The sequence below is a fragment of the Castanea sativa genome, chromosome 1 (assembly GCF_040712315.1).
Source record: "Castanea sativa cultivar Marrone di Chiusa Pesio chromosome 1, ASM4071231v1".
Taxonomy (NCBI): Eukaryota; Viridiplantae; Streptophyta; class Magnoliopsida; order Fagales; family Fagaceae; genus Castanea; species Castanea sativa.
Window position 1 is genome coordinate 15,100,289 of NC_134013.1, and position 71,206 is coordinate 15,171,494.

Sequence of the window (71,206 nt, forward strand, 5' to 3'; positions counted from 1 at the left end):
AAAAAAATATTAAATGTGAAATTCACAAATAGTAATATTATCGTTGCAAAACACAATAATATTAAAAATGAGAGGTGCTGTGTCCACAACATTTTCATAACAAATCATAGATGGTTAGGACCCGTTTGGTAATATTGTTCTAACAACGTTGTTTGTATTTTTTAGAAATACGTGTGGGTAAAAAAATGTGTAAAAATACATATAATATTGTTTAAACAATCAAAACTATTGTTTAAAAATACATATAATGTTGTTTAAACAATAGTTTTGATTGTTTAAACAATGGTAACAAACAAACCTTTAATTGTTATTGGTTTAAATTTGAACCTAAAATACTGTTATCTTGACTTGACGCATGTGGGACCCAAATCCAAAAGCCAAAAAAACACTAAACGCTAGTTGGAAAAAAAAGGCAAAGAATGATGTCGGACCCATAAACAATATACAAAACAAGTCAAATGTTGGATGAGGAAGCAGAACCCAAATGCACACTCATTCTTCCTCTGCCTTTGTTTCATCTAGGAATATATAATTCGATGTTTCAGTTTTAAAAAAAATTTAATTGTCATTGAGCCAAATTCAAGTTGCTCACAAATAGTCTAGTTTGTTTGAAGACTTCAGGAATCTTGCACATCAATTGGTACTCTATAATGTTGTTAGGGGAGCCGTCAAGATTCAAATTTTCCTTCCCCCAACTACAATTTTTTTTTAAAATTTTTAAAAAGTTTAAAAATAAGGTTATTGATTTCTTCATTTAATAAAAAGGTTATTAATTGTTTTTTATATATATATTATTTTATTTAAATATGTTAGAATTTCAATTTATAACATCCGCTCTATGATAATCATTATTTATCACTAGTATATAACTTATGTATATGCATAGTACAATTAAAAAAATTGCAATTACGCATATATATGGATTCAAATTATACTCTTTCTCTTTTATTTTATTTTATTTTAATTTCTTTTGGATGTACATATGAGTTTACTCTTTCTTTTTATTATTATTTTTATTTATTGGATTTTTTATGATTTATTTATATTATATTTTTCGTCTTTTGCGCCTCATTAACTCACCTAGAATAAATTTAAAAAAAAAACTTAAATAGGACATGTAATGCAAAATTAGATAACAATTAGAATCTAATTTAGAACTTAATTGAATTTCTCTCATCTTTTATTATATTAAAACACTAATTAGTTTTTGGTGTAGGACTCCAAGATCTATTTTTAACAACAATATACTTTACTAGTTGAGTTAATTAAATTTCACAAATTATTGATTTTTGTTGTCTAATTGGAATGAAGTAAGTTAGACAAGTTATTTTTAAAAGCTAGGTTCATTTAATTAGCTATTCCTAGAAAAAAGAAAATGGCTAAAATAAAAATTTCACCCTCTATGTTTTACTAGAATTCATTTCGGTCCTCTAATGTTACTAAATGCAGCGGTTAATTGTTCAAATTTTTAAAATTTTTTCTTCAAATTTTTTAAATTAAAAATAACCAATTAATGATTAAAAAATATTTTCTAGTTAATTTTCATTTAACAGAAATTGATAGAGAGACCTAAATTGAATAAACTTGAAATTAGTGAATTGAAATAAACAAAAGCAATCTTAGAGGATTGAAATGAACTATGGTGAAACTTAGAGAATAAATTTTGTATTTTAGTCAAAAAGAAGAAAGAAAGTTTAAAAAATTATACCGAAATATATTGGAGGAAGTAAGATTACTAAAAAGAATCATAACAAACATACACTTAACCTATAAAAACAAATTGAGATAGAAGTTGTAGTGATATCGTGATAGTGGTGGTAACTTTCTATCCATCAAGTTGTTTATTACTTCAGCCTGTGTTTAATGCCAACATTGACCCACCCCAAGCACAACCAAAATCCTTTTCTTCTTCTTCTCCATTTATTTATCTATTTTTTAAAAACCAAATCCATTTTGCATTTATATATATCACCAGTTAATTTAAAATCTACCAAAAGAAGACAATGTTGCTTTGAGTATCAAAAAGTCGGAACCAAATGCCTTTGATGACATCTCTATTGTTTTTCTTTTTTGGATAGAACTAGACATCACTATTTTTTTTTTTTTTTGGGTGAAAAAGGAAATGCATTAAAGAAAACTAAATAGAACGAAGTCTAAAGCATGAAACACCCCAAGCGTCAGCTATAAGTTGGTGCAAATACAATAAGGAGGAGATGAATAAAAGTATACAACACAAAAGATAATAGAGATTCCTTCTTTAGCAAAAGATCTACACAATGGTTCCCTTCGCTGCGGCTATGATGCAAAAGAGCCTCATCAAAAGACTAGAGCAAGGTTTTCGATTTTGCAATAAAAAATTAGAGCATTGAAAAAGTGAGCAAAGTCAGTCAGAGCACTAAAAGGGTGAGCAAAGTCAGTTATAAAACAACGTGATGTGATGATATCGATAACAGTAATTAGTATCTATTTTGATGAGTAACTTTTAAATGTTGAGGCTCCCAGCAAGGTTGAACCCATCAGGAAGACCCTAGTGTGGAAAATCTTTTATGCACCAAATATATGAGCTTTATGTCTTATTGACATGTGGATCTTGTGCACCCACTTGATAGTGAGACATAGATCTAATTTGTCTAACACAGAAGATACTTTCTTACCTAAAATTCAGTTGCCATAGAGTAAGTAAAAACTCACATATTAATGAGATATAGGTCTTATATGTCCAGCACATGAGATATTTTTTGTCTCAGAGTTTGGCTGCCATGGAGTTAGTAAAGGCCAATGATTCTGGAGAAGCCACTAATTAATCCATGCTCCTCTATAGCCTCTAATTAGACCACCAGCACTAGCTACCTTTTTCTTTAATTCTTGACGTGCTCTTATATTGAACAAGAATTAGGAACAACTGTGCCAAGTAGAAGTGTGAAAACTTGAGTTTTTTGAACCCTATTATGATAATTATCCTTCTTTTAACTGCGATTTTGACCCATTTGTTTTGCTTTTGTTTGAAGTAACTATTCTTGTAATAAAGGAACAAAAAAAAGTTAGTATTCTTATGGTCAAATGAAAAGTCTAGACACCTCCATATGTTATGCAACCATTTGTTGCCTTACATTCAGTGGATGAGGCAAAAGTCCGATTTTATATAATTGTAGAATTGTTTTAAATGAACATGTAGCCGATGTTTTTATTTTTTTCCCTCCAATCAAGTGTATTTAAACCAATGAAATGTTTTCTATAAAAATTTTCATTAGACCAAGACATATATATAGGCGACAAAAAATTGAAAAGTGAAATTCCAAATATAATAAATTAAATAAAAAGTGTCAAATGTGTCACTTCATTATTGTCATAAAAAATATCTCATCTTCATGCACCTGACCTAACCACGACCAAGCAATGCTTGGGCTTTTGAGTCATAAAAGAAAATATAATTGGGCCAACTGGGTTACGAGACCCGAGTCCAATTAAGCCATCGCTGACCCGACCGGAATGAGAAGAAAGAAACACAAAGGAAAACACAAACGAGGGGAGGACAACACGCTTAAGATTAACGCAGGGGAAATCCGAAGCCAATAGAATAGAAGGACACGGATCGATGACGTGGCATTAAATTTTCAAATCCCGCCTAAACCCCCAAATTTCATTTCGTGCGCAATTGAATTTCAATTTAACCCCTCAACTTAATATCTCCGCCTTTCGGGATTTCTCTATAGTCCCTCCTCACCCTCAACAAGACCCTCACCATCATTCCCCACTTCTCTCTGTCTCTCTCTCTCTACGCGTTGAAAAACACTTTTCTCCCAAACCCTAACCCTAACCCTAGTTCACCAAACCCCTCGGTGAGTCCACTTTTTCCGATCGATTTTCGACGAGATTTCGCGTGCTTCGTTCGATTTTCGCAGCGGTTCTAACTGATCCGATCTTAATCTTGCAGGATTCGCCATGAAAGGAGCAAAATCGAGGTCTGAGCCGAAGAAAGCTGAGTCCAAGTGAGTTTTCCTTTTCCTCTCTAATTTTAAGCCCTAATATGAGATGAGAACTCTTCGATCATGTTTTCTCAGATCTTAGATCTAGAAACTGACCAAAATCGCTCTCTGTGTTTTAATATATGTTATTTGTGTTGTTAATTTTGGTATGGATTTGTGTGTGTTTTGTTGTAGGCTTTCGGTGAAGAAAGGCGGTGCTTCAACCAAAGCACCAGCAGGAAGGAAGGGAAAGGCCGCGAAGGACCCTAACAAGCCTAAGAGGCCTGCTAGTGCTTTCTTCGTTTTCATGTAACTATTTTTCTTACCCTTCGCTTTCGCTTTCATTTTCCGGAAACTAGTTTTCTCGAGGTAAAAGAAAAAGAGGAAAAAAAGGTCTACATAGAAATTTATTTGTTTTTTTAATTCTCGTAAAAAGTCAAATCACATGTAAAACTCTTCATAAACAAAACTAGCTTTGACCTTTTGCAAAATAGCTTCGCAGTTTGCCACAAAGCTATAATTCCTAACTTTTATTTATTTATTTATTTTTAATTTTCATGATTACAGGGAAGAGTTCAGGAAACAGTTCAACAAGGACCACCCTGAAAACAAATCAGTTTCTGCTGTAGGCTTGATTATATTCATTTGCCTTTTTGGCTGGTGGTAGTTTAGTAAATTCTGTGGTTTTCATAGGCTTGAAATATGTTCTTTTTGTTAAAATAATCAGGTTGGTAAAGCTGCTGGTGCGAAATGGAAGTCCATGTCTGAAGCCGTAAGTATTTCGAGATGTGAAAGTTGTTAATAAATTTTAGCCTATAAGTGTTGTAGACTAAAGAAATATAAAAAAAAAATTCAGGAAAAAGCGCCTTATGTTGCAAAGGCAGAGAAAAGGAAGGTTGATTATGAGAAAAACATGAAAGCTTATAACAAGAAGCAGGTAATTGCTTTAAAAGTTTTATTTTACGTTTGTTATTCTTTTGTGAGTTTGTGTTCTGTACGAGTGATCTGTTGTGTTGTATCTGTGTTTAGGCTGAAGGTGCGAATGCAGCTGAGGATGAGGTAGAGTCCGAGAAGTCAATGTCGGAGGTCAATGATGATGATGAAGGGGATGAAGATGGCAGTGAAGAGGTTTGATTGAATTCTTTGGTCTTGATTGTTGTAATAATTTTTGGGTTTTTAGATTTTTTTTTTTATTGATTATTCTGTGAAATTGTTGTTTGCAGGAGGATGATGACGAGTAGCAAATGGCTTGAATGATAGGATAGTCATTTAGGCTGTCAAAATGTTTGATCATCCCATGCTAATGGTTTGATCATTTTATGTCTAAACTTTTGTTCCCCTTTCCAAGAAAATATATCCCTGTTCCCTTGTCATTTGTTTTGCCCTTTCAGGAAATGGATAGTTATAGATGGGAAGGTTGACCTCTATTTGTACTTTTCAAATGAATTCTAATGATTTAGTGAAGGGGTATTGTCTATTGTAGAGCTTCAGCACCCTGCCCCTTGATTTAGCATTTTATGTTAATGCATTTTTATTTCTTTTTATTTTAGTAATGTTTTGTCACCCTCCAACTATTATGCTCACGTAGTCATGTAGAGCTTTTCTTTTATTATATTTTACTTGTGTGTGTTATGTTTTGTAGTTTTCCTGAATTGCTTTGTCCTTTGTTGGGTGAAAATTTAACATCCACTGGTTTGCATGAGATGTTAGCAATGGCTTGGATCAGGTTCGTGCTAGTTTTGCTGAATAAATGTTATAGTGACCGGAATGAATGCAGTTTTGGCCTTGATGTTTTAATTGCTGCTTGAATGACTTTGTTTTGATAGTTTCCGTATAGTAATTTGATAAGCAGTCATCTTTCAAAGATGTTTAATATTTAATGTTCTTAAAAGAATTTGTGGTTGACCCTGATAACTTCACTAGGATTCATAAAGTTGACTTTGATTTGGATTAAATCTTGGTTTTATTAATATTATGCATTTTACTAGTTCTTGCAGTTGGGTATGATGATTTGTTTCTTTCAATTGTGTATTCATTTTCATCTGTGCTGATACTGGTAATGGCATGCTATTCTGTTTGTGTATTGATTTTTTTTTAGGAGAATTGTTTTTCTTACTTTAGTTCTCTTGTTTCTTTCAATTGTCTAGGAGTGTCATGCCTATGAAGTGGTTCACTTATTTTTTTAGATCTAGATAGATGGAAATTAATGGTTTGTAGAGTGTTGTGGTTTTTGAGTAAAAGTTTTATTCATCAACATGGCTTGTTATCCCAAATGCTGGACTGATTTGTTGTTTAGGAGCTGGTTTTAACTGTTATGATAGCTTTGTAATGTGATTTGGACATCTACCATTCTGGTGTAGTTTGATGGGAGGGCAATTATTTTTAATGAGTTTACACTATTGATGATGGGAGGGCAATTACTGTCACATTACAATTATAGGATTTGTTTGTGAAGAATCAATTGTGGATAGAGATGTTTCTGCTACCCTTATATTTTTAGACGGGGGTTTTGTCTTAACTTTTTCCAATGTTTTGCATTGTTATTATTGTACAGTTGTGTTTTTGGATTTGATATACATAGGGTTGCAAGAGAATCTCATTTAACTAGCATACTAGCAACTCCACTTCCTCTGGTGCTCCAGTTCCTCCATTGATACTCTGGATTTTAATTGCTTGTTAGTTTTATGTTGGCATAAATCTGGTTTTACCTTGGTATTTCAGCTTATTGCATTTTGTTTGAAATTGATTGTCCTAACCTTGAGTGTATTATTGCTCTAATCAAGTTGAATCAGATTTTCAAATATATATTTTTAAGTGTCAGAGATAATTTCTTTAATGTTTTTAGCTTTTGTGCTGAATGTTTCATTTGTCATTTGCATTTGGAAATGGGAAATAGGTGCATTATTAGGTAGAAGTAATTGTTACCCTAGATTGGCTTGCTTTATGGGTTTTGTTTGATATTTTGATGTAGTTCCCTTGAAATTGCAAAATATTTAAAGTGAAACCTTTGTGCTGGAAAAGATTAGTTTCTATAAGGTGTTCATTCAGGTTGTTTTGAGTTTGGTACAAGCTTTTGAGTTGAATATCGAGTTCAAAGAATATCTGATAGGGTTGGTTGTGACTCATGAGGGGAGTCTAGTAACTTGGTTTGTCATATGGTCGTTACTGGGTAATGAGATTGCTCAGTGGATGCCCTTATGGTCACACCATTTGAATGTTTAATGAGGTTCATGATCGTTTGCAGAGTCTTGCTTGTATCGTCCTGTTTAGTTTTGACTTTTAAGACTGGTACAACTGCAGGCACGGGAGTGTAGTCTGATGTACCATTGGTCCTGGTGAGGTGATTGTGAGTTGGTTGATCTTTCATGTGTGATTACACACACACACACACACACACACAAATAGCATGAGTCATTGTGATTTTTTATTTGGATCGTTTGATGACTGCAGTCACACTCATCGATGGTGCTTGCTTGCTGAACTGGTTTTATCAATTCTGTGAACTATTTGTCCTTTACAAAGATTTGCTTGGCTGCACGTACATGTGTCTATTTATTTCTCTTCCGCTAATTTGTATAGTGGACTGTAATTGTGTGGCTACATTGAATTCCAAGCTTTTATATGGTTTATTTTTATATATGAAAATTTACGAAAAAAATGGTATATCATGTGTAAGGGCGAAATTTGTGGTGTGTAAGCTCGTCGCCAATAATCTCATTGTGATGCGATGGCATTTGTTAATCTTTTCTTTTTCACCTTGGTTGCTATGAAAAAAGTAATCTTAATTGATGTGTTTGAGTACCCCTCAAAAAGAAAAAAGTGTTTTGAGTAAAGCCTTTAGTTACGAGCCTGATGTTGTCCTATGTTTATTATTTTAAAGTAAATTATTCTAATCACTTGCTCTAGAGCATTTGCGGAGCTAAAAATACTAACAAAGTAATTTTATCTATTTTACTTTTTCTCACGCAACGTCAATGGATCTAATATTTTTAGTTATTTGATTAAATTAATACAAGGATAATGACAAAAACATCCCCAGCAAAAAAAAAACAAACAAACAAACATAGCACAGACATCTACAACCACCAGCGGTCCACAACAGGGAAAAAAAAAAAAAAAACCAACCCAAACACTAGAATCTTTTTCCTCAACCTGGACCAAACAAAATCACTCATAACAAACAAAATCAAAAATCATCAACACAGCACAAAAATGGAAAACGGTGTGGGTCGGCAAGTTGGGGCACAGATGAAGATTGGCGGAAACCCAGCAGGTGCTTGAGCTTTGGCAATGGTGTGTGAGCTTTGGTGGCGGCGTTGAGGAGTTTGATGAATCGTGAGAGTTTGTGGATGAGGATGGTGGGAATCGGTGAGGCTAAAGCCTTTGTGGAGGATGAGAGTTTGAGCGCCTGTTTGTGAGAGCTGAGAGCTTGGGAAGAAGAGAAGAAAGAAAAGATATAGAAAGCTGGAGAGCTGACAGGAAGAGAGAAAAGACATAGGAAAAGAATTAAATAAAGAAAGAGATAAAATATTATTTTAGTGTCAGTGGGAATAAAAAGTTATTTTTTTGTTTAGCTTCAGGCTACAATTACCAGCTAAAATAGCGTACTGTAATTCTGAAACGAAATTTTTTAGCTTTATAGGCTACTTTTTGTATTTTGGTGAAGTTAAAATAGCAATATAGTTATTTAGTTTCATTATTGCTAGTGTTCTTAGCTGTTATAAAATAGACTGTTTTTATTTATTTATTTATTTTTTACCGTGTTTTTTCAAAACTTTCAATTAGAGACTAATCAGACTATTATTAATGATAACTTCTTGACGCTTGTTTGTGTATTTTTTTGGACGGGTTGACGTTGAGGATTTGGGTGTTTGTGGTTTTAACTGACATCAGTGGTTAATTTGATTTGTTCCTTCTTTTTTTCGGATTTGCGCTTGCCAAAGATTATATTCAGATTACAATATATAAATTGCAGTACTTTGTAGTAATCCAAAGTCAAAGATGTTGCATAGCGGGATGTGAATGCTTATGATTTGTGATCATTTAAAGATTTAATTTAACATTGTTGTCAATGTTAAGCATTTGTTAGTTCAAGCTCTATAGATTATAAGACTGCATTCCTTGAGTAAAATAAAAAAAAAAAAAAATATATATATATATATATATATATATATATATTCTCGAGTATTCTGCACTTTTTGAGAATCTTAAAAGGTTTGATAGTGTTTGGAAAGAATGTAGAACAAATATCTAGCAAACAAGGTACTACAAATTTCTTTGGTTCCGTACCAAAAAAAAAAAGCATAGGAAAGATTGATGGCTGATAATGATCCAAAGTTATTATTATTTTGAACAAAGTTTCTTTCTAAACTAGTTTGGAGAGAAACTCTTCAAATTTCTCATATATTTCTTTTTTAGGTGTGAATTTTGAGAATCTAACTGTTGAATTTCATGTTCCTTATGTTCTTAACATACGTATCAAATGTCGTTCAAATTGGATATTATTTATTATTTGATCAATTAACTTATTTTTTATATACAATTTTAAATCACAAAAATTTGAAATTATAACATTTATTTGATGACATAGCAATTGATCTTTGATCTTCTTGAAATTTTGTAAGCATTAAGAATATAATAAGAACATACAATCTAACGGTTAGGTTTTCAAAATTCACACTCAATATAAAGATATATAATGAGTTTGGAGAGAAACTTTGTTCTATTATTTTTTTGACAGAATTTAGGTATAATACTTTAGGCACTATTTTTTAAGTTTTTTTTTTTATAGATTTAGTCATTTGGCTACTTAATTAAAAAAAAAACACTTCTATTCCATAAGAAAAAATTCACATGACAGAATCTTAAAATGAGAATTTAAGGAACAATACTTAAGTATTGTACCTAAGTTTTATTTTATTTTTTTATTAACAAAGTTATTGTTTATTTCTATACACTGGTTAAGTGATACTGTGTTATAATGCATCATCATAGTTCCTGATTCCTGTTTCACGTTTCCCCTTGATAGAATTGTTGCACTAATGTGTTATCAAATACCATTCTAAAAGAAAGTTTAGGAAGAATTATTATATATTTCAGGTCTATATATTTTAGTTTAAAATCAAAACCTATTAATTTCCACCGCTAGTTTGTGTGTATGTATAGTATATTTTATAAAGCATTACATTTCAGAAGTAAAATTGTACAATAGACACCAATGGAAATAAGATTAAATGAAACTAAGCTCATCCAAACGAACACACTTGCCTTTGAGAACATCCTTGACATGAAATGAATCAGATAAAAACTATGTAAAAGCACGGCAACAGCTGCAGCCGCAGCATGAATAACAAGAACAACAATAATAGCAACATTAATGACAACAATAACAACATTTAGCAAAACTAGATGATATCTCATGCGTGGACTACTTTACAATTTTATTTGAAATCATTTTTATGTATATTAAAATTTACATATAATACTTAATACTTTTTTTTGTTTAATAATATTTATATTTGCCCACAATATTGTTAACTTTGAAACTTGATTTTCTTAATTCATATTTTATTTTTAAAAAATTGTATAACACTGTAAGATTATAATATATTATAATATTTACTATTAAAAGTAGATTTCATTTTTCAAACTAATTAAATGATTTTGAAATCTACAAATAAGAATTTAAAGTATAAAATACTTTTATATCCTAAAATTACATAAATTTAAACAACCTACCATTCATTTTCTCAACCATTCTATTCTCACAACCAAATATGGAGACCTTGATCACAAAAACCCAATTAATTATCTTAATGAAATTAAGAAAATCATTTGTAAGTATCAACATACAGAGAACGTGATTAAACAAAGAGAACTTTGCTAAAAACATATTCATTTATCAAAATTCAATTGTCTTTAGTTGGACTTTTATATCTTTAAAAAAAAACAGTTTTAAATCACCATTGATTTTTGATTTTATCACTATGGTTCATACAGCATAAAATAGTAGTAAAAAAAAACTTACAAAGAAACCTACAAATTATGAATTTTAACACAATGTAAAAAAATAACAACTAACTTCATAAATAATCAATTAGAATGTTTCTTTTTCTTTTTCTCTAGTTCTAAAAAAATACATTTATAACTTTCTTAAACCAAAATCTCAAACACCCAAAGACTCCAAGCAAATCATAATCTTCACAAAATCTACAATATTTGACTTCAACATCAAAACCGTAAGCTACCGTCGCTAAATAAAAAATGCAAGCTCCCTTCCTTGCTCATAGCCTACTTATACGGGTTAAGATCAAATAATACTACAACGTTTGAGTTATGTAGGTGTCATTGAAATGTTAAAAGTAAATAACATCGTTTTTTGTCTAAGTGTATTTGAGATGGGATGGTATAAAAGGCTATGAACATGTGTATATAAAGGAGTAGAAGTGAAAATGGTGAATGGAAATGCAAAGAGTTTTTTGTATGTGTGTAAGAGATGAAAAGTCTTGAAATATTGAACCAAATGAAACAAATAGTAGTCTTAAAATATTGAATAAGTAATATAACAAAAATAGTCTTGAAACATTGAACCAAAAGGAATAAAGAGTCTTTACTTTTAAATTTGTTCTTATCTCTAATATGGCTTAAGGGTATTTCACTTCTCCTTATAGAGTACGTCACATGGTAGAACCTCATGATCTCTCACATGAGGTCTCTACTTTTATATATATATTAGTTGCAGACTCGCGCGTTGCATGTGATAATTTTTTAGGTAAAATATTATTTTGGTCCCTAAACTTTGTAAAGAATTTTTTTTTAATTAATTTTATCATATTTTTTTTAATGATCTCATCTATAAGGTTTCTTTGTAATACCCCACATAATTTTATTTAAGAGTTTTCTTTAAAATATAATTGATGAGTCATAGGTTTTCTTTTATTTATAACTGCAGCCCACTACCCACTAAGCCCACATCTCTAATACAAACTACAGGGTAGAGGAAGAGATAATTAAGGTTTTCATAGAAAGGGTTTTATCAAAGATGCTAAGAGGTTTTTCCTTGGATTTTAGCACAAATACAATTGAAGAGGCAATCAATTATTCTAGGTATGAGTTTGTTAAAATTTGATCATGGAAAACTTTAGTGATGTGTAGATTGTGAATTGGTAATTTCTTAGATTACTATTTTTACACTATTTCAATTATTCTTAAAGCCTAGAATACCACTGCTTGGAGTCTAAAAGAACAACCGAAATTATTCAAAGCATGAATAAGGCTGCATTGTTTTGTAGGACTATAAGGGCTTTAAGGTGGATAGGAACTTTTAGGACTATTGATCTATGCCATAGGGTTTATTATGAATTGCTAGAGAAATTGCAACCGACCCCACATGATTTTAGTGAGTCAATGTACATAAAATCACATTTTTGTCAAAGTCCAAGTTTTTTGATGGATGATTAATGCCTTGGTAGTCTTTGCCTAGACTTTGACTATTCCCTACCACAATGAACCATTAGAAATCAACACGTCTACAATTCTTTAAAAGGATAATGACAAACTTGCTTCTTCTATCCGATTATAATTGCATCTCAGAATGCTTAAATATAAAATATATATTAGGGTCATTGATATTAAGGGTCCGTTTGGATGTAGCTGAAACTGAAAAATACTATAGCAAAATAATTTTTTAATGGGTAAAAAACACTGTTCACGCTTAAAATTACTGTTCATTGGCCTAAAATCATTGTTCATGACCAATGAACAATACACAATGCGCGTCCCAGTGAAGAAAAAGAAAAAGAAAAAAGGGAAGGGGCTGAAACGCAGACGCTGGGCGTTTCAACCCCTCCCAAACGCACTCTAAGTCCATGAACAAGTCAAATTAGTTTTGGCCCACAATTTTTACTGGGATATATATTAAATCCTAGGTTTACCCATAGTGTGAATTTTAGAACAGAGTTACGATAATAGAGCTTTTAGTGAGTCAATTTGTATAATTCAATAAGATTTATATTTTGTGGAGGATATTAAGTAATTTTCATGATTGATTATAGGTCCTATTTAAGAGTATTTTGAAACTATTTGGAGGGTGTTTCAACTAGACTTTCAGAGTGATTCAAGTGCAGTAAGTAATTATGCATAATATGCACAAGTTTTGTTCTTAGGTTCTTAGAAGTTAAAGATTTTCAAAAGTTATATTATTTTTAAGCTTACATTTTTAAAAGTTTATCAAAAGACATTTTTTACATCATTGAAAGAGAAACTTTGATTTTAAAAAAATAATAATAATAATGTTCTAAGGAGAAATTTCGAATTTTAAATAACGTTTTGAATGTCCAAATCTCATTTAAAAGATGATTTCTAAACTAAACTATATTCCGAATATAATTGAGTTTCAAAGTAAGTTTTCTAAAAAGATTCTTGTTCTTTAAAGTTCATATTCTTGTTTTTCAAATGGTATTTAAGACATTTCTTTTAGCAAATTTGATTTTCAAACTTACTCAAGAATTTTAAAAATATTTATATAAACTCTTCAGTTTCTATTCGTTCCCTAGGAGAGTCAAGCATCTTTTGATTTATGCTTTAATTTGATATTGTGATATTTGATATACTTTTATTGTTGGAATAATTGTTAATATTGAGAAAATTATTTTATGTTGTATAAACTTTGTTTTTTTGTGATATGTGACTCAAAAGTCAAAATGAGTGTTTTTAGAATTGATTAGATATATGTGTAAATCCATTCACAGGATTGTATGTGAGAATATGTGTTGATCTCTCACCAACAGAGGTTAGATGTTGGTATCTGCTCACAGGATTGTATGTGAGAATATGTGATGTGTATATGTGACACTATGCTCTGATCAATTATATGTATGTGATTTTAAAATGTGATTACATATGTATTAAATGATTTAATATATGTTTTGTGGAATAATTATTTTTGATATCATTGAATGAGTTTGTGAAAAATCAAAATACTCGTGCTTTGCTTGACTCTATTCCATTGTGTACTCTGTATAATTACTTACTAGATGTGTGGTTCACCCCATCAATTACTATTTTCAGATTAAACTGTAGTTGGGAATATAGAACCTTTGGATCACTTTGTAAGGTGCAAGGTAGAGCGTGGAAGTTGTAGGCGACTTCAATATTTCTTGAAAACTTATAGAATTTCAGTTACCTTATTTTGTAATTCATGTTTTATATAGTGGAGATTATTTTCGATTTGTAGAGTTTAAATTTTTGTTAGAGGTTTTTAAGAGTACTTGTTTTTTTGGAGTTTAAAATTTATTTTGGATCAATTATGTTTATTAAGTTATATAAGTTCAGCAGGTTAGTCATGCATCTAAATTAATGTTCCATGGATTTGAGTTGTGACATTCTTACTATTACTATATATTTATTGGTTGATGAATTGCATAACATAGATATTAAATGAGAAGTAGTGAGATGCAGAACTGTTCATTAGACTTTTCAATTTTATTTCTTATGTAATTTCTATTATTATTGGAGAACATCTCATTTTAGTTATGATAGGAAATATAATTTCCTTAGTTAGAGTTTGATTAGTTCTAAGTTAAAATTTTGTATTATTAATTTAATTAAGTGAATATAATGGTTGATTTTATTGCATGGTAAAGTTTTTAATATCCTCTATTCAATTTCTGCGGTTAGTTGTTAGAATCATTAGGTCTTCAAATGGTTCATTTGAAAAAATTGAAACTCTTCTTATTGGATGATCATGCATACTACCCAGAAATCTAATTGACGTTTAATTTCAATTCTTTTTTTCTTCCTCCATTTATTCTTTATTACTTTGTATGTTCCCTTGCTTGCTGTAATTTTTATGGTTTTTGTAAGGTCACAATTTACACTCAAACCCAAAAGTAAGAATGGAATAGGCCCAAAAAGTCCAATACAATGAAATTTGTAGAGAATAGGCTTGAAATCTAGGTTCTAGTGGAGTCAAATAACAAAAATGATGGGCTAGATTGCAACATCATACACATTGGATCATTTATGTAACGGAAATCATCCTTGGACTCAGGCCGAGGATAATGGATCTTATCTTTCACTCTTTCAAAGATAGATTACAATCATGGGTGCTAATGTGTACAGTGTTTTCTTCCTTTTTTCTCCAATCCCCCTCTTGAATGTCTTCCTTCGCCTTTTATATCATTCCCTTCTTCTCCCTATCTTCCAAGTATGGATCAGATTACTGATTTAGATACTTGTCCTATCAATCAATCCCTAAAGTCTTTGGAGGCAGTTGTCAGGTTGAATCCTGATGCTCAGACATCACTTCTCCATTAATGCGGCCAGAGAGTTAGCTATAGAGCATTCAATGCGGTGGTAACATCTTTATTTTAGATATTTCATAGCCCTTCTTCTTATCTTGTACATCCACTATACCTACCCTTACTTATAGGATTTCCTAGAATATTGCCTTTGGACGCCAGACAGCCCTCTCCTACCTCGGCTTTACATAGTCGAGGACAGACTCTTCCTCGGACCACCTTCTTGGATAACCTTGATCAGACCTAGCTTCCTTATCCATCAGTACTGCCTTTTGGGTTGATATTCCCACATCCTCGAACCATTCAGTGTCCTCGGATTGGGTCTCTAGCCCAACACCTATTCCTAGGCCCATTGACCCCACAGTTTTCAATAAGAAATCGATATCATGGATGTCTTAAATAGTTATAGATGTAGTTACGTTAGTGGTATGTCAAGAGTTTTTGTTTTTTTTCTCTTCTGAATTTTCAAAGAAATATAAAAGGCATTTCTCTAGTTTGGTCTCGATCAATTAAGGCACTCATACTATCTTAACTGCAGTAATAATGAGCTTTATTTTCTTTTTTTAATGTATGAAGTGGTTAGGTTAGTGGTATGTCAAAGTTAAAAAAAAATTCCAAGTATATGTAAAAGGTATTTTTTTGAAAAATAAAATTGGTGACTTTTTGAAGAGTAGAAATATGATTTTTTTTAATTACATTTTTCATAGAGTTCATTATTTAGTTATGAACATTTAAATTAAAGTAAATAAATATATAAATGTAAAATTATATATAAAGTTACAACCAATGTTTTAAAAACCGGTACGGAGAAAGAACCGAAAAAGAAGCTAATTATCAGTTTTTTGGTCGAACCGGTGATGTCATAAATAATTTAATTAAAATATTAAAATAATTTATATTTAAAATTTTAATTTTAATAACTTGTATTAAGAAAGAAAAAAAAAACTTTTTTTCCATACCACCTTTCTTTTCTTGTCAATAATGGTGGACAAAGAATAAACTATTTAGGAGTGTTTGGTATATCATCTCAAACAAAAATTTTTAATTTTTAAACAATATTACACATTTTTCTACACATTTTTTCACCTACATATATTTTCAATTTTTAAATACATGTACCAAACACCCTTTAATATTTAAGCTTCATCTTTCCGTTTGTATAAACAATATTACAATAGTATAAATTTAACTATTTAGTTATTCAAGAAGATTTAATTTAAAAAAAAAAAAAAAAACTCAAAAGTCAAATGACAAGACAAGTCACTGACTTATCTTGTCAATCCACTTTTCCACTCTACTCCTATTTTTTTTGCTTTGTGAATTGAGATTCCCACTCTACTCCTAGCCACACGTTTACTCTCTCTTTACATTTTTTTTTTTTTTAAATCTAATACACGGAATACACTGATACGCTTATGGACCAGCATCTAGAAAAAAAAAATTCCAATCTTCTCTCTCCTATGGAATCCATCTCTCTCTATCTCTCTCTCTGTCTCTCAGGAAGTCAGTTCTATTGTTTATCTCTAAAATACCATCATCAGTTCCTCTCTTCCTCACTGAAGATCTGTAGATACCACTCCAAGATGCTAATTTCAACGGCAAGCTTGAACATTCAGTCATTTTCTCTCTCCCAAGCATAGCCAATCTTAAAAATAAAAAGACTTTATTGCAAAAATCTGTCCTCACCATGAGCAGATCTAAGAGAGAAAAAAAAGATTTTTAGTTTTTACTGAAAAAAAAAGCTCCATTGCAGATCTGTTTCAGTCATTTTGAAAAACCGGTTTGACCGTGCCGGTTTCTAATTCTCAATCGAATCGGCCGGTTTTTACTATTTACCGGTTTTTAGAGCATTTTCGGTTTTATGCCATAACCGGACCGGATTGAAGGCCGGTTCCCAGTTGAACCGGTCGGACCGGCCGGTTCAATCCGATTTTTAAAACCATGGTTACAACTACACAAGATGAATATGTATAAAATAATATTTTTTGTTTTTGATTATTCATGAATCATTATTTCATTGTTTTCATATAAATATCTAAATTAAAGTTTTTTTAACAGAAAAATCAATATTAAAATAGATGAATATATGAAAGTAAAATTATATAAAAAGTTAAAACTATCCAAGATGAACGTTTAACCACCGGTAGATGTGTGTTTTTTTAAGGCTAAAAGTATGCTTGATTGCTTTAACTAGAACTATATAACTATGCAAATATTATTGTGAGTGGTTCTACCATTTGCAAATTATCAAGTTTGGTGGCCTTACAAAATAGGTATTTCATTTTGCAAAAAACTTTACATGAACTCCTCTTTTGTGACAATTTTTTTTTTTCAATTTTTTCTTTTTGCCGAAACAACTTAAGAATATTAAGATTTAAGTTATCACATGTGGTAGCAGTAAAACATGTTAGTGATATAAATAATAGAAATGTTAAAATATTTAAAATGCATTTTTATTTGATTGTAATATAAAACATTTTTTTCTTAATATTTTATGTAACTTTTCCCATAAGATCAATATTGTTGACATCCTTTAAAGATGATACATAAAACTTTTGAGAAGAAGAAGTAGTAGGAGAGAATATGATAATGCATAATGTAAAATTATTAAGTTTGCATGATTTAAATTTGTGGCAAAAAAATTAATATAACTATGATAAAGGTTTTTATCTAAATGATATATATAGTAGTCCAAATATTTCTATTCTTGATTCAAAGAATCTATTCTTAATAGTCTTTTAAGTCTACAAATTTCTCAATCTATAGGTTCATACACATTCAAAGAATGCTATCTAAATTATGAATTATATGGACTCGTATCACACACAAATATTTTGATTCCCCTAATGTATGGTAAAGGAAGGCATGTGTGTATCTAGCTTTTTCTTGATTTGTGCTACATAATTTAATGAAATGGGGGACATGGCTGAATTTTGTTGAATAAAATAAGATACAAAGAAAAAAAAGTAAAAATATAATATATGGCAATAAACATCAAATTATTCAAGTCATGCTATGTAATATAAGAACATTATATTATTATATACTATATGCATAATGTAGTAGGATAATAAATAACAATCAAAGATAATGAAAAAGATAACAACTTAAAACACAAAACTAAATCACAACAACCTAAAGTAGAATTCTAATCAACACAAAAACTCATCAACCTAAAATACTAATGCAATAAAAAAAAAGGAAAGAGAGAGAGAGAGAGAGAGAGAGAGAGAGAGAGAGAGAGAGAGAGAGAGAGATGGATGTAACGTTTTTGTGTGAGAAAACTATGCATATAATGGAAGAGAAAATGTCAAATTTATAGTGAGATAATGAGAATAAAAAGAGTCAATATAAAAGAAGATAAAATGATAGAAAAATAGTGATATTAAGATAGTAAGAGCATCCACTTCAATGGATGCAAAGTCTTGCATAATAGAAAAAGACACAAATTTTACACATTTTGCCTAAAAAATGCTCCACATCAGTGCTTCTAAAAGTGTACATATTTGCACATTTGCTATAGTAACTGTGCATATATGCACGGCTACTGTAGATCTTGTATCTAATATTTGAAATTTTTTTCTCTCTCCTTCAACTCACTCGCTCAGCTTCTCACTCTCACCTCTCTCTCGTTTTATCTCTCCCTCAGTCCACCGATCACAGGTATCCTACCTACGATGATCATCGTAAAAGCTCAGAACTTTCTAGAACAACAACGCACGAGACCCACGAGACCCACGATGCACAACGCACGGAGGAAGCTCGTTGAGATCAACAGGCAAACCACACTGTCAATCGCCTGATCAATCATCAGACCATAACCTCTCCTTGTTTCTGGATTTCTCGTTGGTTCATCAAACCATCTTGTCTCTGGATTTCGCGTTGTTTGATGGTTTTGATTAGTAGATTTCTCGCCGATCGTTGCCCATCAAACCATCCCATCTCTCGTCGATTTGGATTTCTCGTTGTTTGATGGATTTCTCTGGTTCATCAAGTCACCGTGATCTCTCGTCTATCCTTTTTCTTTGTTTGATTGTTTTGATTAGTGGGTTTGATGATTTTGATGAGTGGGTTTTGACGGTTTTGATGAGTGGGTATTAATTGGGTTAATGGAGGCTGGCTTGATGATGGTGGTTGTGTGGGTTGATAATGGAGGGCTGGGTATTAATAGTTGATTGTGGCTAGGTATTACTTGGGTTAATGGTGGCTGGGTTTAGAATATTTTATTGAATAAATGTGTAAAATAGACAAACTGATGTGGGTGTTTTGTAAAAATGAGTGTATAAAAAGAAAAGGTGAAGAAGAACAGGAAGATACACCACCACTTTGCCGCCACCATTGTCAAAATACCATAATCAGATCTCCATACTCACCAATAAGTGCTCGAAAATTCAATACCACCTTCAAGTTGCTTGTGGATTGATTAGGCAATGCATTCTTCTGAACTAGTTATCTGCCATTCACACTGTATGGTCACCAAAATTGGCTTAAATTCACAAACTTAATGTGATTTTCAATTTTCCCCCCTTTATCTCATAGATTTGGGAAAGGGTCTGATTCATGTGAAAGATTGAAGAAAACCAAATTTTCTACAACACCTTTCATATAGTCCACGCATCGCAAAAGGTCATAGAGTTATTGATTCACAATATATGTAATTGATAAAGTACAATACACAATATAATTCAGTTGAGAAAATAGTATATAAATTTATTCATAAGCTTACCAATTTTGACAAGAAAACGCTTGACGAATGAGAAGCATAATTCAGTATATTAAACGAAGAGTGCAAAAGAAGATAGTGTTGGTTAGAAATAGGATGAAAGAATGAAGGAATGTTGTGGGTTTTTTCAGTTTGAGGGATTGCATTCCACAATGTTGGGAAGGGGAAGAGAGGTAAAATGAAATGGAAAGTTTTTTTTTTAGGAAGTTGCAATTGGTTTTTGCCACATGTTTTTATTTATTTATTTATTTTCTTGATAGAAGTGAGATATTTGGATTTTTTACCCGTAGGTTTTTTGTTTTTGATTTTTGTCTATTTATGGTTTTAATTTTTTTTTTTTTTTTTACAAACGAGGGTATCCAGACATCTTCAAGTATTTGACTATTTTCTCAAATGTATGTAATCGCCCCATCCCACACACAAGATGCTAGCAAGAGGTTTTGAACCAAGGATCGGCATCAAGCTCCTAAAACTCCTAACCAAATGGACCCTAATATATAGAGAAGTGATTATATAGAGAGAGAGTTCTAACATATGGCGTTCATTTTTGTGATTTTTGCTCTTTATTATTGTATAGTAGACTAGCTAAGGCAAGTAAGTGTATTGACTTGGTCATATTTGAGCCCTACACGTGGACAAACTGTGAGGAAAAGTAGAGGGATGTTGGTGAGAGTAGGGCTGGCCCAAGAAAATTTGGGGCCTAAGGCGAAAATTTTATATGGAGCCTTTTTATATGTACACATTAATTGAATAATTTTATATAATACTAATTAAATCAAGACTAATTTGATGTAAATATAGAAATTGATGAATAATACTATCTAAACTAAGGTTAATTTCATATAGAGGATTGAATATCATAGTTGAACTATTAATTTTAACAAAATGAACTAAAAAATATACTATTTTTTTAAAAAAGAAACTTACTTTAACTTGGTTATATGACAATGCATAGTTAAGTACAGTTATAATCTTTTTTTTTTTTTTTGAGAGATCATTTCAATATGCTGCTAACCCCGTAGCTCAAACCATTTTCCCCTAGACCCCCAAGCACTTTGTATATGGGGTGGTGCTAATTCAGCTACAAGGCTTTTGGCAAGTACAGTTGTAATCTAAATTTTAATTTTATCTATACTTTTTAAGAGAAAGAGATAGATATTATTTGGTGTGTGGTTTTGTAGAAGATTAGTTTACAAAAATTAAGTTCTCAAACTATTAGAGGAGATTAGTTCTCATTGATGATCTATCACATTTGCAGCATCTTTTTTGAATCATTTTAGAGTTTCAATTAGTTGAAATTTCTATTGGTCTCCTATTTTGGAAGCCTTGTTAGAAATGAAAAAAAAATACTTAAGATATTACAAAATGTTTACAATATAATATAATAATGACTATAATTGATGAATTTTAACAACTGAATTTATTTGTATTTGTATTTTTATTTGAATTACTTTTTTATGTGATTGGTAATATGTCAATTAAACCTATATTATAATTTGTGATATCTTTAGCATTACTCTTAAAAAAAATATCAATTATTTAGAAATTTTATATTTTTTATAAAATTTTGGGCCTCTTACAAAGTGAAATGAGGCCTTTTTTTAGTAGGAAATTTTGTATTTTGTTGTGGGGCCTTAGGCCTAGGCCTTAGGCCGGCCCTGGGTGAGAGGAATAGTACTCTTGGCTTGTGGCAACGACATGATCACCATTGGGGGAAGCGAGATGTGCGGTTTGGCATGGACACCCAGCACTACCATGAAAATGATAGCGATTTCTATTGGTTAAAGGTTGTAGAACATCCCTCATTAGCTAGTACTATGCTGGATCGCTGTTAAGGACACGCGCAATGCTCTTAGCTTCCATGGTGTGTCTTTTTTTGTCGATACTTGTCCCTCACAATGTTGCAAAGCCACCTTTCATCCCACTACCCTGATATCAGCAGATTTTATCTCTCCTCCAGCTATAGCATAGTACAACAGCTATATTAGGGTTTGTGGGGAGGAATGAGAGTGAGACAACTGTTATTGTATGTCTAACAACATTCCTCGTACTATAAGAGGAACATGTTACTGAGCAATTAGGGTAGAGAGATAAAAAATCTAGGTAGGAAAGAAAGATAAAAAGGATAGGTTTTTGGGAAGAACAACACCTTGTGTAAAACCTTACACTTTCATACAATACATAGTTTTTAAGAGTGAGGGATATTTAATCCTTCACTCGCCGTGGTTAGGGTTGTCCAAGATCACCCATGCACCCGTCCCACTTGCCATACTAACTAACCCGGTCTGGAAATTGCCCGATCCGACTCATGTGATGGGTCAGCGATGGTTTTCGAAGTCCCAAACCTGATTCTGACGGGTCAGTTGACAGGTCCTTGCATCTAATCCCGATTTCAACTGACCCAGCTGATTCTACCACCAAAAGGCAACCGATCTCTATTGTTTGAAGAATCCCTCAATCAAATCTCATCGAGATTCGGCAAGGTCTCGCCAGACATGGTTAGTTTTCAACTAGATTTGCCAGATTTCGACCAAATCTACCAAATTTTTGGCTAGATCCTGTGAGTTTTGGCCAGATTTGACTCCTATCGAGACCCGACCACCTTCCAACAAAGAACCTACCAATCCGACCCGACTCTCTGACCTGTCAGTGGCGGGTCTAGATATTGTCCACCCAACTTGGTTAGGTTGGTCGCGGGTTAGGCACAAACTCGACCCGGACCGACCCATGGTCACCCTTAGCCATGGGTTTTCATCCCTTTTAAAGGGTTTTCCATGTACATCCTACTTGTTCTTTACAATTATCAAACCAAGATATTGATCAGTTTTTGGTGTAGACGGGAATTGAACCTCAAAACTCTTATTCAATTATAGAGACTTTACTGGTTGAGCCATCTAGAATCCACAGAAGTGATTCCTAAAATCTCATGAGATCTGGGTTCAAAAATTTTGCCAAAAATTAGGTATATTTTTTAAAGTAAATTGGCCTTTGAGCACACACATGAGCGTGTGCTTAGAGGCTCTTTTATTTTTTGGTAAAGCTTAATAATTTGCATCGATTATAAATTGAGATTACTACATTTTTCAATCATAAAAATACCTAGGAATGTAATGTTAGGAATATGAAATAATTGTTGTAATCCCTTTAGTTAGGTAGTTAGCCAGTTGGTTGAGATTAGGATTAGGATGAGTTAGTTAGGATTTGAGCACATGTATCTCATTTAACACATGACTTAATTCATAGAGCACATGTTGGATTAACTAGCCATTTATCTTGAGCCATGTGGGCCAATAACATTAGAGCTAGTCCCCTATAAATACATGATTGTAATTCAACATTAGATATGAATTGAAGAATAAACCAATTTCTTAGTGCATTAGTGCATCTCTCTCTCTCTCTCTCTCTCTCTCTCTCTCTTAATCACTCTATATCTATATGGAGGGTGACTACTTCGAATTAAGTCAATTTGCCTACAATTTCCATCAACCCCCCTACAATTCATACTCATCCCCATTAGGAACCTCTAGGTTCCTAACAAGTGGTCTCAAAGCCGTCGATTTTAAGACCAGCAATTGTGGCCAAAGAAAACTTTTGAAAGAAATACAGCAAGTGTTGAACAAAGCCTTAAAGGATGTCAAAGATATTTCAAAGATGGTTAAGGCCTTGGCTGAATCTAAAAAGACCATGAAGGAAGAGCTCTTAAGATTGCAAGAGGATCTTGAGTACATGACAGAAGTGGACTTACAATCTCTTGATTCAATGAAATTCAAAGAACAAATCAAGTTCCAAGAATCTACTGCTATTATTGCAAGCGGGAATGTTGATTTTTGTGTCAAAGTGGATGATGATATACATGAAGACGCAACCCTTGAAGTTTAGTCCAAAAAACCAACAAAGAAGAAGATGATGATTTTTCAAGAACCAATTCTTGATGCACCAATGGAGGCTTCCATTCAAGAGTCTATGATTCAAGGATTGGCAATCCAAGTGTTGGTGATCCAAGAATCCAAGATGCGAGCGCCAACAATTTTAATGGTTCTAGAATCAAATAAGGTCTTGAGGATACAAGAACATTCAAATGTTCAAAGAACATGAGACCTTGAAGATTGAAGAACCATTGAAGGCTCAAGAATTTGAGCAAAGTTTGAAGACCTACAAAGAAGAAATGTGCACGAGACCGCTTGTCAAAGAGAAATGCATGAATATGTTGATCAAAATGTCTCTAAAGTATTTGATAGGCCAAAAATGTATTGACCCCTTGTAATGAATTAACCAATTAATTAGCCAAGTGAATTAATTAGGTTCAATTACATGCAATGAGCGTGGCAGTACAAACAAATCACCCAATAACTAAATATGCAGCGAAAATTAAATGACACGGTGATGAAAATGGGCTTTTGCCCTTCCCTAATTTACTCTACAATCACAATCAACATTGCCTTGAGTTCTCATTGGAACTGGGGATAAAAATGGGTTTGTGCTATACATTTGTATCGGATTTGTGTTTCTAATAAGTTATTGATAGAAATAAATGAAACTTTTTTTTTTCCAGTAAGTATTATTCTTTCATTTCAACTAATGGGAATTTTAGTAGTTGAAAATATCAACTAATTATTGCTCTGATGATTGCTAAAATACAAAACAAAGATTTTTTTTTTTTTTTAAATGTGCATATTCTAATGGGAACTGTTAGAAACTGCTAAAATTTATATATTGTTTAATGAGCTAAAGTTGCTAGTGGTTTTGTCCTTTGCTGTGTTGTGTTCTGTGTGGACCCTTAAAATCTTTCTACATTGAGGAAAAAATGTTTAAATGTGGACTTTGTGGTCCATTCTCATGTGATTGTCTCCCAAAAAAAAGTTTCGCATGTTTCTATCAATAACCTATCAGGAACACAAATCCAGCACAAATGTATAGCACAGACCCAATTGCATCCCCAAACCCAAAGTTCCAATGAGAACTCAGCAAAAATGTATAGCACAGAGTAGAAAAGTAAAGTGTAGAGTCCCAATTTCTCAAAAACTTTTTTTTCATTAACACGCTACACATTAAGTAATCTACCAGCAATTTAAAAAAAAAAAAAAAAATCAAGAACCCTAACTATCAAGACTGTACTTGTGGTTTAACTCGAGAGAAAATTTTCCAAATCCTTTACATGGGTTTTGATCGGACTACCGACTTCTCTTGATGCTGAGAGTTTTACGTGTTGATCTGGATGAAGTGGACCAAAATCTCGAAGAGAGGGTGTATGTGTAAAGGGCAACTTGATTCAATTGCTATTGTGTTTTTTAGTGAAATGGTGTTAAGAGTAACAGTAGTTGCACAGGTGGGTAACGTTTTGCTAACGAATTAGACCACAAGTAGGCAAAGTGCCATTTTTTAAATCACGGGTGAGTAAATTGTAATTTCTCTAGAAGACAATAAATAACTTTGCAAACCCTTTTTGGCATCCACGATCAATGGACTGCCTCTCAGGTTATTGGAACGCTTCATCATGCAAAACCTTCATGTCAATCTCATTGAGCCCATGCGTCTCAGTCTCATCTGCACCTTCAAAGTCCCCCATCATTAACTGGTTCTTAGTTCTTCTTCTTAAAACCCAATTCCGCATCACTCTCTCTTATATATCACTCACGTAATCACACGAGTAATTCAATGCCGCCCAATTTCACTGTTTGAGAAAACAAGTACAACCTGAGTCCTTTGTTACACAACAAGACATGGAATTTTCTTTCTTCTTTTTTCGAAAGAAGACATGGATTACCAAGTGATACCAAACAAAACCCATCATCAAATATAACGATAATAATCTCCTCCAAAAAAAAAAAAAAACTATAACGATTATAATCACTATTACCCAAATTTACAAACCAAACTCAACACTCCAAAACACTGACAAAAATCTGACACATAAGTATAAACAAAATCCCTCACAAACCGCACAAATACAAACTCACAATCTCAGACTCTCACACTCACATAACTAACAAATTCACACATGAATCTTTCTACCTCTAAAACACGAACACACCACTCTTTACGCAAGACAAATACTTTGGGCAAATCCTCAAGTATCAAACTATTTACAACAATGCCTATTTATAAGGCTCAAATTCTATTCCTTTATGTATAAGGAATACCCAATTACTTGTCTTATAAAGAAAATTCTTTCGATCCAAACTGTGTATGAGAGAGAGAGAGAGAATTTGAGCCTTATAAATAGGCATTATTGTAAAAGAAAGTAAATATAAAATGCATTGTGAATGCATGCCATCATTAAGTTGATGCATTAGACACGTCCTGGGGAGGATTAATTGTTGTTGATGCATCGGACACATCCTGGGGAGGATTGATTGTTGTTGATGCATCAGACACGTTTTGGGGAGGATTGATCATTGTTGATGCATCAGACACGTCCTGGGGCGGATTGATCTTTGTTGATGCATTAGACTCATCCTGGGGAGGATTGATCATTGTTGATTCATCATACATGTCCAGGATTTATCATCTCAAGACCACCCTTACACCCATAATCTTGAAGGGCCTTTCTTAGATTTGCAGTGGGCAAAATCACCTCTAGTTTTCGCAGACTAGACAAGCTCTTTGGAAAATCTGTTAATTGAACACATTTTTTTATCACCAGATGCCGAAGATTCACCATTGCTTCTCCTCCTTGTGTCCATTTAGTTATTTCCAGTTCCACCATTTGGAGGACTTGGAGTTGAGGAAACCCACCTGCATTGAAAGTAATCTCCTCTATAGAAACAGAATTTTTTCGTAGTTTGAGTATGCGAAGATTAGGCAGCTTCTCTAGCCTTTTCATGCAACTGTCCCCAAGAGTTGTATCCTGTAAAGTTATTTTGGTGAGTGTCAATGGAAATGCACTTGGATCAGGAAGTTTAGAAGGTGACTCAATTTTGAGGGATTGAAGGTGGTATAGATGGTCAAGGCTTTCAAGAAAATCAGCTGTTTCATCAGGGTTTTGGCTAGCTAGTTTTAATTTGTTAATATTAGGGAACCTGGCCCTGACCATGAGGCGCTTCATTCCTTTCTGGGGACGCATGCAAGACAAGGTTTGGAGGTTCTCAAGAGATTTCTCATCAGTTCCCCAATGCTCAGGCAGGCTACGGAGATGAAACAATTTGAGATGTCGTAGCTGCTGCAGCTTCCAAATTTCATCTGGCAAATTGCTCAAACTAGACTCTCTCATGTCCAGTGTCTGAAGATTTAGGAGATTGCATATAGAGGAAGGCACATGCCTGATGCCTGGAGCTCTTATCCTCAAGTACCTCAAATGAATTAACCTTCCAACCTCCTTGGGAATTTCCAAGACTTCTACCATCCCAAGGTTCAACACCCTGAGCAACTTGAAGCCTTCATAAAGTGAATTCCACTTAAATGTGGGAAGCCTAACATTATCACCTGGGACAGAAAAATGGAAAGAACGGACACCTTTACAGTTGTGGAGTTCTGAGAAAACATCCTTCAGCGAAGAAAAAGTACCATGAATGGCTACTCTTCGAGTCTTCTCCCCAGTCTTTTCAGGAGCATCACTTGATTTATCTGGGACTTCAAGAAACTTCATTTCTCTACCCTTGGAAATGCAAAACTTCCAGATAAGATCATGGATTTGGCACGTCTTCACTCCGCCATCGTTTCTCCTTGCAGTCGCTTGGATCAAGTGGAGACCAATAAGCTCCTCCAAGTACTGTTGTCCAAAGTCCTCCATTCTTCGACTTCCCTTTTGCCGAATAAATCCTTCGGCCATCCACAATTGGATCAGTTGCTTTGTGGGTATTTCAGCCCCTTCTGGGAACATACCAAAATAGAGAAGGCAGAGGCTCAAGTGGTCGGGTAAATGTTCGTGAATAAAGCTTAGAAGCAAATGCAGATCTATGCTTTGCTTTGGGGAAAAGTTCTCCTCCATTGGGGGATGAGGATTGGAAGCCAAGTTCTCCTCCATGGGGGAACTAGGCAGTATCACTGAGCCATGAAGCTCTTGACCATCATTGTTATGCTGGCTTCCTTCACCAGAGGATACATCTAAAGTACTAGCTAATCTGGACCAGGCTTCAACACTGTCCCCCTGCATCACCAACAATCGGCCTAAAATTGCAAGTGAGAGTGGTAGCCCCTTGCATTTTTCTGCCATCTGTTCCCCCAATGATTCCAAATTTGCTTTATTAGTTACTGCACTGAACACTCTCTCGCGTAGGACTTGCCACCTCTCTGCCTTATCAAGCCGCTCAAGTAAATAGCGTTGGTGGATGGTTGTACGATTAAGCGAAGGTTCATGCTCAGGCCGACAAGTGAACAAGATTTTACTTCCATCCATATCATCAGGAAAGGCCTGTTCTATGATCTCCTCCCATCCTGCTTCTAATTTCCGCAGATCATCCAGGACTATCAGATACCGCCTATTTGCTAAGTACTTCGATAGCTTCTCTTGCAGCTCTTTCTCTGTCATGTCTTGCCTCTCTCCAGTAGTGATCAGCTGAAGAGACTCTAAAATTCCAAACAACAACTCTCCAGCTCTGCAATACCGAGATACATGGACCCATGCACGGTATTTGAATTGACCCTGAACAGAACTTTTATTATAGATTTTCTTGGCAAGAGCAGTCTTGCCGATTCCAGCCTCTCCAACAATTGAAATAACCGCACGACGCTGGTCCAAGTTAGATAGCTGCTTCAATAAGCTCTCCATTTTGTCGGGAAAGCATAGCAGGTCAACTTCCTCGATCTTCCTGTCAATTGCTAAAAATGAATGGCTGCTAGCTTGGACACTGCTTCCTCTTTCACCGTAAATTTGTTTGACCTCCTTCATGCTGCTGTGGATAGTTCCTAAGACATCTCGAAGCTTGTTCCTGTGGTCAAAGCCATAAATGAACTTCCTGAACTCACCTCTCATCCTTTGCTTTGCGATCCTGACAGCCAACTTGTCAATGTCATCCTCAACCCGATAAGCAACCTTGTTGATTTCCTCCGCCATAACTTCCACCTCTCCGGCATTCCCTTGACCCACAGAGTTTCTAATAAAGCCACTTGCCAATCCAAGCTCCGCGTGGAATGATCTTAGCTCATCCTCCACTTCAGGAAGCAGATCAGCATCTTGGTCTAGCAGCTGGTTCAGAGTCTCCAGGAGCAAAGAAACAACACTGTCAGCCATTTTTCTGCTATCTCTTTTTGCAGCAATGAGTTCACGACTTCAACAACAAACTGTTCTTAAACTTTGTATCATATACCCAGTTTACAGCCAAGAATTAAGATCAATAATTTTGTATCAAATTTTAACTCGGTTAGCTATACTTAAAAATGAGTAGAATTGACTTGGGTACTATTAAAGAGTAACTATTTCCAATCTTCGTACAGCTCATTCTTGTTTCATATGGGAGATTCAACCACCGATGAGGACCTAGACTGGCGTTACCTAACTATCAGAAAAATCATTAATTGAACACAATTTTAATATACTTAAATCTTTTCTTCTTTTTTTTTTTTTTTTTTTCCTTGAATAATATACTTGAGTTAGAAGACTTGACTTGATTCTTGGATCTTTATGAAATGTAACCAATACACTTGAGTTTTAGAAGTCTTCCATTGAACCATTTTGGTAGGCTATAAGGCCCTTTAATAAATGATGAACTTGATGCATTGCCCAGAACCGTACATGATGGTTAATTGCCTAGCCTCCAAGAAAATTTTTTGTTGGGTGTAAGTGGGTCTTCAAGATTTAAACTTGGTTCGATGGCAAGATTAATTCTCTTTATAATTCTCTTTTAATATAGATTTTGCGTTTATTGTAGTAGTTATTTTACGCTAATGTAAGGAAGTTTATATTCATCCCTTTAACTTTCAGTTCATTTTACTTTCAAGCTCTATGTTTTTGTTCAGATAAGTTTAATTACATATTTAGATCACAATTAATCTAGTCACACTTGATCACAATTAATCACGTACACATCATCACCAGTCACCACTAAACTCAAGTTCTCGTCTTAATTTAAACAATCCCAAATCCATGATTCTCTAATTTTCAAATCTGTGAACTTGTTATCCATCGAACTCAAGTCAAACTCATAACCTCGAATCAGAATTATTCCATGGAATCAAGAGTCTGATACCAAGCACGTGAATTAGTCAGTGTATTATTTACTTATTAATTGCCCTTTTTTATTATCATACTTGTAAACGTTTGATTCTTGGTGTTAAATTGCAAGTTTGCAATCCCACTTTCCAAATTTTGATTTAATTATTGAAAGTGGTTGAGATTATTAGATGACAAATATAATAAGCCATCTGCAGGTAATAAAGAATGACTAGAGTCTACAGAGAAACCCAGCAAATGCGGCGGAGCATCAATCTCTGGCTACAGAGTTGCCTACCTCAGTTATATCAAGATTAGTGATATACCATGTTACTTACAACAACAACCAAAAAAAAAAGGTGAAGTACCCTAAGTGGTGCCTTTTAGATCATAGGTTGACAAACTGCTAACCACAAGAAGAAAAAAAAAATCAAAGAAAGATTTGATTATTTCAACTACTCAGCAGCTATTACAATAGTTTTCAATAATAAAGTCACCAACGTGACCTGAATGGGAAATAAAAATGACCCTGTAATTACTGCAAGATTAATCAGAAATTTAAAATTTCAAAATGTTTGTACACTTTAGATCTTTAATATCTAATTTGAATCATAAAAAATGGATCTATTATGGAGAGGATACTTTCCAATACCATTTAAACCTGAATGGGAGGTTCCAAATGATACTAGTATATACCTACAGAATTAAGCTATTGCGAACAATTTTCAAAACCCAATTGATGTCCTCTTTGTACTTGAGTCAAATTTGTAGTATTTACTATTTAGGAGTTCAAGTGATAGCCCCTCTGTAATGATATTTTTTGTGGTGTTCCATATATGCGATTCAAACTCCACCTACCCCTCCCCAACTAACTATCTCCTAAAAAACGAAAAAATTTCAGCCCACACTGTTGCCAAGCTTACTTTTAGGCTTAAAAGCCATTTCTGTTGTAATAAGCAGAAAGCCTTGAAAGTCTTCTTGGATGCTTGCATTGTCGTTGACTCTTCTGCTTGATTAATGATATAAGAAATCCACCAACAAGCTAATAAAGAAAGACTGGAGAGGAAACTAGCAAGTAGCAATTACTGTGAATCAATCTCAAGCTGCATAATGATAATCGGAGGGGAGGGGTATATACCAAACAAACAAGTATATTCTAGTCTGGCTCTCTTTAGCAAGAAGGTCAAGGCATTGGTTGGTCTTAACCCTAAGCCAAGAGCCCACCTGTACTCATGCACAATGGAACCATATTAATGGGCTTCCTTTGTTGCCAAGATCAATTGCAGCTAGAGAATCCATAACCAAAAGAAACACACCAAAAACGCAAAAGAAAATGCAGCTAGAAGTATTGCCATACCTAAAGTGGCACCTTTTAACAGGGAAATAAGCTTGTAATGGTGTGTAATGCGTCTTATGATGGTATTTGAAAATAATTTGAGGTGACAATATTTTATTGAATTTAAACTTGCTGAGTATATAGGCGATCTCATGTGCAATCAATAATATGGGTAAAAATTAGTCACATATCTTATTGTACACACTCATACACACATATTCAAATTGCACATAAATCGTGACTTGAAGCCACAATTCCAAGTTGGAAATTGTAACTTCAAGTCATGATTTATGCCAATTTTTGACTGCTCAGTTCATCTAGATGGATATACTGATTTCATAATTAAGTCGCATTCTCTTCAAGAGCAACTTTAATACAAAAATTAAAATAAAATCACTCAGTACACAGCCAATTTAGCTCTTGCATGGCCTCGGTTGATTTGAAATTGTTCTGTAATGCCAAGATGTGCCATAAGAAGCCATACATGAGTGAGGAGCTCTCCGCCTTCCGTGAGCTGTTGAGCATGATAATATCCCCTGCAATGACTAGCGGCATAACCTAGGATCTCGATCCACACGTCACAGACAAACTCCCAAACAAGCTCCCAATTTTTCTCTTCACCCATTTCCTGCAATTGTTTTGCAAGTTTATTTGCATAAAAGAGCACAGATTTGCTCCTGTCTCCTTTTACCTTAATCGGTTCAACATCAGTATTCACTTCAAGCAACATTTTGCAAAATTTCACTTTATTTTTTGATAGATATTTTTCCTGGAAAAAATGCTTGGCCTCCTCACAAGTGTCTTGAAACCTGATCATCCCAATCCCAATTGGCAACAGGAAAGGACACATGACTAAGAGATACAACATGTAGTCTGATAGGTTCTTGCTCCATTTATGACTTGAATATTCAGCAGCCAAGTTTTTGCCACCACCTGAGTGATAGCAAAGATCTGTAGCAATGTGCCAGATAAGAATGCTTTGGTCGAACTCTACCTCAGTGGTCCAATTGAATGAGAGAGAACGTTCATATTTTTCAATATAATTTTTAAAAACAAGATTGCCTCTGGCACTACATAAAGATGAAGTATTGTTGTCATCTGGTTTCTTCAGAAAATGCTGGAAGATCCAACCTTTCAATTTGGGGGAGATTTCACAACGGTATGTATACCAGCTTTTCTCAAATGTTTTATAGAAGATAGGCGAATGTCTCACAATCTTTTGAAAAAGTTCAGGTTTGTCATCCAAACAAGGCACGGGCTTATCTTTAAGGGAAAAGCTTAGCAAATTGAACTGAGGTATGGAATTTGACCACCTCTTTTTGTTAGAAGGTAAAAGAAAAGACACTACTTCAGAAATAACATGTTGAAAACAAGGAATCATCAATCGAGAAACCTTAGATTGAATAAAACAAGAGATTAAAGGAGAAACCTTAGATTGAAAACAAGAGGCCAACGGAGAAACAATAGGTACAAAACAAGAGATTGGTCGAGAAATCATGGATTGAAAACTCCTTTTTATTTGAGAAAACTGAGATTCATGCTCACTCAACCATAGCTTTGTCCAATCGGAGGATAGCAGCAAAATGACAGCATAGAATTCTAGAAGAATAGCTCCAACCAGCAAAATATAAGTAATGATGAGATCAACCTGCGGGTGATTGTGCTTCTCAATAATCAGGAAGAGCACGAACACTATAATAGTGCAAGAGGAAGTGATGAAGCGAAAAATGCATCCCATAAAGGTGGATATGATAGGAGCCTTTGTATAGAAAACATCATATGCAAATCCAAGCTCGATTTCAACTACCTCAAAAGCAGTTTCTGATGAAGTGAGATTTTGGAAGTAGGACCGGCTCTTATCTCGGTCATGGAAGCTAAGAATAAGATCTACAAAGAGCAGTTTAAAAGTGTTGAAGAAGCTGTACGCAACAGGCAATGTCCGTTTACTAGTGTCACCGTTGTTATTGCCATTGCCAGCAGCATAGGATTGGTCAGCAGCCTCAATCACTTCAATAGCCAACACACTAAACCCCTCGGCCTTTTTCAAACCGAACTCCTCCATGAATTTGGCATAGTTGGGGCCAGGATCAGGACGATAGAGCAATGAATCAAGAAACTGCTCACGATTTGCAGACCTCAGGGATAATGTCCTTTCGACGTACTTTATTAGCCCAGCAAAAAGCATGGGAATGGTCAGGAATGAGAGCCAAGTTCCACTCCGGGCCGTGACGGTGATATAAATTGCCACTATAGTTTGGACAAGAAGTCCAAGCAGGTGCCTTATCCACAACTCATTGTCCGCTAAAGCATAAGCAGTAATTGTGTCTGGGCCGCCAAGATGCAACAACAGGAATGGTGCCCAAAATGCCCTGAGCTCATCATTGATACTATTAGTATTGCTACTGCTAGCAATAACACAAGTGCAGGAGTTTCTTTGGTTATTGGAGAGGACACCTAGTGCAACAGTTGCCACCCAGTCTGCTGTTAGATATGCAGACCATAGAGACAATCTGAGCAAAGTGTTTGGGTTATACTTTCTGCGATTGCCTAGAACAATCAATGATATTTGCAAGGTGAGACTGATCAGGACCAATATTCGTAGCTCCCAAAGGTCCCATATTTTCCTTGCCTCTTCTGGGAACACCTGGACGAGCTTCCTCTTCTCCACAAAAAGCCAACCGCTCAAAACTGAAAGCAAAAGAACAAACCTTCAAGCTTTAACACTTGTACAAGAATTCTATATTTATAATAAAAATAACTGCTAATGGCTTGAAGTAGAAGTTCCATTGGGTTATATTGAAATTTTGCGGTTTAAGTTACTTGAGAATTAAGCTGGTGACTTACTTGTAAGTAGCATTCTGATTCAGCTTCTGTGATCTCTGAACTGCATTTCTTGGTAATAGAATTCTGTGAGAAATAGAGCAGAGCATGCAAACAATGAAATGTGAATGTGAATTCTTTCACATGCTGAGTGTTTGACCAGATCAAAAGGAAATAAAAGAAAGACTCGCTGGTCGCTACCCGCTCTAAACCAGAAATTTAATTTGACCTAAACTAGTACCGTTTGGTATGTACGTTTTCAGCGTTCACCGTGTGCTAGTGTGAACATAATTAACCTATCCTGGACTTAAAGTTTTCTTTATTATTCCTTAAACTCATTAGTTGACTTTTTAGTTAAGTTAGTAAATTTTAAGCTTAATTTTTTTTTTCTTTGAGAAACAAAGCTTTTGATAGTTACAACAATGAGATTTGAACTCTAGATGTCATAAAAGTACTAAAAGGTGTCAATTAATTGAGTTACAAAACTCTTGACAAGTATTTGTTTATCTATATACCTCTAAAAACTGAAACGTAACATTTATTGTTGCTGCGCTTCAGTTGAGCCACATCAACATCCATGTCATTATCATTTTTCTTTCTAATTTTCTTATATTTATTTTTTTTACATTTACTTATTTTTTTAATAATTACACTACTCTCAAGCATAATATCACTATTAATCTTTTCTTTCATCTTCATTTACTTTGTCTCTTCATCTTTCCATTCCTTACCTTTTCATCTCTCCACTATACCCTCAATCTTAATATCACTATTTATCTTTCTCTTCATCTTCTTTTATTTTGTCTCTTCATATTTATATCATCTTACTATAAATTTGTCATTCTCTCTTCCATCCTTTGCATAGTTTTCCCTCATAAGAAGGTTATCTCTCTCTCTCTCTCTCTCAAAATATTTTTTGGAGTATTTTTTTTCCTGTATCTTTGCTTTAAGTTGATAAATTTTTGTGTTCGTTATAACTTTACTCTGGGTTGATGCGATTTAGTTTTGCATTTTAATTTTTTTTTGTTCTATTTGATTGTTAAATGTTATCCTATTACGTTATAATTTATATACATCTAAAATTTAAAACGTAGCATTTATTATTGTTACGCTCCAGTTGAACCACATCAGCATCCACATCATTATCATTTTTCTTTCCAATTTTTTTTTGAACGTTTACTTTTTTTTTTAATAATTACACTTTCTTCCACATTTCTCTTTCTCTTACCTTTTCATCTCCTAACTACCCAAAACCTTAATATCACTATTCATCTTTTCTTTCATCTTCATTTACTTCGTCTCTTCATCTTTCCCTTCCTTACCTTTTCATCTCTCCACTACCCTCAATCTTAATATCACTATTCATCTTCCTTTATTTTGTTTTTTTTATTATCATCCTTTTAGTATAAATTTAACATTCTCTCTTCCATTATATGCATAATTTTTCCTCACAAAAAATTTATTTCTCTCTAAATTTTCGGAGGATTTTTTTTTTTTTTTTTTTTTTGCCTCTCTACTTTAGGTTGATAAGTTTTTGTGTTTTTTAGAACTCTATTTTAGGTTGATCCAATTTAATTGTATTTTAAGTTTTGTTTTTTTGTTCACTTTGATTGTTAAATCTTATCATATTGCATTATAAAGAATTAAAGATAGTATGTAAGAATGTAATATTATTATATTACATAACACGTTTTGGATAATTTGGTATTTATTTAGAGATAATTAATTTGGTGTTTATTGTTATATTTTTTTTTTTTTTCTTCTCATATTAATTTATTCAACATATTGCATTATGAAAAATGATAAAATTAATTAGCCACTATCATTATGGAGTTGTAGTCTATGGTTTTACGTATATAAATAAATGGAATATATAGAGTTTATATATGTAAAGATTTGCATTAAATAAATTTTATATATATATAAAGGTTTAAGAAAAAGTATATGTATGGTTTTTATTATATTAAAAGCTAATGAAAAACTAACTGTTAACAAATAACAGTTAAAACAATAATATTATCACGCACAATGCGCGGATATGCAACCAATATATCTAAAAGCTGAAAGGTAGTATTTATTATTATTAAACTCCTATTGAGCTACATCAACGGCCACATCATCCACTTATTTTATATCTCTTATTTTCTCTTTCTAAACTTTTATTCTCCCTATTCTAAAAAAAAAAAAACTCTTCTTCTCCTTATTTCTCTACACTTACTATTACATTTCCTTTAACATTTCTCCTCCCTCTTTACCTCTTTATTTCCCTGCTACTCTCTACTTTACTATTACACTTCCTTCATCATCTTTTCTTTCTTATATTTTGACTTTTCTTCTCTCCATATTATTTTGTATAAATTGATATAATTTTTCTCATTCAATCTATATTTTCCCCACAAAAAACTATGAGTACTCTCTCTCTCTCTCTCTCTCTCTCTCTCTCTCTCGGATTTTTGTTCTTTCTTAAAATTTTGATAAAGGTTGATGGTTTTTTTTTAAAAACATGTTCTTTGGGAATGTGTGTTTTTTAATTTCCCATTACAAAGTTTCTCCCTCCCTTTTATAGATTGAATTTTAATATGAATTAATACTTGTCTTTTTGGAAATAGGAATTTGAGTTTATGTCAAAACACAATCCACATGGCTATGAATTTGAATATGCCTACCAATTTTTTGAGTAATAAATTATTATTATAAAGTCTATCTTTTATTCCTTTTGTTTTATTTTAATTTTGGTTAAGATAACATTGTAATTTTGTGATGAATTTTTATAATTATGATAATCTCATTATTTCTTAAGAGATGAGAAAATTGAATAATAAACTTTAAACTTATAAAATTTAGTTGTATATCAAATATAACACACTACAACAGAAGTGGGAAACATATAGTTTACCTTAAAAAAAAATATTAATCAAACATACAAAATATATTTGTACTTTGAACAGATGAAAATATAAAAAAAAATAGTTGTAGAAATCTTTAAAAAAAATAAATAATACTTAAAAGTAAGTGTTACATTTTTATATATTACACCCCATTACAAAATATTTATATATTTTCATGCATCGTGTAGGTCTGTAGCTAGTTTATTTAATAGTTAGATAATGGGGGTTGGAGAAAGTAGGTTTCAAACCGCAGACATAAAACAAAAAATTACCATCAAACTCAGTATTGTCAATCATCTTCTTCTTCTTCTACTACATCTACTTCACTTTCATTCTCTCTATGTAACCTACTTTCTCCAACCCCTGTTATCTAACTATTAAAATAAACTAGCCACAGACATAAAACAAAAAAATTACCATCAAACTCAGTATTGTCAATCATCTTCTTCTTCTACTACTACATCTACTTCACTTTCATTCTCTCTATGTATTAGTTTATTTTCATCACTTTAACTTTGTATGTGATTTACTTTCATGCTTTATTATTTGAGAAAGTTTAGAGATATAACAAAATGTTACAATAATTTTATTTTCATCGATCTATGGTAGGTCCAGGTCAATTTTGTTTTGACCTATGTGATGAAGAATAGACAACACAGACTTTCTTTTCCTAGAGTAGCAAGAGCGTCGGAAATCACGGCGCAAGTTCAATAGGTACTAGTAGATTGGGGTGATGATGTCAGAATTGCATGAAATTTGGATGGCTGAAAGGAAACAGTCTTTTGATCAAGACTCATGATTAAGGCTTTGGAAACATTTTTTTTTTTTTGAGAAAGAGGCTTTGGAAACAACGATTTTTCCTTTTTAAGTAATATTTGATTTCCTTAATAAATTTTAATTTAAAAGTTAGAATAAGGTCTTGCCTGTTTTGGGACGTCTCTTAGAGACTGTGTTTTCAATTTTCCCCATTATCTCAATTTTGCTGCCACCTAATTATGTGATTAGCACGAATTAGGGTTTTTTGTGCATTTATATAGTTGCACTATGTTTTCTTTTTACTTTTTAAACACATTGTGGCCTTCAAGACAATTCAATTATCATATTAATAAAAATTCATATTTTTGCCTATTGTTTCTCTCTGGTAAATTTCAGAAATTTATTACCTTGTGGATTTAAGGAAACTCTCATTTATTTGAGGTTTCATTCAAGAGCATACATGCCTTTTTTTTTTTTTTTTTTTTTTCCCTTTAAGAAGTAACGTGTTTGTTTTCTTCTAGCTTCCCCAACATCAATATGAGAGATTAAGAGCTCAGATGTTGTGGAGCAACTTTTATTATTTTCATTCAATCAAGTTCAATTATGTATTTAGTTATGGTTAATTTATTTAAGCTTGACCACAATTAATCACGTTCTCATCATCCCGTCTTAGTTTAAGTCCTCTTAATTGAAATATTATCGAATTTTATTGACTCTCGAATGCCTACAAATCAAAGAACATGCTAACCATTGAACTCGAATCAAAATTATTCCATGGAACAAAGAGTCTGATACCCCAACATGTGCAATAATTAGTGTAATCATTGACCTATATATTGCTATTTTAATTTTAATGTCATATTTTTCAGCGTTTTGTTTTCTAGTAGTATATTTTTCAACGTTTGGTTCTTGATGATGGATTGCCAGTTGCAACGACGCGTTTTCATCTTATTCCAAATTTTGATATTTGATTACTGCAAGTAGGTTTTTTTTTTTTTTTTTTGAGGGCATTACTGCAAGTAGTTGAGATTGTTAAATGACACTTACAATAAGCCCACCTACTAGATTATAAAGAATGACTGAGAAGAGAGTCAATCTCTGATTCTCTGTTACACAGTTACCTCATTTGTTAGAGGACTTTATTTTATCAGGTGATGCTCATGCTATGAGTTGTCATATGTTATTTTAAATATTTAAAAAATAATCTAATTGCAAATGCTTTAAATGAAGCACATTTCCACATTATCACTTGCATTGATATTTTAGTAATAACAAAACAACCATCATAGTTTCACAAATGATGATCTAAATATGTTTGTTTATGTGCTTTTGGTCATACATAGCAGACTGACATGAGTGATAAGAAGATAGCTAAAATGTTGCTTCATGTTGCACAACTTCACCAGCACAAATGTTTAAAATTTCTTTTTATTTGCTGTAACAAAAGGCTTGTGGTACTCCATTTTCTAAATATGGTTACCCAATCATACAAATTTTGCCTTTAATCATGTTTATATATACTTCCTAAAGAAATTCAAAATCCATGCTGCAGATAAAATAAATTAAAAATTAACGCATTTATGAAGTTCTATCAATTTTTTTTAGTCGTTCAGTAAATTGAGAAAGAGAATTTGAACTATAATGTCTCATTGAAATTACCAAACAGTGTGACAACTATAGGCCTAATAGATATAGTCATCTCACTTAGGTTTAGCTCCTCCATGATGGGTTTTTTATGTATTTTTAAGACCAATATCAAGACATGCAAACACTCAAAATCATCTCAGTTTATGCCTTTCTGAATCAAGCAATGCCCAAACAAAGTCTCAATTGATCGAGTTTCGGGAATCTGAATCTCAATTAGGCCCATTAAGTCGGCTCATGACTCTAGACTTAAAGCACTACTTGCCAAAGTCTTGCAAAAGTATTATTAAAGGTACCATTTAATCAATTTTAAGAAAAAAGAAGAGTAGTGTTAAACCTTTCACAACTGACCGGTTCTCAAACAAACGAAGCACCATTGGTTTGGCAGGGATAAGGAGAAAAAGGAAGAGAAAAGTAAATGGATGTTGAAGCAGTTGTCTCTATAGTGATACGGAAACTCACAGACCTGCTCATTCAAGAACCAATCATCTTCAACAAGGCTATAGATGAGATAGAGCAAGTCAGAATCAGCTTAAGACAGATGCAGAGCTTCCTAATAGATGCAGAAGATAAAAAAGAACACGAAGAAGGTGTTAAGAAGTGGGTGGATCAATTTCTTGCTGTTGTTTATGAAGTGGAGGATGCCATTGAAACGTTTGTCCTGTGGAAAATGTATGCAAGGAGAATGGGGTACTTTTTCATCCCCAAGAATTTGAAGGCTGACTCTGACCTTCGCAATAAGATAGAGGAGATCAAGCACAAGATAAAAAACTTTGACAAAATGGAGACAGGTGGGGTCTCAAACCGAGGCGAGCCTCTCATGATTCGGCAATTAACTTTGCACAGGTCAAGTTATCGAGATGAAGGGCTAACACTGAATCAGCAAAACAATGATTCCAGCTATTCTGTGGATGAAGAAACAGACTTCATTGGCTTCGAGAAAGACAAAAGCAAGCTGGTGGCCATGCTAACTGGCAGTGGCCCGGAATCCGGGGATTACCAAAAGTTTCCTGCCATTTCAGTTGTAGGCAAGCATGGCACTGGCAAGACTATCCTTGCAAAGGCAATTGAGGTTAAAAGTCGTCTTGATCGTCGCGTCATTTCAGTTGTAGGCAAGCATGGCTCTGGCAAGACTACCCTTGCTAAGGCAATTTATAAAAGTCCTGAGGTTAAAAGTGATTTTGATTGTCGCGCATGGGTTCTTGCCTCTGGGAACCTTACAGATGTGCTGTTGAGCATATTGGAACAGATTGTCAATATAACTGTTGATAATAAATCTACGAAAGAAGAATTGACACAGAAGATCCATATGAATTTGCAGGAGAAACGGTACCTGGTGGTGTTGGACGATTTACAGACGCCTAGTTTATGGAAAGAACTTCTTGAGGCCTTTCCAGACACAAATAAAGGTAGCAGGATCATATTAACTACCATCAATTATCGCGTCGCTTTTTCAGCAGATACAAGAGGAGAGCCTCACCGGCTCAATCCTCTGAATGAGAAAGACACCTGGAAATTATTCTTGAAAAAGGTACGCTTACCAGACAACTTGATGTTCTCTGATGAAGAAGTCTTCAAGCTTAAAAGGAAACTTATAAGAAGGTGTAAGGGCTTACCTCTGGCAATCGTGGTGCTTGGAGGTTTGCTGTCGACGAAGGATCCGAACTACGAAGTATGGTTGAAAGTTTTTGAGCACCCAAGTTGGCAGCTAGACAGAAAGCAAGACCAGTTCTCAATTATATTGGCCCTGAGTTATAATGATCTGCCCTTCCACTTGAGGCCTTGCTTCCTCTATTTACTGCTTTTCCCAAAAGATAAAGATATTCCTGTGAGAAGGTTGCAGCGGCTATGGCTTGCAGAGGGATTTGTGAAGCATACACCCGAGAAGACTCCGGAAGATATGGTGGAGATATACTTCAAAGAGCTTGTGCAAAGAAACTTGATTCAAATATTCAAATGGAGAAAAGACGGGAGTCCCAAAACATGTCGTATCGGTGTCTTACAAGATGACGGTAATTTCATGTCAAAAGCTCAAGAGATTGGCCTTTTCCACATCCAAAAAATGTCAGAAAAGGAAACTCCTCAGCATGGTGTTCGCCGGGTTACTGACTTTGTTGACCCCGAAGAGTACATCTCACAAATTCAAAATCTGCGCTCTTACTTGGCCTTTGACATTCAAAAAAATGATATGCCTGCGACAGAAATTGATAGGTTTCTCAACAAAGTCACTGGTCAAAATTTTGGATTGCTGAGGGTGGTTGATCTAGAGCGTGTTTACAAGCCTAAACTGCCCGACAATATGGGGAAACTGTTTCTCTTGTTGAGGTACTTGGGCTTAAGATGGACCTTTTTGGATGCCCTTCCCCACTCTGTCGGTGAGATGCCTTACCTTGAGACTTTGGATGTGAAGCACACATATATCAGCTCTCTACCGAGTTCTATTTGGAAGATGAAACACCTGCGCCATCTGTGTCTGAATGAAATACGTCTTGACATGTCTCTGCAAAACCATGGCACTTCTCTTACTCATCTCCAGACATTATGGGGATTATTCGTAGACAAAAAGACTCCAGTGAAGAATGGTTTGTATAGGTTAATCAATCTCAGGAAATTGGGTCTGACATGTCATTTAGATTCCTTTCAAGAATTAGATGAGTGGATTGCAAGACTTGCAAGTCTTCAATCTCTCAGGATACGATCCAAGAACCAAAACGGTCAACCTTGGAAGCTCAATTTGAAGCCTCTGTCAAGCCTTGAGAATCTCACCAACCTGTATTTGCTTGGAAGCTTACCGGAGCTACATGATAGGTATGAATTCCCTCCTAAACTTACAGTTCTTACTTTGTCGGTCTCAAAGCTGGAGAAAGACCCCATGCCAATCCTAGCGCAGCTGCCAAGCCTCTCTGTCCTCAGGCTATTGGCAGATTCCTACACTGGGAAGGAATTGAAGTGCCCACCCAAAGGGTTCATTAAGCTTCAAATTTTGAAGCTTTGGATGCTAAAGGATTTGGAGACATGGGAGGTGGGGAAAGAAGCACTTAAGGAACTCCAAGAAGTAGAAATCCGATGCTGTGACAAGCTAAAGGAACTTCCAGCCCCATTGTTTATTTTGGAAAACATTAAGAAAATAGTCTTAACGAACATGCCACAGAAATTTGTAGATGAGATTCCAGCCAAAGGATTAATCTTCCCCAAAACTCTGCAGTTCTGAATGGGATTTCACTGTTGGGACGATGCGAAGCAGGTTTCAATCTATTCTCTCAGTTACTAGTGATTCTAGTTAATTGATAAGTTGATCATTTTTTGCTTAAAAGTGTTTACTTACTCCACCGATTTGAACTTTGTTTGGTCACTCGTCTATTTGCTTTCAGGAGAAGATATTGCCTAGGCAATTTAATAATATCAACTCTTTTACCCTCCAAAACCCATTGAGAGATTCATGGCTTGAGTTACATGCTTGGAAGACATCCTGGGTTGAAGGAGCTGCTACCTGAACCAGAGTTTGCTAAATGTTATTGCTGTTGTCATTAATGTTTCTGTTGTTCTTGTTCTTGTTATTCTTGCAGCCGCTGCATCTGTTATGTTCTCGTGATTTTACATAAACTGTTAGTTTGATTTGTTTCATTAACGGCTAATTCTTTAGTGTGTTTGGATGAGCTTATTTTCATTCATTTATTGTACAATATATATAAAATTGGCACATAAGCTAGTAATGAAAATAAGCTTGATTTTAAGCTGAAGCAAACAAACCTGAACCAGTTCTAATTTAACAATGTAACGTATGCCACCTTGGAAAAGGATTAAGATACAACAAGTTTTACTACGTAAACCTTATAAATTGACGTGACAATGTATTTAATTGATGGACTTTAACCACCTAATAAATGAATGTTTGAAACGTGTTTTTGTAATTGGTGACATACCTCTGTGTAGTAAACTTTATAATATCCCTAGCATTACTAATGTCACCATATACACATCAGCCCCCCTCCCCCAAAAAAAATTCCATCCGCACAGAATGGTTGTTCTGAATCTTCTGATCATTCACCTGTGAATAATTTTTGTTTCAGTTAGTTGACCAAGCTCCCAGCTCAAGAGATGGGTAGTCTGTCTATATTCTTTAAGTATCAGGTTCAAGAAATGGGTAGTCTGTGTACCCAACAACAGGATCATGCGTGTAAAAGGTGCTTCTGTCATACTTGTTAAGCTTTGCATTGATCTCAAATCTCCTAGGCAGATCCGGGTTGGCCAAAAACAAACGTCCAAATGCAACTAAATCAGCACTACCACTAGCAATTACATTATTTCCTTCTTCCCTATTGTATCCACCTGCAACAATGAATGTCCCCTTGAAGGCCTTTCTCATAGGCAACAGACTACGTTTGGTCTCATGCTTCTCAAACTGGGTAACCATCCTTGGCTCAATCACATGACAATAGAGTATTCCATATTTGTTCAAGGACTCAGCCATGTATAGTCCAAGAGCTTCAGGGTTGGAGTCACCAGAGTCATTGTAATCAGCAAATGGAGAGAGCCTAATCCCAACTTTATTGGCTCCAATCTCATCAGCAACGGCTTCGACTACTTCTAGTGGGAAGCGACAACGATTTTCTAAGCTCCCTCCATATTCATCGGTTCTATCATTAACTTGATCCTTCAGGAATTGATCAAGCAAGTAGCCATTGGCTCCATGAATCTCCACTCCATCAAAACCTGTAATTATTACTGTGAACTTTCCTTTCATGACAACAGATAGAATTAAAGATTATAGAAATTAAGCGTTGCAGTACTTGAAGAAACCTCAGCCCAATAAAAGAGTGGTCAGGAAATCAAAGCAAGCTAGCAGCCTATTTCAATGCAATTGGTTTGATGGTTGCACTATGAAGATGATGGTCCACAATATAGGGCCTTTGGTATCAATACACACAATGGAATGTTAACTATGCCAATGGATGTCAAACTACTTTTCTAAATGTATCTAGTGAAAAGTTGAACTTCTCAGTTAGGATAAGAATGACCTGCTTCCATAGCATTTTTTGCTGCAATTCTAAAGTCGTTGACAACTTGTGAGATTTCATCAGTTCTTAGGCGTCGAGGAGGTGGGTATTCCGCGGCACTAGTGCCATCAATTTGAACCAGAGCTGTTATTGGCTTGTCCGTGCAAGATATTGGAGGTCGGCCATTGGGTTGATAGGCTGTGGAACATGTTATTAGCACTCTTTTAACCTCCAAAAAAAAAAACATTTTCCCACATTTTTTTGTGTTTGGCATCACAAAAAACATTTTTTCATATTTAACAAAAAACAAACCCAATAGAGTGGACCACGCATTCCAAAACATTATATACTCAATAAACTACCACAAATAAATTCCACAACAACAAAAAAAAAAAAAAAAAAAAACTCTCCCAATAATAATCTCTGCCTTTGCCCCTTCTCAATTTATAGACCAAACATTGACTAATGATCAACCAATAAATTTTTTTCAAATGATGTTTTTGTTTTCTAAAACTAGCCATTTTTCCACTTAGAGTATGTTTGGTAGATTATAATAAACGTTATAATGTTATAGTTATTCTTATAATTTAACTATTCAATTATTTGGTTATGTTTTGTTTAGTGTTCATATTGAACTATTTAAGTCATATAGGCCAAAAAAATTATAGTTTCATATTTGGGATCTATTTTTGTGATGAAAGAAAATGTTTTCTAGTTCAAATTCAAATTCGAAACCAAATAAAGAGTCAATTTTCTAAAAAAAAGAACATTTTTCATGGAGAAAGCAGAGTATTAACATGGCACTGAAAATTCTAACCATTAAGAATACAACAAATAGAACAAAAGGGAAAAGAAACGTTACAATAATCAGAAGCTCGCCCTGCATGCCAAAGTTGGCAAAAAAATATGCCCCCTTTTTCATGAACAGCCCTCACAATTGGTTTCCATGCCTCAACTTGTTCTCTTGTCCAAATGCCAGGAGTATTTGGGCCACTTTAAAAGTAAAAATGAAAGAAGTATAGATAAGATGCTTTGTGCCTTACATAAACATAAGGAGGTTGCAATCAGTGCAAATGCATGGGACAGTGAAAAATAAGAATCAATCTATAGTAGTCAATAATCACTCTAGAAAGCAAAATTTTCACCAAAGAGCTACAAATATTGTAATTAAATTATTGTAGTCATTTTGAATAAGGTATCTCAAATTTATTCTTTAGAATATGATAACTAATAGGAGAAACAATTTGGGTACTAAAAATCAGTAGTCAATTATTTGATGAAATATGCAAATTGCCCATACTAGAAAGCTATATATATCTAAAAGTTGAAGCATAGCATTTATTATTGCTAAGCTCCTGTTGAGCCACGTCACTGGCCACATCTCTCTCTCTCTCTCTCTCTCTCTCTCTCTCTCTCTCTCTCTCTCTGATTTTTGTTCTTTCTTATAATTTTGATTAAGGTTGATGGTTTTTTTTTAAACATGTGCTTTGGGAATGTGTGTTTTTTAATTTCCCATTACAAAGTCTTCTCTCTCCCTTTTATAGATTGAATTTTGATATGAGTTAATACTTGTCTTTTTGGAAATAGGAATTTGAGTTTATGTCAAAATACAATCTACATGGCTATAAATTTGAATATGCCTACCAATTTTTTGAGTAATAAATTATTATAAAGTCTATCTTTTATTCCTTTTGTTTTATTTTAATTTTGGTTAAGATAACATTGTAATTTTGTGATAAATTTTTATAATTATGATAATCTCATTATTCCTTAAGATATGAGAAATTTGAATAATAAACTTTAAACTTATAAAATTTAGTTGTATATCAAATATAACACAATACAACAGAAGTGAGAAAAATATAGTTTACCTTAAAAAAATATTAATCAACATACAAAATATATTTGTACTTTGAACAGATGAAAATATAAAAAATACTTGTAGAAATATTTTAAAATAAATAAATAATACTTAAAGTAATTGTTACTTTTTTATATATATTACACCCCATTACAAAATATTTATATATTCTCACACATCGCATAGGTCTGCAACTAGTTCTAATAATTAAAAAAAATAAATAAAAGGAAGATAGTCTGTTAATCTATTTATAGACTTGGTTTTACTTAAAGTAGTTTTTATTATTGTAATACAATGAATTTTTTTAATATTTATTACATCTTTTAGTTAATGAAATTTTAGTCATTCCTAAAATCTATTTAATTCAAAAGGCATACCTATTTTATTGGAACAAGGTATTATCAATAAAATTTGCATCAAGTTTATGCTCAAGTTAACATAATTTAAAATTTTTGAGAGAAATTAGATTAGTTTCGGATCAGTTAGAAATAAATTTCAAGAATGGATTTTATATCTAATTAGGAACACTAACACAAAACTTAGATTAGGTTGGCATTTTTTTTTTTTTAACTATTTATACCCATAGGAACACTTGTACCACTTATAAAGTACCATATTCCCAACTGTTTTTCTTAGCCTCTTAAATATATATTTGTTCTTTGGATAATTCAATAGTTATAATATAGAGGTCTTTGAATTGGATGTCCTTATTGGAAACACCAAGAAGTCTCAACCAGTTGAGCTATAAGGTTCTTGATGATGCAAATAATTTTATTAATTACAAAGTACTACAACATAAAGATTTTATTAGATTTGAAAAGTTTGATTTAATTATCAATTCTCAATTAGTAGCAATTACAAACTAATCAAATGTCAAAGAGAATAATTTCAAGTTATGCTATTTCAGGGATACAAATTTTAAAACCACATGATATTAGAGTGGAAGATTTCAAATTTTCACACCAAAACTTGCTATGTGAAATAATCTTTGTTGTTTGCAATTTTTTTTATTTTATATATTTTCATAGATTTTCCAAAATTTTAGAATTCAAAATAACACATACCCCTGAGCAGTGTCTGAAATCCCAGAGGCCTCTCCAATCAAGAAGCCACCCTTTGTTGTTCTCTGGGAGTAATACAAAACGGCATGTGGCTGAGCAACAAAGTTGTAGGATCTTGATCTCGTTAATGGTGCCAAAACAATCCTACGAATCCATTAAACTTTAAACAACTAATAAAGAACACAACCAAACCAAGTGGATCTGTTTTGCTTAGCTTGAATCATATTATTGGATGATAAATATGGATATTCATACTGACCTGTGAGAGAGATTGAAGTTTCCCAATTTGAAAAAAGTGAGGAGTGGAATTGGTGTCACTTCCTCCATCTCACTTTTGTTGATCTCTTCTTTTTCAGCCATGATAGCTTCTGATCAGTACTCCAACACGATATGATTATGTAAATGAATGGGAGTGGTTCACAAAAGTCACCAGTGTGGGACAATGCCAAAAAATTCACGCCACTAAAATGGTCTAACAAAGACCACAAGCTTTGGCATCCGATGATGTCTTAGAATGCGTTTGGATAGGAGGGCTGCGTCCACGTCTGGCCAGTTTTTTTTTTTTTTTTTTTTTTCCACGCGCATGTGTCACTGTTCATTGGCCATGAACAGTAATTTTAGGCCAATGAACAGTATTTTTTGGGATGAACAGTAATTTTTACACATTAAAAAATTATTTTTGTACAGTATTTTCAGTTTTCAATTTTCAGCAATAAGTTCTATTCATTTACCATTGGGCTAAGGCACGGACAAAATCCTAATTTGGTAACTTTATTTGACTAAGAAAATGATATTGTTTCGTGTACTGTTATCTCTCTATGGGGAAATTGCTGATTGCTTGGAGATTATTGGTACTTGAGTTGTTACTAAATGTTGTAATGAAATGAAGTGGCCTCCCATCCAGTGTATATGGAGAGCCGTACCGTTTGGACTGAGGGATGTCCTTGCTTCCTCCTTCCAATTGTACTCCATCATTCTTTAAAGCATTGGCAATCCTGGTGCTAAATAGCTATATTGCTATTTTTAGCACTACTAATACTTAAAATACATGCTACAACAAAACTCTCACCTCACTCTCAATCTCTCACCCATCATCCTTCTCGTTAAACTATCACCTCTGATTCATCCATCATCCTCACTATTTCAGCCGGCATGAAGCTTAGTTTTTCTTTTTCTTTTTCTTTTTCCTTCTTTCTTTCAATGATGGAAAAGAGAGAGCAAACTGAGGGAGGAAAGTGAAAGAACTTTTACAAATGAAGACTATAGACTCACCTATTTGTAAGTGTTTCATAAGCTTGTAAACTAAAGGAAAGAAAAAAAAGAATGGTGCGAACTAGGAAGAAGGAAACAAATAACTAAAGAAGAAGAATGAAAAAGGAGAGAAGAAAGTATATTATATTATTATGGAGTGGAGATTTTTTAAAGGTTATGTGGTGCAAATTAAACATTGGAAAGTGAAGCAATATATTTTAAAAGTGGGTGAGATGAGACATGAGAGTGACAATTGGCATGTGATTAAGAGAAAAATACAAGAAAAGAAAAAGAAAAAATTTTAAAAATTTTTGTTGAGTTAATATTTTATTTAATAAATGTTACTTTTACAATATTTTACAATAACTTCATAATAAGTTTAGTTGTTAAGATATTAGAAATTGTTTTAGGCCCAAAAACAAAAATTGTAGGTGTGTGTATATATATATATATATAATTCGGGATTTAAAAAATTATTGTTACATTAGATGACGGTGGAGGTGGAGGTGGAGGTGGAGGTGGTGGAGGCGGTGGTGGTGGCGGTTATGGTTGTGGTGGTTGTGATTGTTGTTTTATTGTAGTGAATATATTATTTTATTGTAATAAATATATTATTTTATTATAGTAGATATATTATTTTATTGTGATGTTTATATTATTTTATCATGTTGAAAGCTAAAATAGATCCACTGCTACGGAATATTTTGTAAAGTGAGTAGGCAAAATAGATAAAATAACTTTTTGTGGTGCCAAATAGCTAAATTTTTAGGTCCATTGTTGTGAATGCTCTTATATAATATATAAAAAATGTTAATAAGCACAAGGTACAAAAAAAAAAAATTTAAAAAAGTCAAAAAGACAACAAGCGGTACTTATAAAGCTAGAAAAATAAGATAAAGTTGTAAAAATGACAAAAAAAATTGTCAGAAGAATTTCAAAAAAGTTGTTAACGGGTTAACGGGCGGACAACTTACGGTGCCCGTTAACATAAAAATGATTTCATATAACTCATCATTATAAACTCATATCATATCATCTCAACTCTAATTTCAATTTTTATAATTAAAACTATCAAAAAGATTGTATGTATTTATATTGGCTAAATTGGAATGAACTAATAACTATCTTAACTTATATAAGAATTCTTTCTTTTTCTTTTTTTTTAGAAGAACTTATATATAAAGTTCTTTCTCAAAAAATATATACGAAGTTGAAACAACTAGATTTTTTTTTCCAAGAAAAACACCCAGATATATATAAACTAGTACGTTTCAAGGAGTTAGAGTATATTGGATTATTATTAATTCTAAAAGAAATTTTTTTTTTTTTTAAAAGACCTTTTTTTGGTATTCATTACTTTACTAATTTTTTTTGCTGAATAATTATTTTACTAATTACAAACTTCAATTCTCCCTGGCGCAAGAGCGACTTGTCGTTTTCGCAAACTTTTAAATTCCTATTGGACGACCTGTAGCTTAGGTAAAAGAGAGGTACCTTGTAATTTACTAGTTCTAGTTGGAAACGACTTGTAGTTTTCTTTAGATTGTACAAAATGTGGCTTACCCCAATAAATTGTCGTTTAGAATTGTTTCCAATACCTCATAAGATGACTGCTGTGTCGTCTACAAGTTGTAAAATTGGGCCTAGCGATTAACTTCTGGATACTGGAGCTATATAGCATGCCATTGCTCACGCCAGCCCACTACCCAAATCATTTGTACAGTTTCTCAACTCAACCTAGTCAAGTCAAGTGTTCATGGCGCAAAATGTCTTGGCTTTGTCTTTTCACCTGGTTTGGGTCTGGGGGGCAAGATAAAAGACAAAGTTAAAAGTAAAAAATTAATCTGAAAAATATTAATCAATATTAGTAACAAAGTAAATAACTAACTATATGCTAATGAAATTTTCATACACAATCTAATATAAAATGTAAACTTTAATTTATTTTTTCACACCTATTTTGATTTACTCAATTGCTTTCAACGATTTTTCATATTTTGAAATTGCGACATGATTTCTTCGCACTCAATAGTTTTGAATATATCTTTATCAATATATGTGACTAAGCAATCATTTATCCATTGATCTCTCATTCGATTGTGTAATCAATTTTTAATTATGTTCATTGCTAAAAACATTCTTTCAATAGTAGCTGCTGCAACTTGTAAGATCAATGCTAAGGTCACTAACAAGTTAAACAATGGATATAAAACATCCTTTTTCATTTCTACCATTATTTGAGTGTGCATTTGGATTGGGATGAAAAAATTAAAATTATTTTACTATTTCAACTATTCATAAGCCTTATTGTACTATTCATAGGCCTTATTTTACTATTCATAGGCCTTATTGTACTATTTCAACTAACTTTTACCTTTATCTATAGTACTTTTAGCAATAAATTTTCAGTTTTAACAAAATAAGCGGCATCCAAACACACCCTTAATATAAGAGTTGTTGGAGTGTAGATCTATCTATGTGAGAGCATTAACATTGGTGATGCTAAAACGGCATATTGCTATTTTTAGCACCATCAATACTAAAAAGCCTGCTGCAATGGTGGAAAAGCCAAAAAATTTGGTTGTTGAGCTACAGTACATAGCCAAAGATGTCTGTGTAACGTAGCTAAGATGGTAAAAAAAACAATATTTTATTAGAAGATATATTATTTTATTGTGTTGGTGGTGGTGGTGGTTATCGTTTATTGTAGTAGATATATTATTTTATTGTGTTATTTATATTATTTTATTGTGTTGAATGTTAAAATAAAATCACTGATGTTGAATGTTTTGTAAAATAAGGTGGTAAAATAGATAAAGTAGTTTTTTGTGATGCCAAATTGTGAAATTTTTGGCACCACCAATGATGCTCTGAGAGAAGCTGCCGTGGGAATTGATAAAAAAAAAAAAAAAAAAAGAGAATTTATTTGTCCTTTTGTGGTGTAAGGGGGCAAATAAGATATTTTTATACAATATAGTAATATTATACTATTATTAGAGAAATATTTGGAAGTTCGGGGGGGCACTTGCCCCCCTCGACCCCCCTCCCTCCGCCCCAAGTGGGATGTATGGTAGGATGTGCTTTCGCAAAATGCATTATTGTTTGTATAAGTGGAATGATGTACCTTTTTTCATAGTGAAATGTCTTTTTACATAATAGGATGCTTTATAAAATGCATTATTGTTTACATCAATGGAATTATGTATGTGTGTGTATATATAATATATATTCACTTATAATAAGGAGGTAGGAATGATTTAAACCCAAGTCAATTAAGTCACAAAACTCTTGATCATTACCCATTTAACTTTGACTTTAAGTTTAAGGCTCTAATTCACTAAGAGCTGGATTCTATGAGTCATTGGCCTAAAAGGAAAGACATTAGGAGAGTAGTATCAATCCACTATCCAACCCTCTAACCAGCAAGTAATTATTAAGTACTCTTAGAGTACTAATAAATACAAATCATCTACTACATTAATTAACTTTTTCATATTACTTTATTTTAATAAATTGAATGAGATTTGAAACCTATGGTATTTGCTTAATTATAATTACTTATATTAAAGTATTAATTTGTTTCTTTTTTGTGTAAATGGGATTCGAATCATATTATTGTCTTATATCTAATTTTTATATTAAATAGCTTGCATTTAATGGTGACGGTCAAAAATTATCATAGACCAAATCAAGAGGCATTAGATTATGTTAGAGTAGAAATTCTATCTTATAAAAAATAAATATAAATAAATAAATTAAAAAAAAAAAAAAAAGCTCCTTGTGGTAGATTCTTTCAAAAGCTTTTATCTTAGACTCAAAAGATGTTACGCCCTTAACAAAGTTTGTAGCCTGGAGTGTGTTCCAAGCCAGACATGTCTGTACGATTATATATTTGTTAATGAAACATTAATAGTCTGGTAAGTTAATTAAACCAACTTCCACCATTTGTTTTGCCATGTGACATTTGTGTGTACAAATATGTGTACTTGGCTGTGTGAAATAGACACTGCCCTTAATTTTAAGTGTCGGGTTCAAGAAATGGGTAGTCTGTGTATCCAACAACAGGATCATGCGTGTAAAAGGTGTTTCTGTCATACTTGTTAAGCTTTGCATTGATCTCAAATCTCCTAGGCAGATCCGGGTTGGCCAAAAACAAACGTCCAAATGCAACTAAATCAGCACTACCACTAGCAATTACTTCATTTCCTTCTTCCCTATTGTATCCACCTGCAACAATGAGTGTCCCCTTGAAGGCCTTTCTCATGGGCAACAGACAACATTTGGTCTCATGCTTCTCAAATTGGGTAACCATCCTTGGCTCAATCACATGACAATAGAGTATTCCATATTTGTTCAAGGACTCAGCCATGTACAGGCCAAGAGCTTCAGGGTTGGAGTCACCAGAGTCATTGTAATCAGCAAATGGAGAGAGCCTAATCCCAACCTTTTCGGCTCCAATCTCATCAGCAACTGCTTTAAGTACTTCTAGTGGGAAGCGACAACGATTTTCTAAGCTCCCCCCGTATTCATCAGTTCTATCATTAACTTGATCCTTCAGGAATTGATCAAGCAAGTAGCCATTGGCTCCATGAATCTCCACTCCATCAAAACCTGTAATTTTAACTGTGAACTTTTCTTTCGTAACAACAGATAGAATTAAAGATTATAGAAATTAAGCAATGCACTACTTGAAGAAACTTCAGCCCAATAAAAGAGTGGTCAGAAAAATCAAAGCAAGCTAGCAGCCTGTTTCAATGCAATTGGGTTGATGGTTATACTATGAAGAAATGGTCCACAGTATAGAGCCTTTAGTATCAATGCACACAATGGAATGTTAACTATGCCAATGGATGTCTAGTGAAAAATTGAACTTCTCAGATAAAATAAGAATGACCTGCTTCCATAGCATTTTTTGCTGCAATTCTGAAGTCATTGACAACTTGTGAGATTTCATCAGTTCTTAGGCGTCGAGGAGGTGGGAATTCCGCAGCACTAGTGCCATCAATTTGAATCTGAGCTGTTATTGGCTTGTCCGTGCAAGATATTGGAGGTTGGCCATTGGGTTGATAGCCTGTGGAACATGCTATTAGCACTCTCTTTCAACCTCAAGAAAACATTTTCCACACCAAAAAAACCTCTCCAAATAATACTTTCTTTGCCTTTCCTCTATTTATAAAAAAGAAATTTACAAACAATATTTTTTTCCTAAGACCAGTCACTTTCCCACTTCATTTGAACATAATAATTTTGTAACTTACAAATATACTAAACATATTAGTGATTTATCAGTATGGATGGAAGGTGTTTCTCCACACCTTAGTATTGTAATGTTCGCTGATATATATAACTGATTAATTTTAATAAAATTACCGCATTTTTCTCAAAAGAAATAAAAAATCATATTTGGAGTTTGCTTGCCATTTGAAGCTCCCAAATAGGTCAAAAATATATAAATTCCTATTTGGGATATATTTTTGTGAATGAATTTTTGCTCATATAATTATTTAGAAATACGAAAACAAATATTAATGAAGCCAAACAATAGAAAATGTTTTCTAGTTCAATTTCAGATTAAATACTAGGGACGGACTCAGGTGGAGGCCCAAGGGGGGCCAGGCCCCCTTGGGTCTAAATTTTTTTTTTTATTATTATATATTTAATTTTTGTAATTGGTCCCCTTCCAAAACCTTAAGTCCTCCTTCTCCTCAACAAGCCTAGCTAGCCTCATTTAAATAGCAATTATCCAACCCAAAAACTTAACAAAAACAATAAAAACATTCATTATGATGATTGTATTTTAGCAACAAAAAAAAAAAAAACTATTTTACCACCGAAGAATCAAAAAATCATGTGTTATTGGAGAAGCAAGTTGTTAATAATAAAATACAATATTTTATTAAGATTATATATCTTCCTTCAATTAAAAAAACTCAAATTCTCTCTCTTCCTTTATTATTTTAATGAGTTGTTTATATTATTTTGGATGAAGTGATAAAAAAAATAGAACATTTGATATTGGATGTATTGTAAAATGAAGTGATAAAATAGATAAAGTAACTTTTTGAGGTACTAAAAGCTAAAATTTTTAGCACCACCACTGTGAATGCTCTAACTTCAACCAAAAAAAAATCCTAGCCTGGCCTAATATTAAAAAAAAACATTATTTTGTTTTTGTTTTTGTTTTTGTCTTTGTTGGTAAATAATTGCATTTTAATGTATTTAGAAACAACGATTTTGAATATTTATAATTTGTTAATACTATATAAATGTCTATTGGAGTTTTTTTTTTTTTCTTTATACTTCAGTCTCTAATAGCTTAAAATCTTGGGTTCGTCCATGTCTAGTACCCAGTAAAAAAGAGTCAGTTTTTTTAAACAGAAAATTATTGTGTACTCTCGGAGTACCATAAATGCGTACTCTCTTCTCTCATATGAATGGTGGGTCCCACTAATTAAATTCATGGTAAGACCCACCATTTATGTGAGAGAAGGAAGTACGTATTTATGGTACTCCGGGAGTACCTAATAATTTTCCTTCTTAAACAAACCATTTTTTTCACAAGCAGAGTGTTAATAATTTAATATGGCACTAAAAATTCTAACCATGCATCATGAATACAACGAATAGAACAAAAGGGGAAAGAAACGTTACAATAATCAGAAGTTCTCCCTGCATGCCAAAGTTGGCAAAAAAATAAGCCCCCTTTTTCATGAACAGCACTCACAATTGGTTTCCATGCTTCAACTTGTTCTCTTGTCCAAACGCCTGGAGTATTTGGGTAACTTTAAAAGTAAAAACAAAATTAAGTATAGATAAGATGTTTTGTGCCTTGTATAAACATAAGGAGATTGTAATAAGAGCAAATGCATGGGCACAATGAAAACTAAGGATCAATCTTTGGTCAATAATCATTCTAGAAAGCAGATTTCAAGAGCTACAAATGTTGTAATTAAATTATTTTAGTCATCTTGAATAAGGTATCTCAAATTAATTTCTTTAAAAAATAATAACTAACATGAGAAATGATTTGGGTACTAAATACTATATAATTTCGTCGTCAATTATTTGATGGAGAATGCAAAGTTCCCATCCTAGAATGCTACATTCTAATAAATAAAAAAAAGTATGATAGTCTATTGTCTATTTATAGACTTGGTTTTCATAACATAGTTTTTATTATTGTGATATAAAGAATTTTCTTTAATATTTATTACATCTTTTAGTTTAAAAAAAATTAGTCATTATTAAAATCTATTGAATTGAAAAGGCATACCTATTTTATTGGAACAAGGTATTATCTATTATCAATAAAATTTGCACTAAGTTTATACTTGAGTCAACAATAATTTTAAAATTTTGAGAGAATTTAGATTAGTTTTAGATCAATTAGAAATAAATTTAAAGAATGGTTTCTTGTGCACTTGTATGGCTACCATATTCCCAATTGTTTTTCTTATCCTCTTAAACATTTTGTACAGTTCAACAATTACCACTTACAATAAAGGGGGTCTTTGAACTATGATTCTCCTCCTAAAGGAGAACAGACAATATTACTAAATTACAAGACTTTTTTGACAATTTCTTAAATAAATTGGCAAGGAAATTTCCAGCTCGGTTGATTGGCTTGTTCAAAGCAAGTTACCAAATGAGAAGCTTTGAGGTTTTTTAAGTTAATTTTAGATTATGACAGAGACTTATCTACTTATCTTTAAGTCTTTTAAGTTTCATTTAAAAGACTAAAAGATTTGTAACCCAATTGGCACCTCGTGGATTTTTTAATAGAAATATTTGAGGTTCAAATCAACCTGTTGTAACTTATAACTATTGAATTACAAAATAAAAATAAAAAGGGTAGAGCTTGTGTCCAGTGAAAATTTTCACTGGACACAGCAGGATTTGGACACGTGTCTAAGAGTGGACACGTGTCTCCAATCCAATGTATCCAGTGAAAACTTTTATTGGACATAAGCCACACCCAAATAAAAATTCTTTTAGTTATCCTCTCAAATGAGATCATAACATTTACAAAAAAGGCTAGCAACCCATTTCCTAAATAGGTTAGTTAAACATGAGATCGTAAAATTCTTTAAGACTTCAATTTTAAAACATAAACTTGGAAACAGTTTTTGTTGTATGTTGATTGTTTATATTTTTCAAAAAATTTAGAAACATAAGTACATAACCAAGATATTTACCCTTGAGCAGTGTCTGAAATCCCAGAGGCTTCTCCAATCAAGAAGCCACCCTTTGTTGCTCTCTGGGAGTAATACAAAGCAGCATGGGGCTGAGGAACAAAGTTGTAGGATCTCGTTCTTGTTAATGGTGCCAAAACAATCCTACGAACCCATTATTAAACGTTAAACAATCGATAAAGAACGAAAACAATCCAAGTGGATTGGTTTAACTTAGCTTTGAATCATTATTGGGTGATAAATATGGATTCATATACTGACCTGTGAGATAGATTGAAGTTTCCCATTTTGCACGAAGTGAGGAGTGGTATTGGTGTTACTTCCTCCATCTCAAAACTTTCTTGCTGTTCAACCGTGAATGATTGATTCCTAGTTATAACTTGTAAGTTATAAGTACTCCGATCCAACTCCAACACAATATGATTATGTGATTGGTTCACAAAGTCAACAGTGCAAACAATGCCAAAAATTCACAAAGACCTGAAGCTTTGGCATCCGCTGACTTAATCTTGCGCTACAAATAAAGAAATATATAGCCCAGCTTGCGGAAAATAAAATCATATGATATCAATTCAAAAATATATATTCTTTCATTCTTTAAAAATACAATTAAAAAAATTGCATAATTTTGTATCCTCCGAAATGGAATGAATTTATGAAATAACTTAATTTATATAAGTTGAAATTACTAGATATATTCTATCCAAAAAAAAGAAAAGAAAAAAAGAAAACCAAATATTTAAACTAGTATGTCTCAAGGAGTTAAGTATACAGGATTATTGATTCTAAAAAATAAAAATGAAAGAATAAAAAAACTACTGAATTATTGGTTGACACAAAACATTTCAACTACTACAATAAAATATTCATAACTTTGGTACATTCAAATTTTCCTTAGCACGGCTTAAAAAAAATTTCTCCCTGGCACTGGAAATACTTGTTTTCACAAGCTTCCAAATTCATATTGCACTACCTGTAGCTTAGGTAAAAGAGGGCAACTTTGTAATTAACTAGTTAACTAGTTGGGAACGACTTGTAGTTTTATTTAGACTGTACAAAATGTAGCTTACACCAATAAATTGTCGTTTTGCATATTTTCCAATACCTCATAGATGACCAGTGTGTCGTTTACAAGTTGTACAATTGAGGTCCAGCTGTACAGCATGCCATTACACATGCCAGCCCACTACCCAAATGGCTTGTACAGTTCATGTTCAACCCAGTCAAGTGTTCAAAGCCCATTTAACTTTTATATATATAAAAGGAGACACCGAAGATTTAAACCCTAAATGTCTCTATTGAAAATATCAAAAAATTTCAATTAAATTTCAAAACTCTTTGTCTTCGCCCATTTAACTTTGACTTTAAATGTAAGACACTAGGAGAGTAGCATTGATCCACTAACCAACGAATAATTATTAGAATTATTAGGTACTCATTAATGAATACAAATCATCTACTTTTTTTTTTTTTTTTTGAGGGGGAATCATCTACTATATTAATTGACCTTTTCATACTACTTTTTTTTGATAGATTGAATAAGATTTGAAACTTATGGTATTTGCTTTATAATAATAACTTACTAAAATATCAATTGGTTTCTTTTTTTGCGTAAATGGGATTTGAATCTTTTCTTTTCTTTTTTTTTTTTTGTCTTCTACCTTATTTTTATATTAAATAGTTTGCATTTATTGGGTAATGTCAAAAAAATCATAGACCAATTCAAGAGGCATTAGAAAGCTCCTAGTGGTAGATTTTATCGAAAGCTTTTTACCTTAGGGCCTGAATGTTAGGCCCTTAACCAAGTTTGAAGCTTGGAGTATATTCCCAAGTCCCAACTAGACATGTCTGTATGATTTTATATCTGTTATTGAAACTTTAATAGTTGAGAAAATCTAAATACAAATATATATTGACAACAAATATGACAATGGCTAATGTGACAGATTGTTAGTAATGGGTAAAAAAATAATGTTAGTGATGAGCTCAAATGAAAACTAATCCAAACTTACCAACTCAACTTATGTCAAAAAAATTTATCAAATTTTGTGTATGCAGTCTCTCAATAGTCTTTTAAGCTAAGAAAACCAACTTCCTTTCACCCATAGTAAAAATCCAAAGGCACATTTCTCCGTCTTAAGGAATCGCAACTATATATTACAACAAAAAAATTCATCAATGAATTAGAGCCTTTGAGATGATCAAGGTTCAACAATTTATATTACTTATTATGGCTAATTATCAACTTCTAATCAAAACGTGTTTGATTCAAAATTCGATCTTATAGAATACTAACTGCATTATCTAATAACCCTCAATCTGATTTTGACAACATAGTTACAAGGTGGCATTGTATGTAGTAGTTGCATGCATTGTCCCTCACATGGGGATGGATCAACGATTTGTAGGTCTCACACTCATGTGAAAGAGAAGTTGAGAATAAGATTTACATAACCCATTCTTTTAAAAGCCCAAATCTCATTAAAAGAAATAACTTCATGAATCATAATTGCCTTGATTTAGTGTGAGTGCGAGTTCAATCATCATTGGATTCAGGTCACAATCTACAAGTAAAGTTACCATTATCAGGCGGCACGTAATGCTTGTGGTTTAGGATGAGTTAATTCGTGTCATGTAAGCTTATGCATTTATGCCAAATCCAAGTACTTAACTACTTTAAGCAGTATGTGTTTACATGCTATATGTTGCAAAAAATTTTAATACATCCCATGTTTCGAGATCCTAGTTATTCGTAATAGAATTGAAAGGTAGGGTTGAAATAGGATTCAAACTCCAGACCACTTATTTTAATACCATAAAAACTACTTATTGTCCTAAAAAAATTGAGAATATTGTCCAAAAAGTTTAAACTCTTAGAAAATTATGAATTTAAATATTTAATCATAATTATGATACCATCTCTTATCTTAAATGAAATGAAGATCTTAAATATGTGCAGCTTTCCAAAATGCTCAATACAATATATTACAACCTGCAATGTTTTTTTCTCACTGGTCCTTGGATGTGATAAGAATGATACTAACATACAAACATGTCTTATCTTAATTGCAATTAAAGATTTTGATCTGTAAATTAACTCCAAAATGCTACTAAACTCCACCTTAGAAGTGGTCAGCCTATACTATTTTTTTTGTTGATATAAACAAAAGACCAGATCAAAAATGACTTTAGGGCCATAATCATACCTTATAAACAACTTAATTAGAACCATAAACACCAGTCATCCAATTCAACTGACTGCACCTTACCAGGAACTACAATAATCCAACTGGCTTCACCTTACCATGAGCTGCAAGGTCAACTAGCTCCTCAGTTCCTCTATAGGATATGGAAGACTGATGGTGCTGATACTGCTGCTGCAGTTAAGTAATTAGTGATTCCTCTACAATGCCCCAGGACAACAGAATGCAGAATACAGTCAACCCCCATTAGACTTTTGGAGATTGCAAGAGTTGCTGGTGAATGCTCAACTCCCAAAAGCTAATCAAGGGGGTGAAGCACATCGACTGGAAACTCAACTTCCAGAGGCATCTTGGCCCAGCTTTTAATTTTCAAGGTGTAACCAAGGTATGGAGAAGCACACGATCTTCCCAATCTATACTTTTCCAAATCATATATGCATTTGAAGTCCAATATGCTTCTTCAAGATTAACCTTCTGAATTAGAAAGCAAGCCTTTCTTTGGTAGTTTTAACTGCAACATTACAAAAATGGAATGTTACTACTAGCAATGTAAAATGCTCCAGAATCAAGGGCTTGAAACATCTCTTAATTTCTAACCTTCGATTTTGTTGTCCTCCAGCCTCTCGAATTCTGTTGCAGTGGGGAGTAAGAGAATTTATCAATGGAATTCAAGATGGCTTCTTTTTCCATGCCTGAGCCATTGGCTAGCAACAAATTCTACAATCATGCTTAAAAATGTTATTTATCCTTTTTCCAAAGAAGAGTATAGTTCAAGTTACTGAATAAAATGATTTAGTACTTAAGGTGAATTTGTGAAAAAAAATCTTCATCACTATTTTAATAATATAGCCAAGAGAAATTTATTTTTGCCTACCAAATATTCTAGGAACCAGCATCTTGCTAATGCTAAGTCATTAGTTACAAGATAAGACCAACAAAAATTCTTAATGCAAGAGGTTCTGAAATTTTAAATTCATGGGCATACTTATCTCTTCCATCAGTTGACAATTTCAATTTTAGGTTCTTCTCATCTATCTTCCCTATCTTAACAGTTGCCATGCACACAAGCACACACATAAACCATAGGAGCATTTTAAGTGTTATGACAATTAATTAACAACCCTTTTAAGCATTACACAAATGACTAAGAAATCATATAATTCAAACTTACCTTTTCCTCTGAAACCTTGTCACTTGATGTTTCAAGATTCTTAATTTCCAAATGCTCACGGTAAAACAATATCTGGCCATGATTTGCAGTCACAATAATAATTGTCAGTAGGGAAAGAGTTACCAAAGCAGGACTAATGGCATAAATCATAAGTACCTTTAAATCTAAGCATCAAACAATTGCAAGATTCAAGAACAATAAAATGCACTCCGTGTTATTGGGATACCTTATTAAGTAAATGAACATTTGATGCATCAGTAGCCACAATCTGCACACCAAGACAGCTGTTGGGGTTACTGCAGAAAGGGCAGAAAATGGTATTGAATACACACCCATCTTCTTCACACCAAACACCCTGTCCCAGAGCACCTTCAGATGTTCTGGTATAGAGTTGTGGATGAACAGATAAAATGTCAGTCATGACAACTTGTATGCTTGTAGGTGTATTCACATCATGAGGTTCCAATTTCTCTTTTAGAACAGATGCTAGATGGACTTTCGATGATGATGTTAACAGGCACATTACATATAGATGGTTCTCAGGAAGACCCAAAGGGCTTTTGCAGAAAAAACAAGAAATTTGTAATCTTTTCTCCACAAAAGGAATAGGAGGCACACATGAAGCAACATAATTGTCCTTTGTGAGCAATCGAGAAACACTGAACTTCTTAGATTTGTGTTCTGCACAACTAGACTCAAAACCAAATTCAATTCTGCGATTTGCATCTTTGCTAGCCATTGAGCTTCTTGTTAAACCAGTATAGACAGGGGTTATAGCATTGGGGGCATCGGATTGTTCATCTTCTATAAGGTTAATAAGTGGAAATCCCATGGATTTTCTCCTTTTTTGGGTATGAGAATTAACACTTAAATTCAAAGATGATTCCATATCTGGCATAGAACTGTAGGTGTTCGTAGTGATATTCTTTTCAGGAGTAACTACCTCTGAACACTGGGCACCAGAAAGTGATTTCCCTTGGCTAGCTAAACAGATTGAATGAACCGATACATGATCTGGAAATTCAGTAGAATCCTCAATTATGGTTGAACAAGAGTTTTCATCCTTAGACAAGGATCCTGGACTAGTAGAGCATGGGGTTTCTTTGACAATAGATACATCTGGATCTTCAACAGAGAATGCCATGGAAAAATCCTCAGAGCACCTGCAAAAAGATGACCTTTCCTTGTAATGTAGTTGTAACTGTTTCATAATTACTTAAACAGTTGGGAAGATATTTCATAATTTCCCAGCTGATTACTATAAGGCAAAATTTAGATAGCAGATGCTGAAAAGCAAGTCGGGCCTGAAGAACACACATACTGAACAAATCAAAAACACCTATCATGGATGGATAACTTTTATACAGAACATATTATTGGATGAATATCTTCTTTCTTATTTTTTGCTCAAGACAGGAATTATGTCTATCTAGTTCTCAAAAGAAGTCACAAAAAAGGTAGAAATTAAAAGAAGTCACAAAATTAAAGTTCATAATTTTTGGCTCTCAGTTACATTTACTACTATCTGGTTCTTTTATAATATTCCCTTTTGGTAAGTGGTGGGAGACCTTTAACCCATACAGCATAAGCTACTTTCCTGCTCACACTTCTACCTAGTAAAACTCAAAATTTTGATCCAGAATCTTCAAGAGGCTGCTTCAAATCATTTTACCAGAAGACCAGTGGTCTGTCCAGTTACCCAGAAGAACAACACTAATAATTTACAAAAATATTGAACAAAGGGATTCTGGAGCTACCTTGTGTCTTTCTGAAAACTGCACTCAAGGTCAACATATTCTATACAGTTGCTAGTGTCCTCATCCATTTTCAGAGGTGCCTGAACTTTGACATTACCTTGAGATTTCTGCAAAGGAAGGGAAGCATCATACTTTGTCATAGAAATCCTTTTCCGTCCATAATGATCAGACTTGCTGAGTTTCTGATTTTCATTTCTTCTACGACCTTTACTTTGACCCACAACAGTTGCACTTTCAGACTTTTCCTCTTTAATGTCCAAATTATGTAATACATTTACAGTATTCTTCCCAACCCACTCCTGCAAGCAAGTGAACCTCTTAGCATATATAGTTCATCCAACAATTTAAACATTAAAGAAAAAGAAGTTGAAAATTAGATTAACAACCGACAATGGCAACGTATACCAGACCTTCACATCTTTGAAAAACAATTTTAATCCATCTTTTGAAGAGTCAAAGCTGTCATATTGTCTAATTGACTTCCTTAGCCACTTTGATACGTATGCTCTATTCCTTTCTTCCTGATAGCGCTCATCTGCTTGCAAAAAACAATTACCCTCAAAGTCAAAGGTAGCTAGATTAAAGGGGATAGTTCAATCAGCATTAAGATACCAAAAAATGAAAAAAAAAAAAAAAAAAAAAAAAAGAAGCCATTAAAGAAAATTTTGACTTGCAGCTAGGGCTGTCCAGAGTACCCGACGACCCGCCGGACCCGATCAGCCCGACCGAAACTGACCCGTCACGGCCGGACCGACACCTCCGACAGGTCGGTGACGGGTCCCAATCTTCAGAACTCGACCCCGGCGGGTCGAGTGACGGGTTTCGTCCTTAAGAACCCGATCTACCCGACCCGCCCGACAAAACCTCAAAAAGAAGCTGAAATCCGGCGACGTTTGGGTTTCTTAGCTCCGATCCGGCGACGTTTGGCCTTTCTTTACTCAAATCCGCTCAAATCCTCACTCAAATATGCTTAAATCCGGCCAACTCCGGCAAGATGAAGCTTAGATTCAAGGAGATCTAAAGAGAACTCGACTGTATTTGGTAAGATCGAGCTTAGATTCAAGGAGATCCAGCGAAAACAAGCTTCGAATCGAGGAGATCCGACGAGATCAAGCTTCGATTCAAGGAAATCCGGCCAAATCCCAACGATTTTCAGCAAAAACATGTACAATCCGGCGAGAAAATGCAGAATCCGGTGATTTTTTTCAGATTCCGGCGACGCTTTTTTTTTCAGATTTCGATCATTTCTTTATTTCGACGACCCGCCCGGCCCGACCGACGCTCACCCGCACCCGAAACCGACTCAACCGATTTTTCCGGCGGTCGGTTACGGGTTCCGCCGCCCCTCCACCCGACGCCGGCGGGTTGAGTCCGGGTTGGGTCCAAAACCGACCCAACCCGACCCGTGGACAGCCCTACTTGCAGCAACCCCCGACAGAGGTAATAATAATCTATATCTAAAAGTTAAAGTGTAGCATTTATTATTACTACACTCCCCATCAGAAGGAGTCTTTCTCCCTCTCTTACAGCTTTGGTTTGATTTTTGTTTAAATTGATCGTTAGTTATTTTGGAATTGAGAATTTGAATTTATATCAAAACACAATATTGGTTATGCATTTGAATGCCTATCAATTATTTGAGTAATCTTAAGTGTAATTTTGTTATGAGTTTTGATTATCATGATAATTTCCTTTAGAGAATGAAGAATTTGAATAATTTATTTGAAACTTAAAAAGTTTAGTTGTACAAAAAAATTAGAAAAATATAGCACACTATAACATAATTTTGAAGAATATGAACCACCTCACAAAGGAATAATATCCATCAAACACACTCAAAATAATAGAATGATATATTGGTGTTCATCAAAAAAATAATGATATATTGGTAGAGACAAAAAGATAGAAAATAATTTTAGAAATTGTTTAACTTTTAGGGAGAACAAATCATCTTCAATAAATTTTAGAAAACAAATTATACATTATATCAAAATTACAAAATAATTATTTATTCTCACACATCACATGAGTTTGTGACTAGTTTAATTGAAGTTTAAGACACTACGGAATTTGAGCCTGAAGTACCCCTCAAACCCCAAAAAAAAAAAAAATGGGTTGCTACAGCTGCATGCAGAAGCTTTATAGTTAAACCTAGGAATCTGAAGTATCTTTGTGGAAGCTGCATTTATTTCAATATATTTTTCTAGGAGATATAAAACTTGAATAGAGATAACTATCGATGAAGCTAATTGAAAAGGACAACAAAATCAGTAAGCCCAAACCATTTACCTAACAGGATAATGGCTCCATAATCAAACCTATGTCGTATACAACGTCCTGCAAAAAGAAAAAGGTGGTTACTTTCTTAAAAAAATTAATAATAATAATAATAATTACCAAGCTCAACAACTATCAGAGATGCATAAAAACTTGTCATTTAAATGTGATACAACAAATTGCAAAGAAATATATTTCAGCTGAATAAAATATTTCAGCTGAATAAAATAATAAAACACTTCATTACCCTCAAAAATGCAATAAAGTTTTATATATATAAACACAATAATCAATCCAATTAGAAACATAGAAAGTGAAATCATGACAGAGCATACCTGCAGCTTGATTTAGAGCTCGGAAGGCTTGGTTACAGTACCACTCATTCCCACTTAGAAGGCCTTTGGATGATTTATGTGTATCATTATATTTCTTCTTTAACGATACTTGAATATCAAATCTGATAAGAAGTTCCAGCAATCAGAAAATTATATCTTATTTAGTAATTATTTCTTCTTCACAAAACATCTAAGAGAGGAAAGAACTCTTACATGTTGGGAAAAGGAATTCCAACAATTATCTGAGATAGTCAAGAATTCACACCATCAATAGTCAACAATCATTTAAGTAAAAGATACGAATATTCATTTTCTAATTAAAATTAATACTTTTACTTAATTAAGATTCAGTAATTTACAAAGAGTCAAAGACACTAAACAGAAGTTTTTTATTCTCTTCCACTAGTAGAAATGTCTTACAGGCTGAAGTGGCAATAGACCACTACCCAAAACCAAAAATAAGAAGATTTGACATCAGGCTTCGGGCAACAAGGATACAACCACACGGGCATTATCATCAGAGAAGTCAATTCCTTCTGAAACCTGAAAGCATAATATAATGAGCATATGCAAACTCAACAAAAGGTCATATTCATCTATTATTTACATGAATGCACTTTGGCTATTATAATGCTAGAACAGCACGATCGCCTCATGTCTTTGAAATTTAAAAAGGTTAATCAGTAATTTTTACAAACAGCACCAGTGTCCCATGTTACAAAAATATGTGCATCATAGCTCCATAACATACATTCTTTCAGTAATTAAACAACATAGAAGACCAAAATGACCATGTTAATTACAAGTGCAAAATCTTGTGATGCCAACGAAAAGAAACTACTTGGAGTAGAAGATAATGTCAACCTTTACAATTAAATTCTTTTTCCTAGAATGAAGCTATAACTAAAAGTAAATGGTTACTGTCAGTAATGAAATATAAGTGCGTACCTTTCCTCGGAAAACTGCCAGAAACGCAGCTCCTTTCTTTAAATTTTCTGGGGACTCAACCGTGTTGAAGTGATTAAGGTCTGTTTTCTTTACCCGACTCTTTCTCCCAAAAGCAGGTTTATTGCCTAGACGAATTGAGTCATAGTAACCTTTCAAAACAGGTTCAAAATCATCTTGGCTTCCTCCTCTTGGCTCTGCACGAACCAAAGCAAAATAAGCACTCTCCATAATCTATAAAATTAAAAGTACTGCTAAGAGACAATGAAAAATCAACTCAGGTACAAATGCCAAGTAAGATAGGCTCAACTTTAACATCAATGCTAAAAAAAGCACTCAGTGACTTAGCATTGTTCATTACAATTAATAAAAGGAATATTGCTCATTAAAAGATTAACATACACGAGGGTTAAAAGGGGACAGAAGAAGTCTTACCAACGAAAAGGACTTTTTTTGTAGTTAGCTGTGACCATTGACCAGTTTCAGACCAACGATTGCATAGTTTCTCCATCAGCTTATAACTTGGGAAGAACACTAGACAACCTCCTGGAACAATGTTAAAAATCTCCTCTAAAGATTTCCCAAGTGCATCCTTCAAAACAAACAATAAATTATACACAAATTAAAGGAGAATACATTATCAGGTTAATTAAAATCAATGAGAAAAGGCAGAAATACCTGAAATGCATATGCATCTGCTGTTTTATAACTTGCATTCAGTGGATAATTACCTGGACCAGTGGGTATGATAGCAGACCACACCTGCAGTGACAAGGTTGATAAGCCATAGTAGAATAGCTGTGAACCAAGACAAACCAATGCATACAAGGGAAAAGTACTGCCATTCAAACCTGTGACTCAACATCAATCACATGTGGAGCTTCCAAACAAGTTCCAAACTGCACCCCAAGCTCAGATGAAAAGGTATTCATTGGAGACAAAGTCCTAAATTACCAAAAAACCTAGGTGAGTAATATTGTAGAATGAAAATTTTACTTTGGGACATGGCAACAGAAGAAAAATTGTGGGGAACTTAGAAAAACACAACCAATGATCTGTGAACTTCCCTTCAAGTTGCAGCACAGTCAGAGACATCGTATATGTCAATTTTTTTGTGTAAGTTAAGAGTGCATGTGTGTACAGCAATAGTTATGCTAACTTTATTTTAGCAAATTACTATGATGGCCTATTTTGGGAAGAAAATGACCATCCAGGCAGGTCAAGAGAGGTCAATTTTGAACATTATGAAGTCCTTTTGCTAATGGACATGCTTGCCCAGAAAGCTGTGAACACAAGAATATTACAAAGTTGTATAAGAGCCAATTCCTAGTTTCTGGTCCAGTAATTAGGATTGAGATCCAATGGTATTGCACCGGATGCAATTAGTTTACAGGGTTAAGATTAAAAGTTGAAAAGTTGACTTTTTCCCTCAGACCTTCGACCAGAAAAATTTTACTTTTTAACTTTCTTATTCAAGGGCTGAGGGGAAAAGTTACATATTTAAATTTTAATCTCAGCCCTTGAAACTGATTGCACCCAGTCACTGGATCTCAATCCAGTAATTAAGGATCACAACTACAACTCTGTTAGCAGTTCAAGTGTGCTTATGCAGTTCGCTTACCCAGATGTTAATATGACAGACAAAGAAAGATCAGCAATGTCTCTAAAAACAACAGCAGGATTCAAGCACCACAAACTGAAAGTATGTGTCCAATTGCCAACTTTTCCTGATACAACGATAAAATCAAAAGAATGGTGATCTAAGTTCTTCACGACAATAATAACAGCAAATTGATTAAAAAAATCAATAACCAACAAAACCAATATGACATGATTCAAACTTCAGGTAGTGGACCTTCCAGAAAATCTACAAAAGATAGCGTTCCACTTACCAGCATCTCTTTTGACACATCGTTGTAAAGCAAGCTGATAATCAAAAATGTGACTCCCATTTCTTGAGAAAAAGTAAGTTAGAGAAGAGAATAACCCTGCATAACATTTTCAAAAAACAGTCAATTGCAATTATTAGTCTTGAATAACTAATAGATAAGCTCAGGATACAAAAACATGAAAATATGTAGGCTGTACCTTCCAAAGTTATTACTGACATGCCACTTAAACGTGCTACATCCGACTCTAAATCTGTAGCAGCTTTAATTGCCTTAATTAAATAAATAAAGAAGTTTCAGCTGAAGATGAAAAGAATCAAGCCCCAATGAATTAATAAATCTTATACTCGAGATACCTTTGTGGCACATTCTAGCAAGATTGGGAAGCACTGCTGTGAAATATTAGCCTCCTGGAGCTCTCTTAAAGCCTTATCACCAGTCCAACTGAGATTCATTTAAAAAGAACAAAAAGAAGTGAACGATCATGATACTCCTATACTTCCTTTATTATTGGTATAATGGAAGCAGAAACAAAACAATTTATTGAAAATACGATGCACCAAGTATGCTAATATCCCACAAGAGAAATTTAATAAGGATTATAATTTAAGCAGTTCAGTATAAGGCTATAACAAGTAGCTTTTCTGAGAAAAGTAAATAATTAAAATTAAAAATCATGCTAATCAACAATCATTTCCTGTTGAACAAGATACAAATGACAAAATTGATTTAGCCATAAGTTGACAAGTATCAGGTGAACCAAGAACAAAATCTTATGATGAAACCACCAATGAAGAAAGCAGAGTAAAAACCAAGGAAAATTTTGGTAATTGGTATTCAAATTCAACACATAACTGACCCGCATACACCTCATGTGCCGTGTACCTCAGAACACTAATATTATCAAGATTGATAATTTACCCAAAACTATGATGCATTATAAAATTTCTGATATCTTAGAAGCCTGTATCTAAATTAGACAAATAATATCTTTCGTTCTTGATAATGGGATTAAAGAGACCACAACACTTTTCTAATTTTCCAAGGAATTTCTGTAGACACCCCATTTTGTCAGGGTCTCTCACAATTTCATAATTAAAAGTGAAATGTCTCTTAAAGAAATCAAGCATGATATAATATTTGGGCCAATAAAATGTTTATATGGAATAGCTCCTCTATGGCTAAACACGTGTCCAAAAAAAGCAAGGCCAATCAATTTAATTTGCAAGACCATTAGCTTCTATTGTGTTTAGGCAGCGTCACAAGCATTGTTAAGAAACAAGTCAACTCACCAAGAGATGTGGTGCTGGAAGTCACGTTTCTCTAGTGTACTTTTCCTCCGCTCAATCCAACTTATAAGGTCCTAAACATTAGTGATACTCATTGGACCGTTACATCATAAAGGAATTTTGGACAAAACTACTGTGAGAATAGCATCTAAAACAATTACCTGTGTCATTTCATATAAAGGTTGATAAGTTAGAACGTCCAGTGTGCAGAGATGCTCTAGTTCCATCTGCAATTCTATCAAAAGGTACAACAACTATAAGCAACTCATAAGATCATGCAAAAAAAAAAAGGTATTGATTTCATAACCTACTGTACAAAATGTCTTCTTCAAGATCCACACTGCCAGCATCTCGAGCAATATCCTCTATGTTGCTGCAAACAAGTTATATTAATTTAGAAGTAGAGAAACTGATATGAAAATTTAAAAAAAAAAAAATTCCAACCTTAATAACTTGTTGAACATGAAATACATTTTCTAAAGAACAAAATAGACATGCATGTATCTGGAGGCAAGCATATAATCCATGCCCTAAACAGGCAGATGTATTGTTTTTACAGATCTCCAAAAGCAGATGCTTCTAAACTTGATGTTTAAGAACATGCAGAGCATTAATATAAATGCATTGTCTATATTGTGCTTTAGAAAACTCCCACCACGTGTTGTGACATGGGATTGTATGGAACATCAAGAATTATATAAAATAGAACTTTTCAGGGAACCCCAAAGCTTTGCCAACTGGCAAGATTATAATCAACAAAATATATCATGAAATACATATCAGGGAAAAAACTACTTTGCATCCCATGAAGAAAAATAAACCAATCTACGAATTTGCATATTCTCCCAAAACCAGTGTAGAAAAATGAGATTTAAGAAATTAGAAATTCAACACCTATCAGTCAAAAATCCTATTAATTGTCCAGGTTATACACTGTAAACTTATTGATTTCTTTTATTATTCACATTCTCTCAACAAGGTTATAAAAAGTTAAAGAGTAATTAAATTAGGTTGTGAAACATACTGGGCTTCATCAAGAATCACAATGGCCTCTTTAATATCTACATCCATCGCTCCTCGAATGACTGGATTAATGACGTAGCTGTATGGGCAGAAAACCAATTGTGCATCATCTGCCATAGAACGTGCTGCATAATATGAACAACCTAGAGAAAGTAGAAAATTGCTGTTTAGATTTTTTTTTTTTTTTTTTTAAAGCAACATGACATGTGTTAGAAATAAATTTAATATATATGAAAAAACAAAAATGAACCTTTCACAACTTGTCCAACTCTCACAAGATCTTCTATATCATGAGCCTCATGGCATCCTCCTTTCTGAAGTGATGAATGTCCCTTGACTTTATGTGCATTTCTATTTGCAATAAAGAAATTAGATTGCTATTACTTCCACGTAACATAGCACCATTAATAAAGAGAGTTAAAATTTAGGGAGCATA

General features: G+C 33.4%; 6 protein-coding genes and 1 pseudogene across 7 annotated transcripts in view; 2 read left to right on the forward strand and 5 right to left on the reverse strand.

Annotated features, from left to right (window-relative positions):
- Positions 1–3,526: 3,526 nt before the first annotated feature.
- Positions 3,527–5,455, forward strand: LOC142621859 (HMG1/2-like protein). The gene is made up of 8 exons (XM_075795227.1): positions 3,527–3,839; positions 3,935–3,989; positions 4,161–4,274; positions 4,533–4,590; positions 4,693–4,737; positions 4,822–4,902; positions 4,995–5,093; positions 5,189–5,455. Exons 2-8 carry the CDS (start codon positions 3,943–3,945, stop codon positions 5,204–5,206), a joined length of 462 nt encoding a protein of 153 aa, XP_075651342.1. The 5' UTR covers positions 3,527–3,839; positions 3,935–3,942; the 3' UTR covers positions 5,207–5,455.
- Positions 5,456–25,793: 20,338 nt separating this feature from the next.
- LOC142610117 (putative disease resistance RPP13-like protein 3) lies at positions 25,794–29,255 on the reverse strand (annotated as a pseudogene).
- Positions 29,256–31,591: 2,336 nt separating this feature from the next.
- On the reverse strand, positions 31,592–34,422 carry LOC142621947 (uncharacterized). Its single transcript, XM_075795331.1, has 2 exons — positions 34,256–34,422; positions 31,592–34,099 (listed from the first exon to the last, which is right to left on the reverse strand). The coding sequence occupies exons 1-2, from the start codon at positions 34,266–34,268 to the stop codon at positions 31,809–31,811; spliced, it is 2,304 nt and encodes a 767-aa protein (XP_075651446.1). The 5' UTR covers positions 34,269–34,422; the 3' UTR covers positions 31,592–31,808.
- A 5,226-nt stretch (positions 34,423–39,648) lies between these two features.
- LOC142621860 (putative disease resistance RPP13-like protein 2) lies at positions 39,649–43,621 on the forward strand. Its single transcript, XM_075795228.1, has 2 exons — positions 39,649–42,763; positions 42,891–43,621. The coding sequence occupies exon 1, from the start codon at positions 39,938–39,940 to the stop codon at positions 42,728–42,730; it is 2,793 nt and encodes a 930-aa protein (XP_075651343.1). The 5' UTR covers positions 39,649–39,937; the 3' UTR covers positions 42,731–42,763; positions 42,891–43,621.
- LOC142621861 (putative 12-oxophytodienoate reductase 11) lies at positions 43,222–47,936 on the reverse strand. 2 transcript variants are annotated; one of them, XM_075795229.1, is made up of 5 exons: positions 47,698–47,935; positions 47,442–47,582; positions 45,379–45,509; positions 44,538–44,714; positions 43,222–44,232 (listed from the first exon to the last, which is right to left on the reverse strand). In XM_075795229.1, the coding sequence occupies exons 1-5, from the start codon at positions 47,796–47,798 to the stop codon at positions 43,640–43,642; spliced, it is 1,143 nt and encodes a 380-aa protein (XP_075651344.1). In that variant the 5' UTR covers positions 47,799–47,935; the 3' UTR covers positions 43,222–43,639. The 2 variants fall into 2 exon arrangements, with proteins under 2 accessions (XP_075651344.1, XP_075651345.1); XM_075795230.1 differs by lacking the exon at positions 44,538–44,714 and having other exon boundaries at positions 47,698–47,936.
- Positions 47,937–52,569: 4,633 nt separating this feature from the next.
- On the reverse strand, positions 52,570–57,255 carry LOC142622207 (12-oxophytodienoate reductase 1-like). Its single transcript, XM_075795648.1, has 5 exons — positions 57,143–57,255; positions 56,885–57,025; positions 55,341–55,471; positions 53,584–53,760; positions 52,570–53,300 (listed from the first exon to the last, which is right to left on the reverse strand). Exons 1-5 carry the CDS (start codon positions 57,208–57,210, stop codon positions 52,708–52,710), a joined length of 1,110 nt encoding a protein of 369 aa, XP_075651763.1. The 5' UTR covers positions 57,211–57,255; the 3' UTR covers positions 52,570–52,707.
- Positions 57,256–59,839: 2,584 nt separating this feature from the next.
- LOC142630585 (uncharacterized) overlaps positions 59,840–71,206 on the reverse strand; it is a 14,495-nt gene continuing 3,128 nt past the window's right edge. The window contains exons 6-28 of the mRNA XM_075804604.1: positions 71,021–71,121; positions 70,772–70,913; positions 70,059–70,120; positions 69,909–69,982; positions 69,751–69,821; positions 68,815–68,902; positions 68,658–68,730; positions 68,462–68,557; positions 68,191–68,296; positions 67,421–67,514; positions 67,248–67,331; positions 67,005–67,161; positions 66,573–66,766; positions 66,123–66,167; positions 65,838–65,866; positions 65,625–65,746; positions 65,302–65,349; positions 63,423–63,547; positions 63,013–63,311; positions 61,482–62,418; positions 61,256–61,327; positions 60,682–60,801; positions 59,840–60,595 (exon numbers count right to left, since the gene is read on the reverse strand). Of these exons, the coding sequence (XP_075660719.1) occupies positions 60,551–60,595; positions 60,682–60,801; positions 61,256–61,327; positions 61,482–62,418; positions 63,013–63,311; positions 63,423–63,547; positions 65,302–65,349; positions 65,625–65,746; positions 65,838–65,866; positions 66,123–66,167; positions 66,573–66,766; positions 67,005–67,161; positions 67,248–67,331; positions 67,421–67,514; positions 68,191–68,296; positions 68,462–68,557; positions 68,658–68,730; positions 68,815–68,902; positions 69,751–69,821; positions 69,909–69,982; positions 70,059–70,120; positions 70,772–70,913; positions 71,021–71,121 (3,184 nt within the window). The 3' untranslated portion in view covers positions 59,840–60,550. The remainder of the gene's footprint in view (positions 60,596–60,681; positions 60,802–61,255; positions 61,328–61,481; positions 62,419–63,012; positions 63,312–63,422; positions 63,548–65,301; positions 65,350–65,624; positions 65,747–65,837; positions 65,867–66,122; positions 66,168–66,572; positions 66,767–67,004; positions 67,162–67,247; positions 67,332–67,420; positions 67,515–68,190; positions 68,297–68,461; positions 68,558–68,657; positions 68,731–68,814; positions 68,903–69,750; positions 69,822–69,908; positions 69,983–70,058; positions 70,121–70,771; positions 70,914–71,020; positions 71,122–71,206) is intronic.

What these genes read in the sequence shown, in the direction of transcription:
- LOC142621859 (XM_075795227.1), top strand. Translation starts at nt 3,943, where the DNA reads ATGAAAGGAGCAAAATCGAGGTCTGAGCCGAAGAAAGCTGAGTCCAA. An exon ending in CCGAAGAAAGCTGAGTCCAA is followed by an intron (nt 3,990 to 4,160) that starts GTGAGTTTTCCT and finishes GTTTTGTTGTAG; the next exon opens with GCTTTCGGTGAAGAAAGGCG. An exon ending in AAGCTTATAACAAGAAGCAG is followed by an intron (nt 4,903 to 4,994) that starts GTAATTGCTTTA and finishes ATCTGTGTTTAG; the next exon opens with GCTGAAGGTGCGAATGCAGC.
- LOC142621860 (XM_075795228.1), top strand. Translation starts at nt 39,938, where the DNA reads ATGGATGTTGAAGCAGTTGTCTCTATAGTGATACGGAAACTCACAGAC.
- LOC142621861 (XM_075795229.1), bottom strand. Translation starts at nt 47,798, where the DNA reads ATGGCTGAAAAAGAAGAGATCAACAAAAGTGAGATGGAGGAAGTGACA. An exon ending in AGGGCGAGCTTCTGATTATT is followed by an intron (nt 44,715 to 45,378) that starts GTAACGTTTCTT and finishes CATGTTCCACAG; the next exon opens with CCTATCAACCCAATGGCCGA. An exon ending in AAAAAATGCTATGGAAGCAG is followed by an intron (nt 44,233 to 44,537) that starts GTCATTCTTATC and finishes TAATAATTACAG; the next exon opens with GTTTTGATGGAGTGGAGATT.
- LOC142622207 (XM_075795648.1), bottom strand. Translation starts at nt 57,210, where the DNA reads ATGGAGGAAGTAACACCAATACCACTCCTCACTTCGTGCAAAATGGGA. An exon ending in AACTTCAATCTATCTCACAG is followed by an intron (nt 57,026 to 57,142) that starts GTCAGTATATGA and finishes ATGGGTTCGTAG; the next exon opens with GATTGTTTTGGCACCATTAA. An exon ending in AGGGAGAACTTCTGATTATT is followed by an intron (nt 53,761 to 55,340) that starts GTAACGTTTCTT and finishes CATGTTCCACAG; the next exon opens with GCTATCAACCCAATGGCCAA.